The sequence below is a fragment of the Musca domestica genome, unplaced genomic scaffold (assembly GCF_030504385.1).
Source record: "Musca domestica strain aabys unplaced genomic scaffold, Musca_domestica.polishedcontigs.V.1.1 55, whole genome shotgun sequence".
Classification (NCBI taxonomy): domain Eukaryota; kingdom Metazoa; phylum Arthropoda; class Insecta; order Diptera; family Muscidae; genus Musca; species Musca domestica.
In genome coordinates this window covers 1,643,802-1,715,890 of record NW_026712355.1, presented here as the reverse complement: position 1 = coordinate 1,715,890, position 72,089 = coordinate 1,643,802, and the positions used below count along the sequence as shown (strand labels likewise).

Here is a 72,089-nt window from a genome sequence, read left to right as displayed (position 1 = left end):
GGCCAATAAATAAATTTATACTAATTTTAATTTTATTCTAAAAAAAAGACAAACATTGCAATTAACTATATGGTGATACAACTTTTTTAAACAATTATAATAATAGTAATGCTTGAACCCACCCAATATCTACTTTTCCATTGATTTCACATTATTGTTCATGTCATGATCTATTTATGATCCACTCAACAACGATTTCCTCATTTTCAAACAATCTATTTTAGACCATTAATCTTTGCCCGTTTTTAGCGCTTTGTGTGAAGTTTGTTTTTGTTTGTCTGTCCGGCTGGCTGACTGGCTGGTTGGTTGCATGGTTTCTAAACAAGTTTTGAAATCACGTTTTCTCTTATCAGGCAAACACCATGCATAGCAGCGCACAATGCATTCATTACACTTCAAATGAGCAGCGGCAGCAGCAGCAGCGGTGTCAATGCATTTAATCTCTTGCTCTCATTTTAAGCTCACTCTCTCTCCCTCTATTTCTTTCAAATAATGTTATTTAACAGGGGCCAGATTTGTTGGGGTTTCTCTCAAACTTTTGTTTTTATTTGGTTGCATTTTTTTCAAATCGTTGTTGTTATTTTTGTTTTTATTTGCCATTCTCTCACTCTCTCTGTGTCTCACAAAACTTCACATGTGTTTTACCATGGTGTTGGATGGCTTGTTGTTAGTCATTTCGTAGTGGTATATTATTATTGTTTTCTTTGGGGCTTTCTCGCTACTTTCTAAACAAAAACAAACGTCAAAACCCCATTCCCTCAATTGGCCATAAAAAAACGACCACCACAAACAACAACAACGTGGTATATATGGAAAAGAAATTAAATAAAATAAAACTACAGTAACAACAACAACAACGGCGCGATCATTTCGTACGTACGTTCAAATGTACTCTTTCCATTCATGTTTGTTGTGTGAACCAAAAAAAAAAATAAAAAAAGAAAGACAACACTTTGATAGTAGATGGATGATCGTACGGACGGACGGCGGACAGACAGACAGACTTTGGTGAAAGACATTTCTTCTTTGTGTGTTTGACTTTTCTTTCTTATTTTAATGTAACCTCTTATTCATTTATATTGTGCTTTTCTCTGCCGATCTGCCGCGAGTGTCGTTAAGATGTGCTGTTTTTTTTTTTTGCTTTGGTGTTATAGACCAAACGACACTTAAGATTAACACAGATCGATATTAAAGTGAAATGTATTTAATATTGCAAAGAAAAAGCAGCGAGAGCAAATTTCACATTTTTTTTTTTTTTTTTTTTTTTTTGATTCTTTGTTGAGAGATGACCTCTTTGACTTCTTTTGGGGCTATTTTGGTTTGACAAATAAAAAGTTGTTCAAAATGTTTTGGGTAACCCTTTTTTTGCTTGAGTGGGATGTTAATTTGGTGTGTGGCCAGTGTACTTTATCATTGAGGTAATGAGTTTCTCTTGAGAGAGAAGGGTTCACATGCTAGGGATTTTTAGGCGTGTTTTCTGATATCCTTGAAGTAGAGTACACACTAGCAAACATTGCATGATAGTATTGCATTTTATGCGGATTTTGTTATGGAAAATATCTTACACGGTTCTAGGGTTATAAATTATTTGTTCACGTCTTCGTCTAGCCCCCATAAAACGGTACCTTCCGATATTCAATATTTTGATGATTCTAGCGACATCATTCACCCGAAATGTTTCAAATTTCGTATTCGAAGCTTGTAGTGGGTACTACAGCTTATGCCTAAAAATGTCGTATGCTCGTGCACGTCTTCGTATAGCCCCCATATAACAGTACCTCCCGATATTCGGTATTTTGATGATTTTAGCAACACTATCTGCCGGAATTGTTTCAAACTTCGTATTCGAAGTTTGTAATGGGTACTACAGCCTATTACAAAAAATGACTTATGCAGGTCCATGTCTTCGTATAGCCCCCATATTACGGTACCTCCCGATATTCGGTATTTTGATGATTTTAGCGACATTATTCGCCGGAATTGTTTCAAATTTCGTAATCGAAGTTTGTAATGGGTACTACAGCCCATTACAAAAAATTACTTATGCAGGTCCATGTCTTCGTATAGCCCCCGTATCATCATTTAAATGGTATTTTTGACATTTTTTAAGATCCTTCCAAATAGGGGAGGGTGTTAAAATTTCATATTCAGCGATCGTAGTTGTCATAATGGCAAGAAAAGTCAAATAATATATTTAAAAAGAAAAAAAAATTTCTCATTTTTTTTTTAGAATCAGAATCCAGATCCCGAAATTTTTAAAATGAGGTTCTAAATAAAGGAGCAAACTACTCTGAGGAATGTAGAACTATACATTTAAATTTATACATAGACAAAATACATTAAAGTGTTGAATAATTCACACACTACAATGGTTTAACACATTTATTTTTCTATTCTCTTAAGTGTAGTACACACTATAAAACCTTACTTTTTATAATATACGTTTAATTAAAATTTGGAGCACAATTTTTCAAAAGCCCTTTAAAACCGCTAATTCCTTGTATATAAACATGATATGATTTAGCATCAACACTGATGGGTTTCCTCTCTATGGGCCTTTAAGGAGTAAATTTAAAATTCCAATCCGATTCAAAAATTAAATAATAAAATAATTATAATTATCTCCCAACAATGTTTTTGTGAAGAAAATATGTTTTTAGTTAATTGCCAAAATACGATCCTGAAACGAAAAATTAAAGATGTAAATTTCACCCTTAAAATTCCCAAAAACTCCTCAAACCGTTTTCAATGCAAGACAATTTATGTTGAATTTTCTTGTGGGTGGAATAACATTTCACTTGGAAAGTTCGAAAAAAACAAGCATATCTCATACCGGAAGTTAATTTCAAGCATGGTAAAAAAATTTCACATGTCAAATTATCATCATCATCATCGTTCCCAACGCCGTCATCATCATCATCATCCTTTCCATAGTCAGCCAAGCGAGCAGGGAAAATGATTTAAAGCAAGACAGACAGACGAAAAAAAAGAAGCGGCAAGACACGCTAAGCGCAAGAAAAATGATTTCATTTATACGCTACTGCATAGGCCAATGCACAGAAAAGCCAATTGGTTGCTTGGTCTGCATGCAATTGCAATTTCTCTTGGATGTCGCCAAACACTCTCATTGGGCTTCACTTCGTTTTCGCCGCTTCTTTTTGTTTTTTTTTTCAGTTCAACTCCTTTGGCAAAATATATTTGGGTGAAATTTTACTATGATTTTTTTTCGGTTGCCTTTGGTGAAAATAATATTTTTTTTCTGCAGATGACTTTTCTTTTTTTGTTTTCCTTTGCATTCGGTGGATAATCAAATAACAACAAAATAAATGCATTATTTTCTTATTTTCATTTCAATTTTCTATGACTTTGCATAGTTGCATGGAAATGTTTCGGCATCTATACCACACTATATGCCGTATTTCTTGTTATGGGGAGGATCACATGATAAGTTTGGTTTGGCTTTAAATCCAATAGGTGAACCGTATGATTTATCTTATGTTTAAAGGGAAAACTCTTTCGTTTTCGTTTTTTTGCTTTTACATTTAAATGCAACTATTATGCGATTTTCTTCAGCATGAATTCAAATTTTATTTCACTTTTTGTTGTTGTTGTAATGAAAGTTAAATGGAATGATTGTTTTCATGCACACATGTATATGTTTTTTTGTTTGGTTTCTTTTTCATTTTTCGAAAAATTTCCCCCATCCATTTAAACTTTCGAATTAATTTTGTTATTATGTAACAAAGCGAAGCCACAATACTGGATTTTCGTAGTAGTTGTTGTTGACAGTAGTTTTTGTTTTTTGTATTGTTAACAATATGGCATGGCATGGCTGGTGGGGGCACATCCATCCACTGTTTTTTTTTTTTGGTGTGGTGCTTAACATTAATTTTATTTTGTTTAACGTTATTATTTTATATTTATTTTTTTTTACATTCATGTTGTTTGATTACCGCAAAGACAATATATTAACTTCAACACAAAAATTTGAAATGATTTCGTGATTTAAGCCATATATGCTTACCGTTCCAGCTTGATATTATGTTTATACATTTTGATTATCAGTGTAAATTCCATTCATGACAATGAAGAAGACGGAGTTAATGATGAGAGTTGATAGGGGATTGCTGTGTGTGATCGTCTTCGACTTCGTGGGTAATCTTGTCATGCACCATACCTCAACAAGGTGGTGTTTTGGTGATACTTTCAGATGAAAATATCTTTAGTTTTTTTTTTCTTTTTTTGATTGTTTTCACTTTTGCTTTCAATTCAAACCAAAAAAGGTGAAAAACGTTTCGCTTTTGCGTAATAATTGAAGCTATGTTTCATTATTTCTTTTTTTCTCAAGTTTTGTGAAAGTCAAAATGAAATTAAACCAATGTTGGAGGTGAAATACATGTGATTATAGGAAAATTGTGTGAAAATTACTTTTTCCATTCGCAAATGTCATTAACATTTGGAGGGAGATAAGACAAGTTTTTAATACCATTAAATAAAAATAAAAAAATATTTTGTATTGCATTATTTCTACCATTATTTCGTCTAATAATAAAAGTCAGAATTTCCTTAAAACGCCGTTAAAAATAACAATACTTCAAATAAAACACATAATTTAGTAAATGTAAACACGACCCCACTTATAATATATGGACAATAGGACATCCCACATGAGTATAAGGACTGTTCACAGTTAGAAATTTATAAATATTCAAAGCAGAAATAAAAAAATTAAAATTGCTAATTATCAACTCAATTAATACAATTTGCAGACACTAATGCTCTGTTCGTAATATTTGAGATCAGGAAACTGGATGTCATTCACCCTCTCTTAGTTGTTATTTCATAAATTATCTTTGCTATATAATTAATGAAAACCAGACGAAAACAGTTCTAATGTATAATGTATGCTATCATTTCGTAGTACATTTACCAATGTTATCACAAAATGAAGAAGACTTCTAATAATATCACTCAATAATTCCAATTAAAAAATGGCAGACACTAATACTCTGTTCATAATAGTTGAGAACGGGAGCAAGTATGATTTACACTCTCTTTGTTTCTATTACATCTTTTGTTATCTTGTTATTATTCGCAAGTGGAGTTTCTCTCTCCATGTAATTACTTAGAACAAGACGAAAACTGTTCTAACACTGCCTTTACACGGTGACATTTTTTAACCATGCCATTTTTTGTTGGTAAAAGGTGTAGAGAGACAAGGATAGAAGAAAAAATGGCACGATACGCCACCGCACAGGGTTACATACCATTTTCTTTGCATCTCTCTTTTTGCTTCTTCCGAATTTTTTATGATTTTGACATTTCATATCGTTTCTTTTTTTGTAATTTTTGATGCGTTTCTTTTATTGTGATGTGATGTTTTCAGTGATTGAATTGTATAGTGAATTATATGAAAATTAATTGGAAGTGTTAAAAAGTAAAAAAAGGAAGTTAAAATAAAAGTTAATAATGCAATATTTAACACCTCAATAACTTTTTCCATCATTTCTTCTTTAGATTCACACATTTAATTTTAAATCACTTCTTTATAAATATCTGTTACAAACAATTAGCTCTATACGAAATACTAAATAAAATAAAATGTCAGAAAAAATGCCAAGCACTATTATCGTAAAATGCCACCGTGTAAAGGCGCGAAGATTTACGCAGAAATTTTAAAAGAGAATTGATAAAAATGCCAGCTAAAAATTGCACCGTGTAAAGGCAGTGTAAGGTACTATGTATGTTATCATTTCGTAGTGCATTTGTCAGTGCCATCAAAGAAGAAGAAGACTCGCAAAAAGAATACTGCTACTACAATTTGCAAAATTAATATATCATTTTAGTTAGTCCCTTACATTTGCTCTAAAGTTGCGTCATTAGTGTGACATTTTCGCATATTGACATAATATGGAACAGTTTTTTTTTTATGGAAATAATGCAATGTAATTATTTAGAACAAGACGAAAACAGTTATATTTTGTTATGTATGTTATCATTTCGTAGTGTACTTATCAGTGCAATAAAAGAAGAAGACTCGAATCATAAATACTGCTACAAGAATTGCAAAAAAATAATCTATCCCTTTAATCTGCATTAATGTTGGAATCATTGGTTTGCCGCTTTCACATAATGTTTAATATTTTTTTATGAAAATAATGCAATTGTTTCATAAATTCGTTGCCGATATATGCATAATTTGCAATTTATATTTGTCTATTGTTAGTTTCTTAATTTTATTAATATATCGGAATTTTAACGCTGTATTGGAAAGGGGAAAAATCTCTAAGAAACTCTTGTATGCAATACTTGTTTTGAGAATAATAAATCTAATCTTTTAATTCAACATTTCTTTTTATATGTTTATAATAACTGCCGCCATTGCCATACTACAACAACCGGCAGCTGCTACTGTAATTTATTAGAAAAAAAAAAACAAATCTTTGTTAACACTTTTATCCAGTTCATCCTCTGTTATATATATTTACAAAAAACTCCCTCATACAAAGATGGGAAACGTGCCATACCAAAAACACTTTCTTGTGGTAAATATGCCGCCAACATTGTTATTACAATAGAACAAAACGTCTCTCTCGCTCTCGGTTGGTGGGATGTTGAAAAGAAATGTTGTGCGTGCCATCATGTTTTTGTTGTTGCCATTATATTTTTATTCTTTCTTGGTCCACCTTGGCTTGGTCACACTTTAATACGATTCAAGCAAGTCACACTGTTGTTGTTGTTACTTTAATTTTCTTTTTGTTTGCTACTTTATTTATTGGCCTCTAGAGATGACTTTCTTTGTGATGAATACTCACTCTACTCAATTTGGTGAACAACACCTTTCGTTTTGCAAATATTTTTGCTATTTCGATGTGTGTGTGTTTTTATGGTTTGCGTTATATGATTCTAAATTTCAACATTGTTGCTAGATCTTTAATTTCATTTCCCTTTACTTTTTTGCAGTTCTACTTTAAATATTTTTTTTCTAATTTTCTCTTACATTCCAATGCCAAAAAAAATTCTGAAGGTTGTAACCCAGTAAGAAATGAGGTACTCTTAACTTTAAGGTTTCAGTAAAATTCAATAAAAAAATTAATTATATTTTCTCATAAAATGGAAAATAAATAAAAAAGTGTAGTTGAAAGATGGGACTTTAATATCTGTTTAAATTATACTATTTACAAATTTAAAAAATGTATTTATTTTATTTTTTATGTCCTATTACCTATTTTAATGTTTCATTACAACGACAATTTACGTTACTACTCCTCGACTAACTGTAGCAAATTTCACAAGAAATAACTTAACTTAGCAACACTGTTACGCCTTATCCTTCTATGCCGCTATCCCTTATTCAGGAATATTCTGTTTATAGTAAAAATCGAGTTTTGACTGTATCAATAAATAAATTTAATACCGTAGAAGAAAATTAGGGGTTTCATCATAAATAGAATTATCACATCTGACATCCCTATTTTGTATCAGCTGTTAGTAGTTTACTTCATCCCTGATATCAATTCACTTGAAGTGTAACTTTTCTTACTTTTCTTTACAGCCATTTTAGATTTAATTTTTAAGGTGTTTTATTTAATTTTTTTGATTATATGTGTATATATAAATCAAATATTTTCTAGTGCAAGTTGGGTATTAAACTACTTGCAAATTGATTGTATTTATATGGGGCTATCAATTCAATTGAGTGTCACTTTCATCTTTAGAAGGGCAAAAGTAAGAAGAAGCAAACATATGTTGTGAATTGTTTGTTTTTGATCAGTTTAATGATCGTGGAAAGGGATCACCCATCCATCCCCTGTAAGTTTCCTTAGAACTATTCAATAAAATTGTTTGATTCATCGAATAAACTTTTAATATTTACTAAAAAAATCACTAGAATTACTACTCTAAGGATTGCAACAGCAGCTAGATAGTAAAAAATAAACCTGGTGCCCGATGGGAGACTTACTTTTGCTGGTTAGTTACTCTGTAAAACTAAGGAAATATATCCTTATTCTAAAGACAAAAGTAATATGCATTAATAAAACTTATTTATCAGATGAAAAATGCGTAAATAAATCCCCAATGAGTTGGAAACACAGGGGAGTGTGTTATATGACAATAAACTATTAAATGGAAACAAACTGTAGGAAGCTTGCATTGTTTTGGGTATTTACAAAGTAATGACCAAGGACATCTGCCCTTTTCGATCGACAACAACTAAAGCGACAATTTTGCCTTAAAATTATGTACACATTTGTAACCTCCATCAAAATACCAGCTGGAGTTTGTTCTCCTCCTAAATAGAATGGACAAACACACAAGATAAATGTTATTAATTTAAGCCAAAAAAGAAAAGAAAAATTATGGCTATGTCCACCAAGTTTGTTCACCTTGTGGCAATTAACCAAAGAAATGAAATTCAAGAGCAACAACAATCAAACCTTGACAATACCTTGAATGTCATCCTTCTTTGCACCTTTGGCATCTCTTAATGATTAGCAAACGAAAACCACCACCACCATCGTCATTATTGCAATGGGTACTTAAAACATTTCAACAATGTTCCTTTGAATGTCATCCTACACTCACTGTATTCTTCTTTGATAAACTGCACACGGAAGCAAAAGAAAATCGTTGTAACGTTATTTTGTTGGTTGGTGTGCCGTGAAATGTAGTAGGAGAACGGATGCTTAGAATAGTGACAAAAAAGGACCTTTCACGCTTTCTGCTTGTTGTTGTTGAAAATGTGCACCATGCTTTTGTGTGTGTGTGTGTGTGAGGTTGTCAGCAGAGATTTGCCACAATGGTTGGCTGTTTGTCTATTTTGGTTCTTTTCCTTCATGGTGGCAGTGTTGGTGTTTTGAAATTTTATAACACCTTGATGTGTTTTTGTTTTCACTGCTTTGTAATTGTAAAATTTACCTTGATTCTTTATTGTTAGTATTGTCTACATGTGTGTGCGTGTCCTTCCTCAAATCGTTACAATCTGCTCCTTGACAATATATGTGGCTGTCCAAATTTTCCTCGTCATGGATTTTATTGTAAATCCATGGCTGCTGCTGCTGGCGTTCAATTCATTCTTCACATTACATCTGCTTTTTCCTTGGCCATTGTTTGGAAAAGTGGCACGACCTCCATGTCTATTAAGATTTCTTTGTTTTACCATTTGAAGAAATCCCTAAAAAGATTCTGGAAAATATTTTCATGAAAGGGCAACTGTTGCAGTTCTCCGTCGCTTCCTGTTTGGCTTCGTCAATTTGGGAATGCTGAGTTTTGAAAAGATATTGATTTTAGTTTACCAAAGACTAGCATAGCATCAAGACGTCAACTCAAGAGAAATTTAACGAAACAAAATAAAATTAACTCAAACTTCTTTGCTCTCACAGTTGTCTGCCATTTCGTTAACTTGTAACTTTTGTACAACAAAACCATCATCTTGTAATAATAACTGTTAATTTTTTTGCCAAGCAAAATAGAAGCCCTGTTGTTGATCTCTTACAAATTTGCTTAACAACACCCACGTTCATCATTGTTAACTAAACTCGCCACTAGACCGCACTGAGTGTTTGTGTTTCGTTTTTATAAAATTGATATATTCCAGTTTTTTTTTGTTTGTTTGTTAAGTTTTTGTTTAATTTGTTTTGTGTCGAATGTTTGCGTAATTGTTTGTAATTGTTTTTAAACATTTGCCAACAATTAAAGTGCTTTTAAACAAAGTTTTTGCACCTTGTTCGGCGGCCTTCTTTTAAATTTGGTGTGTTCGATTATTTTCCTCAAACTGGATAATAATTCGCTTTTATTGAAATTATTAAGTTTAATGTCTTCACCACCGCCCGCTTCGTCATTTTCCTCGTCGTCGTCGTCATCATCGTCGCCCTCATCATCGTCGCTATCGGATTATTCTCCCACAACTTCTAGTCCTGAATTAAATTCACATTCTTCGACCTCAGCTGGGGTGTCTGGTGGTTCATCATCGGCAATTAAAGTCGAATTTGATCGCAACATCATGGATTTGGTATATCAGCCGAGGTGAGATGTTCAAAAGAGGGCCTTAAATTGTTCGTTTGTGCAAAAATAGTGCAAAAAAAAACTAAAACCTATAACCACTGTTCTTAGTTATTATGGATCTTGAGGAACTTTTATCAAATTTTATTAGATTTATATATTTTGCTTATTTTTTAAATTTTTTCTAATTCCATTTTATTTTTTATTTAATTCCAGATTGCCGGTGAACGAATGTCAGGCAAGTCAAACTGCTAGAGTGACATCGAACCTAAACGCATCCAGTAGTACAATGGCGGTCAGTCGTGTACCCTCACCGCCCTTACCGGAAGTTAATACCCCGGTTGCAGAAAACTGGTGTTACACACAGGTAAACTCAATTCTGCTTTACGAAAAGAAAATCTCAAATTACTAAGATATTTGAAACTGGGATTTTGTCTAAATCTAATCCCTGAATTGAAATTCGAGATTATCTGTTTTGCCCTTAAATTTCATTCCATTGTTCCTAATCCATTTCTTTGTTTTGTTTGCTTGCAGGTGAAAGTGGTTAAATTTAGCTATATGTGGACCATAAATAATTTTAGTTTTTGTCGCGAGGAAATGGGTGAAGTCTTAAAGTCCTCCACATTTTCCGCCGGTGCTAATGATAAACTGAAATGGTAATTATCATTACTTTTTTTCTTTTTTAATCTCCCACAAAGAAGATTACGATTTTAATCTCACATTTTCTTTTGGTTTCATCTTTCAGGTGTTTACGTGTCAATCCAAAAGGTCTAGATGAAGAAAGTAAAGATTATTTATCCCTATATTTATTATTAGTTTCCTGCAATAAATCAGAAGTTAGAGCCAAATTTAAATTTTCCATATTAAATGCTAAAAGAGAAGAAACCAAAGCCATGGAATCACAGAGGTATGTATTGTGGAATTGTAAAACTGAGCTATATAATTGTAATAACCATATAGTCTATTTTTTTAAAGATTTTATGGGAATACACAGAGAAAATAGTTTGGGATTTAAAAATCTTTTAGGAGACACCAAAGTAGTCGTGGACTAAATGCCATAATTGAAAGATTTTACCGCGATTCAAAAAGAAAACAGTTTGGACAGTTATAGATCCTTTACGAAACGCAGGAATAGTCGGGGACTTTTTAAGAAAGGCTGAAGGTATAAAACTCTTGGTTTTTTCCCAAAAGGGAGCAAGACTCTTAAAAGGTTTCATTGGGATCCAAAGAGAAAATAGTTTGGACATTTAAAGATTTTTAGGAGACACCAAACTAGTTGTGGGTTTTATACCATTCTTTAAAGATTTTACCGGGATTCAAAGAGAAAGCAGTCTGGACAGTTTTAGATCCTTTAGGAAACGTCAAAGTGGTCTTGGACTTTTTATGAAAAGCTGAGAATATAAATCATTTGGTTTTCTTTAGAACTTTTTTGGAGAAGCAAAAGGGACCAAGTTTCCGAAATATGTTTTAATCCCAAAAATATGTTTACGGAACCAAAGGGAAGCAGGGCTCTTAAATATGTTTCAATTTTAGAGATCCCATAAATGTAAAATTTATTTTCAAAGTATCCTAGTGGGAGTTGTCATGAATTCACTTCAAATGATTAGAAGTCCCCAAAGAATAATAATCTTGAATTTGTTTAAATTTCCTATTGATACCCTTAACTAATAAGAAGATGTATAAATTTTAAATGATATTGGAAAAATAGTAGATTTTAAAATTTATTAAAGAGAGAGAAAGTCCAAACCTCGCCAAAGAACATCGACGACAATTCTTTTCAACTTTCCAAATAATTTTAGGGATAATTTAAGGACAATCATCTTGAATTTTTAGGCCTGTTAAAGGTAGTAAGGTCCTATATAGGGCAAGAGTTGCAGAGTTAAATTTTTACAATGAGGACTTAAGGGACTTAAGACTTATGATCCCTGTTCTAAGAGGTCCAAATAGGGCAAAAATTGTAAATATGAAATTTTTCAACTAGGGTTTGAGGGACTAGTATTTTGTTTATCTATTTATATTTTTATTTAACTTTAATTTAATTGTTACACTTTATTAATTCAATTTTTTATTTCACTCTTTTATTGCAGAGCATACCGTTTTGTACAAGGCAAAGATTGGGGTTTCAAAAAATTCATACGACGAGATTTCCTATTGGATGAGGCCAATGGCCTATTGCCTGAAGATAAATTGACAATATTCTGTGAAGTTAGTGTAGTGGCCGACAGTGTTAATATTTCCGGCCAATCAAATATTGTACAATTCAAAGTGCCCGAATGTAAGCTAAGTGAAGATTTGGGTAATCTCTTTGACAATGAGAAATTCAGTGATGTAACGTTAGCCGTGGGTGGCCGTGAATTCCAAGCACATAAAGCAATATTGGCAGGTAATTATTGAAAATCACAATATCTATTTTTTTAAATTAAATATTAATTTTTCTTTTTTCTCTTCCTGATTCTACAGCACGCAGTGATGTCTTTGCTGCCATGTTTGAGCATGAAATGGAGGAGCGTAAATTGAATCGTGTCGCCATAACTGATGTTGATCATGAAGTTTTAAAAGAAATGTTACGTTTTATTTATACTGGCAAGGCGCCAAACTTAGATAAAATGGCCGATGATCTCTTAGCAGCAGCTGATAAGGTTTGTCTCATACACACATACATTCTTATGTTATTTTCTTCATTGTACTAATTGTTATTGTTTTTTTTTTCTTTTTTGGTTTGCAGTACGCTTTGGAAAAGCTGAAAGTGATGTGTGAGGAAGCGCTGTGCGTTAATCTCTCCGTTGAAACAGCCGCTGAAACATTAATATTAGCCGATCTCCATAGTGCGGATCAATTAAAAGCACAAACAATAGATTTTATTAATACGTAAGTATCTACGTCTTTTTTTTGTTTCAAATATTTGTGTTGTGGACATTTATAAATGTTTGCACTAATTTGTGAATGTTGTTTTTTATGTTCAACATCTGTTGGGAAGACATTTATCGCTTGCCATATATGTCATCTCATAATTAATGTTTTGCTATGACATTTTCATGATGACAGCGGGAAAGCAGTTTAAAATATATTTTAACAAATTATATTTCCTTATGTTAGAAGCAAATTTTTCAGAGATGATGAACCTTATCGAACCAAACTCGATTCGAAAATATGAAATGAAAGAAGTACTGATTTAGGGAAAATTCCAAATCCATTTTTTACGCCTTTTGGGTAGAAATATTAGGGCTTAAACTGGCAATTTTAAAAATAAGTTTTATTGGAATATCAGAGTTCAAAATTTTAAGTACATATTTGGCGCATTGGAGGAGGGATTTCCATAGGGTTTCAAAAACAATGTCTTGAGGAAATATTCGGTCCCAAAAAAAATTAATTTAAAATTCATTTCTAAGGGAAATATCCATGAACTTTAAGAACATATTTTCAAATAAATATAGCTAAACGTTGATTTTTTTACTTCAAAATTATATATTACGGAAAAAAATCGAGGCATAAAACTTAGACTAGCAAAAAGTAGTAGTAAATCAGATTTTTTTAAATTTTCTGTTTTCGTTTTTCTGAACCGGGTTTTTAATTTATTTTTCCTGCTTTTTCTAATTTTTAGTCATGCCACCGATGTTATGGAAACCCAGGGATGGCAAAACATGATCACAACACATTCACATCTAATTGCCGAGGCATTTCGTGCGCTTGCAACACAACAAATCCCACCGATTGGACCACCCAGGAAACGTGTAAAAATGAGCTGAAATTTCAATAGTAGTAGAAGACAACAACAAAGGCAGCATCAGCAACAACAACAGCAACAATTGCAATTGCAACAAAAACAACACATTATAGATAATCAAGAAAAACAACAACAAGATAAATATAATAATAATAATAGAGATAATAATGAAAACTATAATTATTACATCAACAACAACAACTACTATAATTACAACAACAAAAACAGCAGCAACAACAAAAACAACTATTATTATAATTATTTCTATTATTATAACATAAAATGCAAAACAACAACAAATTTGAAACAACCAACAACAACAACAAAAACAACCTTACATTGTACGATTATGATAATAAAATATTTTTTTAAAAATTTCATCAACTATAACAAAATGAAAATTAAAATAAATTTAGCTGATATTTTCAATAGTACTACGACTACTACTACCAAATCCCTTATTAGCAACAACAACAACCACAATAGTAATAACAAAAACAATAGCAAACATTTGCCATTTGGTATTCCAACAAATGTCTTCAATTCAAGCAACATCACCACCAACACAACTCATAACTATTATAACTACTACTACAACAAGAACAAGAACAACAAAAACAGCTGTTTTATAGGTCTACAACATTTACTCCTAAACTATTTGCAATTCCTGAAATTACAACTTGTTCAGCAGTATTTATTCTTCTGTGAATTTTTGTGACTATTTATTTTAAGGTCTATATAAAAGAAACAAGAAAAACAAAACACAAAACACATTATTGTATTATTATAATTAAATTACTAAATTAGAAATTTATCAATGTCGTCGTCTTGATGTTTAATATTCTATTAAAAAAAAAAACAAAAAGAATACAAACAAACAAACGAAAACCAAATGCTGAACAAGTTGTAGTTTTGAGAGAAAAGCTGGAAAATAATTCCCCAACAAAACCGAAAAGAAGATCATAGTATGCAAATTAAGAAAAAGCAAAAATCCCCAAACAATATTTGATGTAGTAGATCATTGCAAGAACCAAGCAAAACAAAAATAAATTTCAAATCAATGCAAAAAATTCCTCAACTCAAATGTAGAAAAATCGGTTTGTAAGAATACAAATTTTGTTTTAATTTTCTAGAAGACAATGCATACCTATTGTAGACATGAAAACGAACTATATTCTCTATATCCATCTCCCCACCACCACCTAAATATCTATTACCTAATTTTTGTAAATCCAAAATCCTTTGTAAATGTACATTTTTTTCTTAATCGTTGTTGCTTATCTTGGTAGACATTATTTGGTTGAAAACAAATATTTGTTTGCTTCCTTCTTTTTTATGATTTTAATTGGCCTATCTTTTTTGTGTGTTTGAATACAATTTGGTCCAATCACCGTACATGCTACATACATACTGATTCCTTTACGGTTTAGTTTTTTTTATAAATTCAATTGTTTACAATTTATGGTATAAGTTATTTTTTATTTTTGAGATTATCCTACAACTCAACATCACCCGCTTTCTCTCTCTCTCCAGCCTTCGCATACATTATCGGTACATTTCGGACTCGTCAGACGGCCTAGGTCATCGCTGTGTAGATGTAAATTGAAATTGTATACAGGCTTTGGATGAGTCGCACCTACATTGTCAGTGGTCTCAGTTGGAAGATGTATGTGCAAAAAAATCCGCTGAGAAGAACAATTTTAGCTTGGTATATTTTTTTCCCCATTCCAATGTGTTTGCTATTTGATCTTTGTTAATATTTTGCTAAAAAAAATAAATATTGATGTTAGGAATTGTCTGGAATTGCTTGAAAATAATTAAAAAAAATGGTTTTAAAAGATTAAATACCCGGGAATTTTCAGCTATTTTGTGACAAAAATATTTTTAAGGGAAAAGTTTGTAAACAATTAAATATTCCAGAATTTGTCATGAGTTTTGCCAGAAGAATATTCTAAAGGGAAAAAGGGCCTTAAATCAGGGTCATTAAAACTGGAACCAAACTAATATAATTGTGTTTGGAAAAAGTAGAATGTATAAGAGATCATTTATTATTTAAAGTGATTGCCCATTGCAATATGATGACGTTTGTTGACCGTTGTTTATGCCTGTTATGTGCATTCGGTTGTATGTGCCACCAAGAAATTGGAATACCAGACATCGATCTCAAGTCAATATATAATCGTAGAATCTATTAGACATCATTTATCATTGTAATATGAAGCTAACCCATAAATGGTACAACTAGGCTCCCATCTCTAAGAAATTGGAATACAAGAAATCGATCTCAAGTCAATATATAATCGCAGAATGTATTAGGGATCATTCATAATTCAAAGTGATTGTTCAATCCGAAATGAAGCCTTAAGTTTGATATGTTCTTTCGGGTCGTATATGTCACTAACGTTTCGTATATGTCACCAACATTAACCATTTGATCGACCCTATAAAGCTAACCAAGCTAACCATAAATGGTACAACAACTAGGCTTTCAACTCTAAAAAATTGGAATACAAGACATCGATCTCAAGTCAATATATAATCTAAACTGATAATTCCAGAAAAAAATTAGGGTAATATATCGAATATAGGAGATAAAGATGTGTTAGACATGGATTGAGTAAATTTCTATTGGTTTCGAGCATGTCTTAGTTTGTGGGGAGAGTATTAAGGGAAAAGTGGGAAAAATGATCGTTCTGGAGATTTTGTTTTTTCTATACAAAAATATAAGTATTAGGTCCGTCTAGTTACTAATTCTGCAGAAAATTACCAGCTGTTAATTTCTGCCAGGGTAAGGAGATTTCTTCTCTTTTGCAAGAAAACTGTGAAAAATAAACACACGGGGTATCCCAGCATAAACTTGCAAGCATTTATCAAGACGATAGAATTTGCCAGCCATAGGAAGAAATGTTCCAGAACATCAAGAATATAAACTTTTTTCTACGATAACCGAAATTGGAATTGGAAAACTGGAACAGGCCAACTGTAAACTCGCCTAGTACAAATCAGAACTCAGAAATCGAAATCCATAAAAATAGGACAGCAATCCTAACACTATAGGTTTATTTGAAATAATATCAGACAGATAGATGGTTTTGGTGGTTAGCATTAACATATCTTGGAGATGGGTTGTTATTACTAGCTTTTGGTTAGACTATTGGTCTATTCCAGAACTGCAAGAAAAAACTTTTCACTGCGATAATCGCTTTTCCCTTTATGATATCGAAACAAATTGCAAAAATAGTAGATTCTTGTAGGTTCTGGAACACAGCATATTTCTTCTACTTTGGAAGTTCAGAACAAAATTTGGGGTGAGATCATATCTTTAAGTACCACATAATAAATTTTGAGACAAGAATTTGAAAGATGGCTATTGGAACTCATTAGCAAATATAGAGGTTAGGTAAATTTTTCGCTTGAGCTGAGTTGGGAAGTCCTCATTTAAACTTATTTTCAAAAAAGTTTTCATTGGAACCGTATCACTAGTATCCTTGGGGGCTAATTAGCAAATATAGAGGTTAGATAAATTCTTCTCTAGAGCTGGGGTGGGAAGTCATCATTTAAACTTATTTTCAAAAAGTTTCCTTTGGAACCTTGTTATCAGCATACAGACAGAGTCCTGTGTCCATCGTAATGTGTGTTGGACATATTTTTACCCTAAATCTGATTCGAAATTTACGCCCTTTCAATACTCAAATTTGTATTTCCCTGCATTCCTAAACGTTGCTTTAGATGGTGGCAGTGTTTTAAATCAATAATCTTTTTCGCTTTGGCTAAAATTGAGATTTTGTCTCTATTACAATATTGAGGTTAGGTTTTTCGCTGCTATGTTTAAAAAATTTCAATATATTATGCTGTCCTGAGAAACCAAAAGGAGAATGGGAAAAAATACAAAAAAGGAAGAAAATTAAAGGAAAAAATGTTTGCCTCTGTGGCAATAGAAATCTTGTAAAGTATCAAAAGGGCATCTCCCTTCATTTTATAAACTCGTCTAATAGCTTTATTGGGGAACTAATCTTCAAAGCCCCACGAAAAAAGCTTCTAAGCTGGCAACGTAGTATGTGGCATTTGTTCCTATTGTTCTATATGGAATGAATTTAACAATGAGTTGCGTAAGAGGTATGAGGGTCAAAAATGAGTTTTTTTTTACAGGAGAGGGTTTGTAAAATAGGAATCCAAATCAATTTCCACATCTGTCACTCATACTTAGATCAATTTGATGAAGATTATTAAAAACTGCAATTGGATGAGACTAATGCCAAGAAACTAGATAGGTTTGAAAATTGGAATGTGGTAGAATATATTTCACAAATACACACAAATTTCTCACGGTCTCAAAGTCTATAAAGCTTCTTGATAACACTGAGAGAGCAGGATGTTGATGTTTTAGGTTATATCAAATGGTTTAAAATGTGTATTATCAAATGTTGTTGTTCAAATACTTCTATTAAGGTTTCAAAACATAAGAAAAACACAACAACAAATTTTGTTTTTAACATTTCTTTCTTTATTTTTATTAAAGATTTCTCAATTTTGTTCACTCAACTTTTTTTTTGATAAATTTCTTCTGTATAAAGCAAGACATGAGTGGAGCAGGAGCTATATTGAGCATAATAATTATTAATGTAATGTGTTTTTTTTTTATTTTTTTATATAAATATATTTTAATTTTTAATTGTTAATTTAAAACAAAAAAAGTTATTGGTTTAACCAAAATGTAATTTTTAATACTAAATGTAATGATAATTTAGAAGTTTTTTTATTATTTTTTATTATAAAGATGATGATTATGATTAATTATAACTTTTTATTTTTATCAACATAATTATATAACAAAAAAGAAACAAAACAAAACATAAGAAAACATGAAAACAACAAACACCAACCCGCCAATTAAGCGTTAAATCAAAACAAAAAAATAATAATACTATGTTTTATTTTCCTGCAAACAACTTTTTGTCTATACATATAGGAATATTTTATAATAATTATTAATTAATTTCTTAATTATTTCCATTGAAATTGTTTCTATTAATTAAGTTTTACCCATCTTTCTTATGATTAAATAAAAATGAAAATTATTTCCCTTGAAAAAAATCACAGCAAAAAATCAATAAAAATAGCTCTTTTTATTTAAACAAATTTTATTTCTCTTGTTCTATTTTCCCTTACCCTTTCTTGCTATATTTTCTCTTATAGATTTAAAAATAAATTTCGGTTTAAATGTTATTTTTAAGTTATACATTTATTGTAAAATCGTTTATTATTATTTTTTCTTGTGTAAAGTTTAATTATTTTTTTATTATTATTTGTTTTTCGTTTTAAGCCAACATCTCTTCTTTAAGCAAAAAAGGAAAAAAAAAAGAAATCAACAAACAAATAAACCATTTTTTATTATTAGCTACTTTTATTATTATTAGTAAGACAAACAACAACAACAAAAAATGGAACAACAATCAACCAACCAACCATAAACCAACAACAACACAAAAAACAACAAACAGAAGAAACACAAGAGAAAAATTGATTTTTAAAGAAATATATTGAAAGAGAAAAACACTTTTGTGAAATTAAAGAAAAAACTTAAAAACAAAGAAAAATATGATTTTTTTATTTCGAAGAGGGAAAGGAGTTTAAAATAAAATTAAAAATGATTTGATGTCTTTTAAAATTTTGGAAACTTAATGATATGAAATTTAAGAATAAAAGTCCATGTGAGAAATTAACACATATTTCCTTCCAACAACTTCGTGCAGCCTAATATTTAATGCCGAGATCTATCTGATACCTCCTGTGATGAGAGTGGGTTATGTTCCCTGTACACATGAAAAATTTTAGCTGTGTCCGCTGTGATTTTATTACGGCCTTTTTGGGCGAGAATGAGAACGGTCTTAACTGATAGTTTTTGTAATTAAGAGTTTCTTTATAACCTCAGCCATATGGCTAGAGAGGGTATATGTCATTTGATACGGACAAAACATGCCTCATCGAAATAATGGTTTTAGATCCTACGTATCTTTGGGCCAAATCCGTTAAAGGAAATTTGCAGTCGATCTAGCAATGTCCGTCCGTCCTTCTGTCTGCTTCGTGCGCACGGTAACTCTCGAAGGTAGTATCCGATTTGATCCAAACTTCGTACATCGTATTATTATTGTCAAATTTAGATTGAGTTCGAAGATGGGCAATATCGGTCCACTCCTTCTGGTACCTCCCTCACAAAATGTCAACATTTTAAAAGAAAATAATTTACTGCACAGAAAGAGAAAGGATAATCCGATTTTGCTCCAACTTTGCAAATCATAATATTTGCTTCAGTTCTATGTCAGGTGTGAAAATGGACAATATCGGCGAACTCCATCAAGTACCTTTCCTACAGAGGTGCCAAAATTTTGAATAGTTTTAACTTTTATAAAATGTGATGTAAGTGTCCGATTGTCTTCAAATTACACACATCATAATATTTTTATTAATCCAAGGTCTGGAGTGAAAATGGAATATATCGGTCCACTCCTTTTGCTACCTCCCACACAAAGGGTCAAAATTTTGAATATTCATGAAGCGAATTAAACTCGAAATTAACATCCGATTCCATTCAGGCTTGGCACATCTAAGTATTTCAATATACACATCCGATTCCATTCAGACGTGGCGCATCTCAATATTTTCATCAACATAAGATCTGTTATAAAGATGCTGGAGATCGGACCAATTCTTCTGATACCTCCCCCGCAAAGGGTCAAAGTTTTGAATAACCAAAATTATTATAAAATCCGACATAAGCATCTAGTTCTCTTCAAATTAATATTTTTATTAACCTAAGGTCAGGTGTAAAAATGGGATATATTGGTTCATCCCTTCTGGTACCTCCCCCACTAAGGGTCAAAATTTTAAGTGTCCATGAAGCTCACAAAATGGGCAATTAACATCCGATTCCATTCAGACTTGGTACTTTTTAATATTTCAAATAACCTACCTCACGCATATTTGCACAAATTTCATATGAAGAATAGGAAGTAGTCGATATAGCCCTCAGATACGATTCTACTAATGTAAAAGGTTTTCTCAGTTTGTAGAATAAAGTCCTCGAATTCAAAATTGCATTACCAAAAATATCTGATATATTTTGTTTTTATTTTGCTTTTCGATTTTCAGAAATAATTGATTCGCTCAAATTGTTGCTTAGGAGAGACAGTCAAGCTTGAGACACCCCTATCATGTACCAATACTTGAAGAAAAAACACATATTTTCTTTATACAAAAGCAGCAAATATTTTTTTATTCATTAGATTCATTAACAATTTTCAAAAATAAAATTAGGAAAATTTATACGAAACACTTTTTTCTAGTGAAATCATATATTCGAAAGGCAAAATTTCGAAAAAGTAAAAAACTTAGAAAATATTTGTTTTGACTTTTATTAGATTTGCGGGACAGCTTCATGTTTTTGTACTCATGTTTAAATATTCAAAATACCACTAAATAATATTGTTATTATTAAATTTATACACAGTCTGTTCCAGAACTGCAAGAATGTAAATGTTTTTACTAGGATAACCGATTTTCCCTTTATGAAAACGGAAAAAATGCAAAAAATAGTAGATTCTTGCAGATTCTGGAACAGATCAACAATTTGAAAAAATATGCAGTAGTTTAAAAAATTTAAATAATTTGAGCTGTTCTGTTTAAAATCCAATTTGGACTTAGGAAAGTACAATGATAAATATAATATGGAAAAATATAATAAATAAATATAACATGTAAATAATGTAACGAAAACTATGATCCTTAGGGGTAGTTCCTTTAAAACGATATAAAAACTTTATCTTGTTTCTTTTATATTTTCTAACCAAAAATAAAGGCAATATTTTTGTGTAAATTTGTTTTGAAATCGTTTTAGAGAAACATACGCAGATAATGAAATGCTATTTCTTTTCTTGTTCATCCAAAAACTGTTGCAGCAATTGTGCATCAATGGGTATTGTAAGCTGTTCCGAACCATCTACACTACGTTTGGACTTGACCAATTTGTGGTCTAAAAATTCAGTTAGCTGTGCTCTCAATGCCAAATCTGAACTGACCAAAAACGCCTCACGACAACTCCAATATAGATCCTTAAAGGGCATTCCTAAAAAAAAGAATCGAAATATAAATGTTTACGCAACCAAAAAGGAAAATATATTTTACCTTGATAATTAGGATTTCCCTTATTTTTAAGCTGATGTTTTACAATAATCATATAAATGCCACGACTGTTGGTGGTAAGTGATAGGAATACACTACGCATTGAGGACAATGCCAACTCTCCGGAGTTCTGTACCAACAAGGAGTTTTCAAAGGATGTTTCATCGGTGTATGGCAACATTGTGGTACAATCCCACCAGGAGAAATTATAATTGCTTAACTTCGTTTGATCCCATACTAGGAATAGAAAATAGATTATTGACATTTTCATAAAATATGCCTGCATCCCGAATTAAGTATACTTACATAACGGAGTGTTAATATGATCCACCGACGCCAGCATATGAATATTTGGAACCTTAGCCAACCGTGACAAAATCTCTTGAGATCTTGCATTTCGCAACATAGAACCATCCAAGTTATGTACAATTAAATACAAATGTGTCTGAGGAATCAATGCAAATTCCTCTTCAATCATATCGGCAGCTTCATGCGGATTAGCCGGGCTAATACCGGCATCCAAAATATCATTAGTTATACTATCAAGTATATCCTTTAGTGTTAAGCTGGGAAAGAATCCGTTAACAACCAATACAGGTTGTTTCGATAACACCTCTCTATGAAAAGCCTGCAACAGTTGACGTTTTGAACCAAGGCCATATAGCATTATGTTGTAACCTTCATTGAGAATATACAACCATTTGGGAAAATAAGACTTATATTCTTCCATTATGGCATTTATCGAGGTTTCATGTTCTGCGGAAACTTTCATTTCAGCCAATAAAGAAAATAAGCGGTCTGCCGGCAGTCGAGGAGTCTTCAGGCGATCCAATGTGTGATCAGATGTTAGAATTTTTCCGCTGGAATGTGATTGAAAGTAACCATCACTTTCCGGTACATAATCGGCGGATTTCTTAACTCTCGCCGATTGCCTTAAACGGGCAGCAGAGGGTGTTTTTGGTAAAATGGGTACCACAATAGAACGGCGACTCTTGCAAGGTGTTTTGGGCTCATCATCGGCTTCATTATCGGGACCTGAAGATTCATTATCACTTGATGAACTTTCACTACCAGAGGGTTGGAAATCACTTTCATCGCCTGAAAAGTCGGAACCCGATTCGTCCTGAACCATTTTAGCAATCTCTGTAAAAAATCAATTATCTTTTAATTCCATATCTTCAAGATTTTCCGATAAAACTTACGATTTTTAACTTTACTCCTTACCCGCGATGGAGTTTTAGGTTCCAGAGTAGACTTCCTTGACTTTTTGGCATCTGGTGTCTTACCCAGTCTGCCAGGTGTCTTGGGCGTCTTAGGCGTTGCCAGCCCTTTTGGCGTATTCATAGCAGCCAATGCCATCGCACCCTTCTTTTTGGGAGTATTAAAACCAAACATTGCCTTTCCCTCGACATCGCCCTCATCAAGCAATAACTGAAGATCACCTGGTTTAGTCTTAGCTACTGCTACCAAATCAGAATTCTCGTCCTCCTCGTCATCTTCATCCTCGTCGGTTATTTCATCATTTTTATTACGACGTTTTCTTTCCACTTCTTTGCGTTTACCCCCACTGCCGGGTATTTGATCAACAACATAGTCACCACTTAGAAATTTCTTTGTGGGACTTGGCACCCTTCCGGAGCGACGTACATGTGTAACGTCATGAACATTCTCCTCGCTAGAATTTTCCACAACAACATCAATAATACTTTCAGCACCTTCCGTGCCGGACGAGGATACGGTTTCATCAGTTGTGCCACTGTTGTGATGCATTATGTTCTCCACTGCTTTTAAACTCTTCGAAGATGGTGTCTTTGTTGTCTTTCCCGTAGCCGGCTTCTGTGGTGTCCGATGATCATTTTCACTGTTAGCTATTATTTTTGTTGGCGTGGACATAACAACACTTCAATCTTCTAATGCAAAATATTAAATGTGCGAAATGCTACCAGAAAGGACACTGCTCCCAACGCGCGCTTTCAAAAGTTTGGTAACACCGAAATTAAAAACGCTCCAAAGATACTATTTAAAAAGAAAGAAAAACAAATTGATAAAAAATAAACAAAAGGCAAAAGGACCGAGTTTACGAATTAAGAGAAAATAACATAGAGACGATGATCATGAAAGAGATGGATGGTAGTTACGAGTGAGAGAGAAATGGAGCCGCGAAATATTGATAGTATCGATAATTTATTTTTGAAGGTATTATCGATTGAGAGTTTTTTCATCGACATTATCGGACAAAATACCAATGATGGGAGTGTGAATTTTTTAAAATTTTTTTCTGAAGACATCAACTCGAGTTTTTTAAAAGCGTGAATCTAGGGATCACTTAAGGTGTAAGTACATAAGAAGCTTGAAGTACTTTGTGACAATTCGTAAAGGGATTTTAATATGCTAACCGACTTTATCTATTTGATATCGAAAAAAATTGCAAAACTAGTGGATACTTGCTAGTTCTGAAACAGAACTAGTATTATTAATTGAAATGATTGCTCTGTTCCAGAATTTTAACCGATTTTCCCCTAACTTAACCGATCTTTTCACTACGAAAACGATTTGTTCTTTATAATGTCGAAAAAAATTGCCAAATTAGTAGATCCTTGCAGGTTCTGGAATAGAGCAGAGAAGGCCAGAGAAGACAGGTCTGCAACAGGAATTATTATTTATTACGAGTTTCAAATCTCAAAATTGAAAAATACCGTAGAAAAATATGGATAACATTAAACAATGAATATCGGGAGGAAGCATTATTATATGGTTGCTATAGGAAGACGAGGACTTATATTGACAATTATCTGCTACATTAGTTTAATATCCATCGCAAAAATCAAATATCAAATTGGAAAAACTTCCATTCAAATATGCGGTCACTAAATACCTGGAAGTACCGTTATATTGAGCCTTCAGATAATGTTTATCCATATAGAAAATTGCTTTGTTCACAACCTGCAAGAATCTGTTATTTTTGTCACTTTTTCAATATCATAAAGGTAAAATCGGGTAGCACAAAATGTACATTCTTGCAGCTCTTAAACAGACCATATCATAGCACAATAAGGAGGTAGAACAGCTTCGTAAAATTAATGAATGAATGAAATGCCTGGATCAATAGATCGATAGGTAGACGCATCTACACACAATTTTTAAATTGAAAATGTTGAATGGAAAATTGTTTAAATTTGTAAAAATTTTGAAAAACCTGTATTATTATAACCTCCGAATGACGTCGTATAAGAAAAAATATAAAAATCTATTTATATTTGAAAAACATTTTTTTTTGACATATCAATGTTCCCAAGCGTTGATGCATCTACCTGTATTCTTCTACCATGGCCTGGATGTTCTCTCAAATATATGATATGAAGTGATCAATCTTTCAATTCCATGGCGAATCTTGGCAATATTATTAATGCGCGCCCCGCAATTTAAGTTTCTTTCAATCATGGATTTTGAAAATATTTCGTTTTTATTTTTCAAAACATCGAATGCATGCACAAAATTGGCAGAAGTCGGGCACACTTGGACAAAATTTTAATCAGCTGGGAGCTCTACCTTACCTTTTTGTTGTACCATGGATCAAATGATCTGCCACGTGAGGCAGAACCCATTACGAAACAATTATTTAACAAGATTACTTAATTACAACAAACATATGGACAAACAGACAGCTGATTCTCGCAATGGATTTCAAATTCCAAAGTGTAATATTTTCATCTCTATTTCCAGTGAGGAATATTTGTTCTTGGAGGAATCATCTAAACGAAAATCTCACCCATGTATGTCTCCATGCGTATATTTTGAGAATCATCCCAAACACGATCTCGTTCTCGATCCGTGTAAAAGAGATACAACATGATACACGTAAGTGTGATACGTTACGTCTTCACTGTTTACTAAGAACAAGGTGGCACAGGTTTTTCATGATATGAAATACAGGGTGTTCTTTGAAGCACTTACGAAAGGACATTTAAATATTGAAGTCTAAAAGGGGAAGACTGCCAAGATTATTCAAAACGAATATGTGAGAATATATAAAACAGTTTTTTGACTGGCCTAAGTCATCGGCTCTGTAGTTTTACAATTTATAATTAGGGTTTTAAAGAATTTTTCTAAGCGTTTCTAATAATTTTTGTAATTGCAAATACACAAATCAGAGATGGGAACCTGTTTTCTATGCAGTTAAATTTGCCAAGGTTTATCACAGAAAATGCAGAGCTGGGATTTCTTATTTGAAATGGAGTTACTTTTATCTCATAAACTATATTCAATACTATGATTGGTCTGTTCCAGAACTGCAATAATGTAAACGTTTTGACAACGATAACCAATTTTCCCTTTATGATATCGGAAAAAAATTGCAAAACTAGTAGATTCTTGCAGGTTCTGGAACAGAGCAACTATATTCCATATATATATATATAAATTTATTCTACCTTCCACCATAGTGTGAAGAGTATATTAAGTTTGTCATTCCGTTTGTAACACCTCGAAGCATATATAAGTTAACGGCTCACCCTAATAAACATCAAACTAAATATGCAAACCAACTAGTAAACATTCCCATCATTATGCTGCGCAAGCAGTCCGACAAATCAACAGGAATATGACACCAGGGCAGTCATCCGCCACAAACACGCGCACTAATACCAGCGCACCGCAAGTGATGACTCAGCGTAATAACGAGCACGACCAGGCTGCAGTATAATATTAGTTTTAAGTTGAAGTAATTCATAATTGTAAATCCAACAAGAGAGGTGCATAGCACCGCAACATAAATGTTAGTAACAAAATAAAGAAACACCATAGCAGTGTGAAATAAACTTTAACTTCTAACATTAACTGGCGCCCAACAACTACAAGGATCAACACATCCTAGAACCCAACAACTACAAGGATCAACACATCCTAGAACCCAACAACCACAAGGATTAAAACATCCCAACAGCCGGTACGAGAACCGTTCCTGAGTAGGAGTACGAAAAGGATGTTACGTAAGAACTAGCGGACTACCGGGATATAAGGAAAATGATCAAATTATTATTAGTAAGTTATTATAAATTTAACAAAAGTAAAAAAGAAGAAATGTTAAAATAAAATTAAACAAAATAAGGAATAACACAGAAAGTGAAAGTGTGAAATCTAATTTACAAAAAATCATATTTGTGCTAGAATACGTTTAACAAAAATAACAAAGTAAGAAGAAAGAAATGTTAGAGTAAGGTAAAACAAAAAATGAAGTGTGACATCTAAATTTACAAAAAAATCATATTTGTGCGAAATTAACAAATGTAAGAAATATGAAATGTTAGATTAAGTTAAACAAAAAAATAGAGTGTGGCATCCAAATTTAAAGAGTCATATCCGTGCTGAAATAAGTTTAAAGAAATTTTGATAATAGATTTGTGACGAGAACTAGGATTTGGTGTTTCTTTTTCTCCTTTTTTTCGAGCGGCCAATGCCGGAAGATTTAGACAACTTAATAACAAGGGTCGAAGCTATGAGTGTTTCAGGACAGACATCTTCGCCTTCTGGGGCAGCTCCCGTAAGGTTTAATCCCTTTACGGAAAGTCAGACTAATGAGGTGAAACGAATAATAAGTGAGACGGTGGCAAACCTTCTCAAACAGGGGGAGGATGTTACCGCCACTAAAGATGTCGACATAGAAGGATCTGGGGATATCTCAGAAGGAGAGAGAATACCAGACATAGTGAAGACGTTAAGGGAATTCTCGGGCAAGCCAGGAGAATTTAGTTCGTGGAGGAAAGCTGTTGATAGGATCATGAACATTTATGAGTCACAAAGGGGAACAACCAAATACTTCACAATTCTACACACTGTTAGGCATAAAATTGTTGGTGAGGCCGACACGGCTTTGGAGTCTTATCGGACCCCATTAAATTGGAAAGCGATAAGAAAGTGTTTAGTGCTTCATTTTTCAGATAAGAGAGATATTTCGACCTTAGAGTATCAAATGACCGTCCTATCTCAGGGTGGGCAAACCATAACAGATTTTTACCAGAAGGTTTACCACCATTTGTCTTTGATTCTGGACAAGATTGATTGTCTGGATATAGGGAACGAGGCTTTGGATGTATTGACCCAAACATATAGGGACAAGGCTTTGGACACCTTTATTCGAGGACTTAATGGTAATCTTCCAAGCTTAATGAGTGTTACAAACCCGACAAGTTTGCCTCAGGCTCTAAATGCCTGTTTAAAATTAGGTAATCTAGGTGTGCGTATTCAACACGCTACCGAGAAAGGATCTAGACCAAACAGGATCCCCCAAACTAACCCTCCTAGACATTTTTACCCACAGCTGACGATTGGTGATAGGAATTTTCAAGGTGACCAAAGGTACAGAGGCCCTACTCAATATCGTTATCGGAATTTCCGAAGTGGAGAACAACAATACGGAGGGCCGGCGAACTTTTCGAATCGACCTCCAGTAGTGAATAATTTTGGACACCCCCAATACGGAGGATACAGACCCCCACTTCCTCCTAAACCTGCTGTACCAATGGACGTGGATCAATCAATACAGACTAGGCAGGTAAACTATCAGAATAGGCCACAGTTGAGTAATGCTTTTAACAATGTTCAGCCTAACTTTAAGAGAAATAATTCAGGAAATATTCATCAGCCGCAAAAGCAGCAGAGAATGTTTAATGTTGAGGCCCAAATACGTGAGGATGCAGAGCCGGATGAAATGAATGGTTCTGATGAACAGGAATATGAGGTTTCCTATGACGAAGCGTACGAGGAGGATCTAGACGATCAGTTGGCAATTGTAGATGACGTTAATTTTTTAGACTAGCTTCAACGTTGCCATACCTCCCTTTCAGAATGAAAAATGGCAACGAACTTAAATTTCTTATAGACACCGGTTCGAACAAAAATTATATTAATGGCAAATTTATTAGAAACCCTCTAAAGAACCAGAAACCTTTTCATGTTAAGTCCGTAGGCGGCATAGTTAGTATAGAGACCCATAGTTTTATTGACATTTTTAATTGCGGGATCGGAAAGTTAGAATTTTACATCCTTCCTGGTCTAGAGACCTTTGATGGGATAATAGGGAATGATACCCTGAAATCTTTGAATGCAGTGATTTACACTTGGAGATCCTATCTCACAATTCTGGATGGAAAGAAATTTCCTTTGAAAGAGCTGCAAATTGATGAGATTAATAACATGAATCTACGTTTAAATCATCTAAATCCCGAAGATGAAAAAGAAGTCAGGAATATTTTGGATGACCATCCAAACCTTTTTGCAGATCCCAATAAAAAACTCACTTATTCAACAATCGTACAAGCTGAAATTAATACGAGTAGTGATAGTCCAGTTTATTCAAAATCCTATCCGTATCCAATGGCACTGAAATCCGAAATTGACAAACAGATAGAAGAACTATTAAGGGACGGGATAATTCGCCCTTCCAGGTCCGCATATAATGCTCCAGTTTGGATAGTACCAAAAAAACCAGATGCTTCAGGTGTGAAAAAATACCGCATGGTTATTGACTATAGGAAACTTAATGAGATAACTAGACCTGACAGATACCCCATACCTGAAATTACAGAAATCTTGGCTAACTTAGGCGAACAGAAATACTTTTCCACCATAGATTTAAAGAGCGGATTCCATCAGATTCCACTTAGGGAATCCGATATTGAGAAAACAGCTTTTTCCGTCAAGAATGGAAAGTTCGAGTTCACAAGACTACCATTTGGACTACGTAACGCGTCTGCAATATTCCAAAGAGCTCTAGATGATATTCTTAGAGAGCATATAGGGAAACGGTGCTACGTCTACATTGATGACATTTTGATATTTGGTAGGACTAAAAAGGAACACATTGAAAATTTGAGGATAATATTCCGCACTTTGGAAGACTCTAATCTGAAAGTTCATTTGGACAAGAGTGAATTCTTAAAGGAAGAAATTGACTTCTTAGGGTTCAATGTAAAGGAAGGAGGTTTTTCTGCAAACCCAGACAGACTTAAGGCCATAGTTAATTTCCCTCAACCCAGAACAGTTCATGACTTGCGATCGTTCCTAGGCTTGACCGGACATTATCGGAGATTCATAAGGGGCTATGCTCAAATAGCCAAACCATTAACTTCCATGATGAGAGGCGATATAGGGAAAACCCCGAGAAACCAGTCAAAAAAAATCAGTGTCAATTTGAATTCCGAACAGATTGAAAGTTTCAAACAGCTCAAGAACTGTTTGGTATCGGAGGAAGTCGTTTTGAACTATCCCGACTTTGATAAGCCCTTTGAACTCACTACTGACGCCTCGAAATACGCTTTAGGAGCAGTTTTATCTCAAGGCAATAGACCTATCACATACCTTTCTAGAACTCTCAGTAGGGCAGAAGAGGAATATGCGACAAATGAGAAAGAAATGCTGGCGATAATTTGGGCTTTAAAGGAATTGAATTGTTACTTGTATGGAGCAAGAAGCATAAAGATATTTACCGACCATCAACCTTTGACATTTGCGCTAAGCAACAAGAACACAAATGTGAAGATGAAGAAGTGGAAGGCACAGTTAGAAGAATATAATTACGAGTTAATTTATAAACCAGGTAGCACGAATGTAGTCGCGGACACGCTATCGAGACCACCAGTGACAGATGTTAACTCCCTAACGCCCACGGTTCACAGTGCCGAGGACTCATCGGAAGACCTAATTCCTTCCGCTGAGGTGCCAATAAATACCTTCAAAAATCAGATCATTATTGAGGAATCATCAGCTTCCTCATATGAATTTAACATTGTATTTCCCTCCTACCATAGACATATCATTAAAGAAACCAGTCTAGCGGAATCAGATCTGAAAGTCATATTAAAGAGATACTTAAATCCTACAGTAGTCAACGGCATCAAGACCTCAGAGCCAGTTATGCTTATGATTCAAGCACTGTACCCTCATCACTTCAGAAACATTAAAGTACGATTCGCTCGAACAATGGTTGAAGATGTTACTGATGAGGAGAGACAAAAACAAATCATTATTGAGACTCACAACAGAGCACATAGGAATAATGCCGAGAATAGGAGACAAATTTTAGAGAGCTATTACTTCCCTTCCATGACTAGGAAAATAAAGAATGTGATCAATATCTGTAAAGTATGTAAAGAAAATAAGTATGAGCGACATCCGAACGCTCCCAAACTTAATAAGACACCTATGCCAACTTATCCTGGGCATACAATCCACATAGATATCTTCTCTACAGACAAGTTTCGAGTTTTAACCGCAATAGACAAATTTACAAAATTCGCAGTAACCAGAATGATAAATGGCAAAGGCATTGAAGACATTAGGAAACCATTGAGAGAAATAATTTTCTACTTTGGGGTCCCGAAGTCAATTGTATTTGATAACGAGCGATCTTTCAATTCTCAGACCATTCGGTTTATGTTGGAAGACGAACTTGGCATGGAAATTTTTACGGCACCGCCTTATAAGAGCGAGGTTAATGGGCAAATAGAGAGATTCCATTCGACCTTATCGGAAATTATGCGTTGCAGTAAGTGTGAGCGACCCGATTACTCTTTTGAGGAGCTATTGCAAGATAGCGTTAACAAGTACAATCACACAATACATTCGTCAATTGGAAAGAAACCCGTAGATCTATTTTTTGGACGACCGACGACCTTTGGACCAGAGGACTACGAAAGGACTCGCCTTAACAACTACGAAAGACTCTTGAGGAAACAGGAAAATGATTTGGCAAATCATAATCGTGTTAGGGAAGAACCAAAAGAATATCAAGAAGGTCAGAAAATATTTGTCAAACAGAACAAGAGATTAGGAACCAAATTATCTAAACGTTTCAAAGAAGAAGTTGTAAAGGAGAATAGGCACTCAACTGTCCTGACTCAATCAGGGAGAATAGTCCATAAGAGTCATATCAGAAACTGACTTACTTATTTACCGGGTTTCCAGTTCTTAATTACAGGTTGCCTAGGGGTCACAGAAATATTGGACTACTCTCAATCAGAAGTGGTTCTTATAGAGAGTGGAATAGGAAAAATACAAACAGGGACATTCAAAATTTTGCATGTTATTAACATCAAGGAATATCATGACACTCTAGAGAGGATCAAGGACGACTTGGCCAAAGGAATTCCAGACAACCACCCACTACTCCCCTTCCTACATAATGACATCACTACCCTATCTCACCTTATAAATCGGCTAATGCCTGAAGAGAGATCTAAAAGATCTCTTGATGAGATTGGAACGGCGTGGAAATGGCTGGCAGGTAGTCCAGACCATGATGACCTTATGCTTTTGAAAAACAAAATCAATGAGTTAACAGACAACAGCAATAACCAGTTAATAATCAACAGAGATCTAATAGAAAGAATGCAGGAGATAACGAATGCGACAAATAGTATTTCAAAAATTTTAAAGACTAGTGAGGACTTCCGTAATACCCTCATATTGCAGGCAAAGTACAAAGTTGAAATTTTAAAGGAGGAAATAACGAATATTAATTCGGCCATTCATTTAACAAAATCCAACATTGTAAACACATTTATTTTATCGGAAATAGAAATTAGGAAAATAGAAGAAATATTTAATCAAGATGAAATCCCGTTTCAAAACATTGAACAAGCTTTAAATTTCGCACGAATAAAAATTGTAAACAATAGTACTAATATAATTTACATTATAAGCATTCCCAAAACTGTAAAAGAAATTTGTAATGTCATAACCATAAGACCTGTAAAAAATCAAAATACTGTTTTAAATCTTGATTATAAGAAAATTGTAAAATGTGAAAGAGCAACATTTGGAATTAAAAGTCCTTGTCAAAAAATAAATGGTATTGAATTATGTCTAGAATCTAATGTAGCCAATATAACAAACAATACATGTATTCCTAAATTAGTAACTAATAGCCCACATAATTGTTCAATAGTAAATGCAGATCACATTAATAATTTAGAGGAAATAGAACCTGGATTAATTTTGATAAATAACATAAAAGAAAATATTGTCATAAATGGAAACGAAAAAAATGTAACAGGAACTTATTTAATAAGATTTAGTAATTCTACAATTAGGATAGGCAACAAAAATTTCACCGTCGAAGAAGCTGCTTACTCCAAACCGTTGCCTGCGCTACTAAAACACTCAGCTAGAAACAATTACACCGAAGAAATACTATCTCTACAACTACTAAAAACGTTGCACGTGAAAAGTAATAAAAGAATCGAGCGTCTAAATACTGAATTCAAGACCAGTTTATGTTTTAACATCAGTCTCATATTAGCATTGGTCATCCTCCTGATGGCAGTAAAAATGAGGCAAAGGCGCAAAACTAGTATGAAAATTATAAAAATGACCCCACATGAAGGAATGTCTAGACCTCAAATAGAAATGACTGTGTCAGAAAGCCAATTGGCAGCCGGCACAACAGAATCTGTTATCAAAACAAAACAACTAGCAAACCACAATATTAACTTGAATCAACGCGGCAGTCTTTATAATCTGCCATATTTCTAAACACATCAATCGAGACGCTTGATAATTCGAGAGGGAGGAGTTAACGGCTCACCCTAATAAACATCAAACTAAATATGCAAACCAACTAGTAAACATTCCCATCATTATGCTGTGCAAGCAGTCCGACAAATCAACAGGAATATGACACCAGGGCAGTCATCCGCCACAAACACGCGCACTAATACCAGCGCACCGCAAGTGATGACTCAGCGTAATAACGAGCACGACCAGGCTGCAGTATAATATTAGTTTTAAGTTGAAGTAATTCATAATTGTAAATCCAACAAGAGAGGTGCATAGCACCGCAACATAAATGTTAGTAACAAAATAAAGAAACACCATAGCAGTGTGAAATAAACTTTAACTTCTAACATTAACTTATATTTAGATTAAGCGATGTCCGTCCGTCTATCCGTCTGTGGAAATCACTCTAGCTTCCGAACGAAATGAAGTAGGTTGATAAAATTTTACTCAAATGTATATTATGTCTGCAGAACTTTTGGTATTGAAATTGGGCCATGTAGGTCCACGTTTTGGTATAGCCCCATATAGGTATTTTGGGGATTTAAGCCACATTATTCATCGGAATTGTTTCAAATTTGGTATTTGAAGTTCGTAATGGATACTACAGCTTATGAAAAATATATTTTTGTATGACTATCATATTCCTCTTTTATGGAGTATTACGTTCATGCTAATAAATAATCTGAAAAAAAAAAACTAAAAATACTTCATCCAAATCCATTAATAGTATATACAGTGACGTCTATTCCGGTTTACACGGATTTGCATTTTTTTTGTTTTGAGATATCAACTTTGGCACACATTCACACACACACAAGGGACAATGTTGTTGTTCTTTTTTAATTTGAATTGATAACCATGTCCTCGACGGGATACATAACTTGAATTTACTATCTTCGGCCAACGGAGGAGGTCAATGGAAAATCAAGAATATTCGTCTTCACCTTATCTCCAACACTTGTCGTTTAAGTGGAAAATGCAAAAAACCAAAAACCACATGAACAACATACCACCATACTGGTTCTACCCAGTAGGATGACAATAGCTATCAAAAGGAGCAACTTAAACTTTAAATACTTAATTTTCATAGAAAACTAAATATCAACGACAACCATGTGCTGGGAAATAAAACGCGAGGAAATTTTCTAAAGAAAAGCTAACAGAAGGAAAATATTCCCTACAGGATATTGGATAATACAAAATGGTAATAATTGCTGCAAATTTGTCTAAAGAGGGAATATTTTTAGAATGGCTACTTGGGATACAATCATGAATTTTAAGGAAAGCATTTTTAATTTACTTAACTTTAGTGCTGTAACATTTATACTAAAAATATTATCGAAATCCAAAATCGATTTATAACTGGATCGAAAATGGATCTCCAGTGCTACTAAAGCGTATATCAGACGAAATGTTTTTATACCCTCCACCATACTATGGAGGGTATATTAACTTTGTCATTCCGTTTGTAACTCCTCGAAATACTCATGTCAGACCCAACAAAGTATATATATTCTTGATCAGCATAAAATTCTAAGACGATTTAGCCATGTCCGTCTGTCTGTCTTTGTGTCTGTCTGTCCGCCTGTCTGTTATAATCACGCTATCTTTCGAACAAATTGAGATAGAAAGCTAAAATTTTTCACACATGTATATTTTGCCAGTAGGCAGGTTAAGTTCGTAAATGGGACATGTAGGTCCAAGTTATCATATAGCCCCCATATAAAGGTACCTCCCGGTATTCGGTATTTTGATGATTTTTGCGACATTATTCACCGGAATTGTTTCGAATTTGGCATTTGAAGTTCGTAATGGATACTACAGTCTAAGACAGAAAATTATCTGTGCAGGTCCGCGTCTTCGTATAGCCCCCATATAACGGTACCCCCCGATATTCGGTATTTGGATGATTTTAGCGACATTATTTACCGGAATTGTTTCAAATTTCGCAAGTGAAGTTCGAAATAGATACTTCATCCCATGCCAGAAAATTTTCTGTGCAGGTCCACGTCTTCGTATAGCCCCCATATAACAGTACCCCCTATATTTGGTATTTTGATGATTTTAGCTACATTATAAACAGATTTTTCTTCAAGTTTCTCATTTAGATATTGTAATAACTTATGACAAAAGTTGCCTATGCAGGTCCACGTCGTCGTATATAGTCATTCGGTATTTTTGAGATTTTAACAAAATTTTTAACGGATTTTATTTATTTATTTTTTTTTTTTTGGATATTGCCAAATTTGTGCCAAATGATGGAGGGTATTAAAAGTTCAGCTTTTTTAATTGTTTTTTTTTTTAACATATGTAATGTCAAATTTTCCATATGTTGAAGTTGCACATATCTGTTTTGTTGTGGGAAAATACAGGGTGAGATAAAAAATACTGCAACTACAAAGCCAAACGCGATATTTTTTACATTTTCTTCTCAAATTTTATTGAATGAAAGCTAATAATGTCGGAAATAGCATCAAATTTTATAATAAGTTTAGATTTGATCGGATTGGTCACCTTTGGCCGTCAAACGGCCAATGAAACCGTCATACGCTGCCCGAATGTTGCTCTGCGGTACATTGGGCCATTCCCGCGAAGCACTTGCTTGAGGTGATCGACACTTTGGTAATTTTTATTGCCAACCTTGCTTTTCAAAATACTCCAGACACAATAGTCCAACGGATTGGTATCCGGAGATTTTGGTGGCCATTGTGCGCTGGAAATGAAGCGGGGAACCTCATTTTGTAACCATTTTTGGGTGGCGCGTGCTGAGTCCTCTTGGAATGTCCAAGGTCTGCGGCCAAAATGTTTGCGTGCTCAAGGCTTTAATACACCCTCCAGAATATTTTCGCGATAATATTCGGCATTTATTCTGATGCCACGCTCGATTAATACGAAAGGAGAGCGACCATCGGCTGTTAAGGCGGCCCACACCATGGTCGGCGCTTGATTTCTGATGGCCAACCGAAAGTGCACATTTTCAGCTGACCTCTTCGGCAAGTAGACACGATCATTTTGTTTGTTTACAAACCGCTGGACAACTGTGGCGAATGTTTTCTCATCGGAGAAAACCAAATTCGGCAGTTTACCACTTTTGGCCGAGCGAAGCAAATCTTTAGCTCTTTTGAGTCTATTTTTTTGTTGCGGTGTAAGTTCTTGCACTTTTTGGAATTCCAATGGCTTTACCCCGTGCTCATTTTTCAATATTTGTAGAATGGTATATTGAGATATGTTCAGCTGAAGAGCCATTTTTCGTGGTCGCTTCTTTGCTTTTCGAACCATTTTCTGCTGATGTTGTTGATTTCTTCCCTCCACTTCCCTGACACCGGGCTACGCTACCAGTATCACGGTAACGAGCGATGGTATGAGACACAAAATACTTATTCACATTTAAATGCTGGAGTACTCTAACCATAGCCACTTGTGGTTTTCCAGCCAAATATAAAGAAATCACACAATCACGCCTGAATTCCATCACGAATAACTTTTTTTTTTCTGGAAAATTCTCACCAAAATGATTTCGGACGCTTGTAAACAATATAATGAGCTGTCACTGGGCCATTTTTAACAGCTGTCGGAAGAGTGGCTTAGACATGACAGCAGTCTGAAGTTGGTTGCATTTTTTTCATCTCACACTGTAGAGCCCTTAATTTGTATGTTTCGGAACACTTTTTCAGATACTGTCAGAGGACATAAATTTGCATTTTTTTTAGATTTTTTATAAAGAGCAACCAATTTTTTAAAATATTTTTCCAGGACCTAGAGGCCAGAAAACTTTGATTTTTTTTCAAGACCAATCAAACGTGAATTTTTTTAATGTTCTTTCAGGATCATCAGAGTCTAAATGTAGATTTTATAAGAATATTTTTAATGGACCATTGAAGGCCTTAACTTGTATGTTTGGGACCACTTTTTCAAATAACATCAGAGGCCAAGAAATGTGAATTTTTTACCAACCAAATGTGAACTTTTAAGATTTTCCAGGAGTGGAGACCAAAAATCTGTAAATTTTTGAAGTGATTTTTTCAAGGACCAACCAAAGATGGATTTTTTAGAATATTTTTTTTTTCAAGGACTATCAGAGGCCTTAAACTGGATTTTGTTAAAGTGTTTCTTTTAACGACCATTGGGCGCCACCAAATCAATTTTTTGTAATATTTTGAAATTTAAATTGTTTTCATCAGTTTTGCAGGTTTTTCATCTCTCCCTGTAAGCCAGTCAAAAAGCGTTTTATGTATACTCACCTTTTTCTGATTGGTTAACTATCAAAGTTAACCCCGATAACGATTTGGATGTAAACGTACTTTTAGGGTATACCATGGTCAAAGGTAGAAGAATATAGGTAGACGCATCAACGCTTGGGAGCATTGATATGTCAAAAGAATGTAAATGTTTTTTCAAATATCAGTAGATTTTTATATGTTTCTTATACTACGTCATTCGGAGGCTATTATAATTCGCGTTTTTCAACAGTTTTTTACAAATTTAAATAATTTTTCATTCAACATTTTCAATTGCAAAATTGGTTTGACAGTTCATTGTCCCAGCAGCTGTGTCGATGCGTCTACCTATATTCTTCTACCATGAACATGGTCGAGCAACCCTGATCTCATAGTTCTTTGCACTTGTTATACCCTCCACCATAGTATGAAGGGAATATTAAGTTTGTCATTTCGTTTGTAACACCTCGAAATATACATTTTAGACCCCACAAAGTATATACATTCTTGATCAGCATAAAATTCTATGTCGATTCAGCGATGTCCGTCCGTCTATCCGTCTGTTCGTCTGTGGAAATCACTCTAGCTTCCGAACGAAATGAAGTAGGTTGATAAAATTTTACTCAAATGTGTACTATGTCTGCAGGACTTTTGGTATTGAAAATGGGCTATGTAGATCCACGTCTTCGTATAGCCCCCATATAACGGTACCACCCGATATGTGGTATTTTATGATTCTAGCGACATTTTTTACCGGAATTGTTTCAATTTTGGTATTTGAAGTTCGTAATGGATACTACATCCTAAGGCAGAAAATGAGTCATGTAGGTCCAGGTCTTCGTATAGCCCCCATATAATGGTACCCCCCATATCCGGTATTCTGATAAATTTAGCGACATTATTTACCGAAATTGTTTCAAATTTGGTATTTGAAGTTCGTAATGGATACTACAGCCTATGACAGAAAATTGTCTGTGCAGGTCCACGTTTTCGTATAGCCCCCATATAACGGTACCCCCGATATCCGGTATTTTGATCATTTTAGCGACGTTATTTATCGGAATTGTTTCGAATTTGGTATTTGAAGTTCGTAATGGATACTACATCCTAAGGCAGAAAATGAGTCATGTAGGTCCAGGTCTTCGTATAGCCCCCATATAATGGTACCCCCGATATCCGGTATTCTGATAAATTTAGCGACATTATTTATCGGAATTGTTTCAAATTTGGTATTTGAAGTTCGTAATAGACACTACAAAATAAAACAGAAAATGGGCCATGTAGGTCCACTTCTTCGTATAGACCCCATATAACGGTACCTCCCGATATTCGGTATTCTGATGATTTTAGCGACATTTTTTACCGGAATGTTTTGAAATTTTGTATTTGAAGTTCGTAATGGATGCTACAGCCTATGACAGAAAATTGTCTGTGCAGGTCCACGTTTTACAACTCCCCTGGTTCCTCCCTATATTCGGAATTTTAACGATTTTAGCTAATATTATAAACAGTTTTTTTTTTTCAAGTTTCGCATTTGAATATTGTAATAGCTTGTGACAAAAGTTGCCTACGCAGGTCCACGTCGTCGTATAGACTCTAATATACGGCTACATTAGGTATTTTCAAGATTTTAAAAGAATTTTTAACGGATTTTATTTTTTTGAAAATTGTTAAATTTGTACCAAATGGTGGAGGGAATTCAAACTTCGGCCCGGCCGAACTTACAGCTTTTTTACTTTTTCTTTCCTAACAACACAGTCTACACAGAAAAAGAGAATGAGCCGCTGGGAAGAGCATTGAGCTGTGTTTGGTAAAAGTTTACGCCGGCGTAAACTTTATACTTGAATGTGGAAAGAGGAAAATTAACAGAGAAAAGAAAACAAACACAAAACAAAAGTTGCGAAAACAGAAACACAAACTCAAAACAAGTTTTCTATTTACCAAAGAACTCACAGTGATTTGGAAATGTAACTGCTGCTCCATGAGATTGGAGAAATTATTGATTTGGGTTTCAAAGAGCAAAACTGGTTCGTGGAAAATTAAATATGGGTGGTTAACGGAATTAATATTCCTTAAATTAATATGAGGTCTGGTAAAGGGCTGCTATGGCACTCCCAAATGTAAAAATTATATTCATATTTAAATAATCTCATTTTTGGTAACCACTGTGCCATTTGTACTCTCCTAAGAAAAAAGGAACTCAATGTGTGTGTTTGTTGTTTTAACTGTAGAATGTTTCTTCATCTTCTGGTTGTCGGTCGGTCGCTTGTTTCAGCTTTCGCTCTAAGTTGTAATTCAACAAACGAGTGTTTTTGTTGTTAGTTTGCCCACAACTGCTATAAGTTAAGGTGTTCGAGATTTAAGTAACCACAGTTAACCAGTGACCACTCAACAGTCGTGGTGGTCGGGTATTTTTTTCTCCTTTTTTATTTTGTTTTTGAATGCGGGAAGTGCGTTACGGTTGGCTTTCAATAGAAAACCAGAAATCCTCCAAAAAATAGAAAATAGTGTTAATTTAAAAAATTTAAAACAAATTGAATAAAAAAAAAACAAAATAAAAATAAAAACTCAGTAAAAGGTGTGAAAGTTAAGCTCAATATCACGAAAACAGGTGAATAATTTAAAAAAAAATTACTTGAAAAAAAAAAAACAAAATTAAATAAAAAACGATCAATAAATTGGAGTTCCACTACTCCAGTTTTGAAAACAAATATAAAAAACAATTTAAAAAAGTTTAAAAAGTCTAAAAAAACATTTATTATGTATGAATATTTTGCAATAATTATGTTAAATAGAATAATAAAAAAAATCTGTATATTGAGAAATTGCTCCGCTTTATTACATTCATTTTTGCTTCGATAATTTTGAAATGAAGCGTTAAATTAAAAAGTGTTAGATACAAATTTTATAAGCGGGGATTTCATTTCATTACAATTCTTGATGTAATGATTCTAAGTTACTGCAGCATGTGTATATACCTTAAGTTGTTGTTATTGTTTTATTATAAAAAAAAAAAAAATAATTAAATCGAAAATTTCATTGTAAATTTGCGAGATGGGGAATTACTCAGAATAATAAAATCAATACCAACTTCGAATTATGATCATTGCCTCTAATTGAATTTAAGAGAATAATATCGATTCATAAAGCGGGAAAATTCAATAAATTAGAGAATTATATTCAATAGTCATAAATAAAACCAGTAAAGAAAGTCCTAAGGTCGGGCGGGGCCGATTTTATGATACCCCACACCACTTTGCTAATTTAGTTGAGATCCACATAACAATTAAAAGTTTTTATGGGAGAATTCAATCATACACGCTATGAATATAATTTTAATTTAAAGTTCAAAAGACTAAATATGCCGAAGCATTTGTATCTTTTAAATTCGGATTTGTATTGCACATTTGGTGCACAATTAATTTGAAATCGGATAAAGATATATATGGGAGCTATATATCCAAATCGGAACCGATCTCCATAAAATTTTGCAAATATATTTCTGAGCTATATTTCACATATTTCCCTGAATATCGTTCTTACGGAGTGCATATTACGGCTGTGGGTAACAAATATAAAAAAATCGGATGAACAATATATATGGGAGCTAAAGCTATATCTGAACCGATCTTCACCAAATTTGACATACTAGCTTCTAGACTCAATTCGGTTATAAGTGCCAAATTTCATCCAATTTGGGCAAATATTAGAAGTTTGGTGTACAATAAAAGGTAAATCGGACGAAGTTATATATGGGAGCTATATCCAAATCTGAACCGATCTCGATCAAATTTAGCAAATGTATTTCTGAGATGTATTTTATATATTTCCCTGAATATCGTTGTTACGGAGTGCATATTACGGCTGTGGAGGACAAAAATAACAAATCGGATGAACAATATTTATGGGAGCTATAGCTATATCTGAAACGATTTCGATCAAATTTGGCATACTTATTTTCAGGCCTAATTTGGTTGTATAAAATTCCATACTATTCGGACTGATATTACAAGTTTGGTGCACAATAAAAGGTAAATCGGACGAATATATATATGGGAGCTATATCTAAATCGGAAATTTTGCAAATGTATTTCTGAGCTGTATTTGATATATTTCCCCAAATATTGTTGTTACAGAGTGCATATTACGGTTGCGGAGGACAAAAATAACAAATCGGATGAACAATATATATGGGAGTTATAGCTATATCTGAACCGATTTGGATCAAATTTGGCATACTTATTTTCAGGTCCAATCTGATCGTACGTGCAAAATTCCATACTATTCGCAATAAATAGCAAATCGGACAAGGATATATATGGGAGCTACATCTAAATTTTGACCGATTATCTCCCATTTCAATAGGGTTCGACCTTGAGCCAAACAAATCATTTGTGCAAAATTTCATCTGGATAAGGCAATAAATGCGAACTGTACTTTGTTTACAAAACGGACAGACATGCATAAATCGACTTAAAATGTGATTCTATGCAGATCAACAAAAGGAACTATGGTTCTATCTCGTTTCCTTTTGCCTGTTACAAACATTATATGCACAAAGACATTATACCCTGACCACCTTGTCGTGTAGCGTATAAAAAAAAAAAAAACATATAAAAATGTGGCTTTATTGTATGACCCTATCCCGCAAATTTCTAAAGTTGTACGTTGAAGGTGGATTTTCTGGCAAAATAGGTCGTTAATATTGGGGCTTTGGAGTTAAGTCTTTTGGAGTCGACTCCGACTCAAGATCAGAAAAATTAAAAAGTTGCAGTAAAAGCTTTCGATATTCTTTTTTTATTGGAGTAAAATATTGTTATTTTTGCCTGTGTTTGTGCAGTTGTTGGCATTATAAAGGTGAGAATACATAAAAAGCTTTTTTTGACTGGCATTAAGTCATAGGCTGGCATATTTGTGAAAGAGCAAAGGAGCTTTAGGTTGACTTAGTTGAATTTTGGAATATTATTTTATGAAAAGGCCAGCCGACGACTTAAGCCAGTTAAAAAAGCGTTGTATGTACTCCCACCTTAAAATGTATTGTCTGTCATTTACAAAGTTTCGGTTGGCTTATGTAGTTATGGTCGAATCTAGTGGCAACATAAACTTCGTTGGGATTAAAAGCGAAAAAATAATTTCAACAATTTTGTTCGTGTGTAGCATGTTACAATTACGAGGTACAGCTAACAGCTTCGTTAAAATACAGAAATACAGCTCTGAGGCTATGATCGCTTTCTATCAGAAAATTAGTGCAATGCCTGCATTTTTTTTTCAAAGATAGGATCCAACCTGTTCAATTCCATGGTTAGTATCTTTAATGCAATCGTACATTGTAGACGTTTCTATCAATCATTGATTTGAAAATATATATTTTTTTTATTTTTCAAATCAATTAATATACAAAATTGGCAGAAGTTGGCAAGGTGAGAATACATAGAAAAATTTTTCTACTTTTTAAATTTTTTCCAAAAATATGTAGATTTGTATATGTTTTCCAATACGACGGAGATCGCAGGTTGTTATGATATGTATTTTCAAACAATTTTAAGAAATTTGAAACATTTTTAATTCAAAAATTTCAAATCCAAAATTGGTTTGATTGTCCCAGCACCTGCGTCGATACGACTACGTGTATTCTTCGACCATGTTTACACCTTTAGGATGTGAGTTTATTAGCAGTTCCGCTTCATGACTAGGAAAAATGACGGCAGCATTCGAGTGTTAATCTGATATCTCTTTATGATGTGTCACAATGTATGCCATGCGAAAACTTCAAGCTGCTTATGCATCCACACCTTTAGAAACAAATTTCATTCAGCTGGTAGATCTACCTTACCTTTTTATTGTACCATGATATCTAGTATTTTTTCATATTAAAAATATGCTACACTGATAGATGTTCTCACGATCGGAATCTGCGTACTAACGGAAATCACCATTTATTAGTTTTTTTCCTAGATCATAATATTTTGTAAATATTTTGTATTTACAGCCTGTTTTTGTAACATTATTTTTTACTTTCGTTTGGAATTTTATCAAAAGAAAATACCTTTTAAATAGTAATAGTAATTTATACTCTGTTTCTGCAAGCATCTACTGGTTTTGCAATTTTTTAAATTATTTTTTTACGCGCTTGAATTTGAAAAGATTTCCGTGATTTTCCAATGGTACGTTTACATTAGAAAATTTTACCGGGTTATTTTGAAATTGAAAATGTTAAATGCAGAATTATTCAAATTTATAAAAATTATTAAAAAATGCATATCAAAACAACCACCGATTGGCGTCGAACAGGAAAACCTATAAAAGTCTACTTATTTTTCAAAAAAAAAATTATTTTTTTTTTTGACATATCAATGTTCCCATGGGATTGGCAATTTGTAATTTTTTTATTTGGCGGTAAACGTATTATTATTTGTATCAACACTTAATGAATTTTCAGATAATAAATTTATTACCCTTAAATAATTAAATTTTCACTATAAAATTGCAGTTTTTGGTTTAATTTTCTCAAAAGTTTAAAATATTATCGAAAAAAAATTATGCAAAACATCAGTTTTATTGATTGATTTTATTGTATGTTGTTCGATAACAATTTGCCATACTTGTACGAGAGAGAGAGAGAGAACATTCTCTCTGCACATGTTAGTAAATACGATTTACTGGGAAGTTATTGTACACCCCTAATATCAATTTAAATATTTGCGTAATTTCTTGCGAAATTACATATCTTATTGGAAAACCCTTTACTACTGGTATCTAGTTATTTCCGATGTTATGTTTTGTGTCGCATGAACCCGAAACCGTTTTTATTTTGTGTTGAAATTGTTAGCTAAAAATATATTTTTGTCAGTTTAGACTCTTAATTGTCAAATTTAATAAGAACATTCAAACAAAACAAAAACTTTTTTGCGGAGATAAATTAACAGAATGAAAGCATGCGGAAAATCTGAACTGGTTAAAATTCAATTTGGCACGTAAATAATTTTAAGAGCTTCGTTCTTTAAATATTTATTTTTAGCATATTTTAGCTCGCTCTCAAAGATTTGAAACTAATACTTAAGACAGCTTTACATCGACACGTATTTATTTATTTAAATTTGTAAAAATTGTTAAAAAAATGCACATCATAACAACCTCCGATTGGCGTCGTATAAGAACACTTATAAAAATCTACTTATTTATTATAAACACATTTTGACATATCAATGTTCACAAGCGTTGATGCATCTACCTGTACTCTTCTACCACTACAATGTTGCAAAAGGCAAAGTTTAGCCTAAAAACACTAAATATAAATATGAAAAATGTCGGTTTATATATACAGGGTGGGATAAAAAAACTGCAACAAAGTCAAACGCCATAATTTTTACATTTTTCTAATTTTATTAAATGAAAGGAAAAAATGTCGGAAATAGCATAAAATTTAAGAATAAGTTTAGATTTGTTCGAATTGGACATTCTTGGCACGAATTATGGCCTTCAAACGGCCAATGAAACCATCACACTCTGCCCAAATGTTGCTCTGCGGTATTTTGGCTCATTCCCGGCGAAGCGTTTGCTTGAGGTGATCGATACTTTGGTATTTTTTAGTGCCAACCTTGCATTAAAAAATACTCCAGACACAATAATCCAACGGATTGGTATCCGGCGATTTTTTTGGCCATTGTGCGCTGGAGATGAAGCGAAGAACCTCATTCTGTAACCATTCTTGGGTGGCGCGTGCTGAGTGCGATGGTGCTGAGTCCTGTTGGAATGTCCAAGGTCTGCGGCGAAAATGTTTGCGTGCCCAAGGCTTTAATACACCCTCCAGAATATTTTCGCGATAATATTCGGCATTTATTCTGATGCCACGGTCGATTAATTCGAGCGGAGAGTGACCATCGGCTGTAATGACGGCCCACACCATCATCATGGCCGGCGCTTGAGTTCTGGTGGCCAACCGAAGGTGCACATTTTCAGCTGACCTTTTTGGCAAGTAAACACGATCATTTTGTTTGTTTACAAACTGCTGGACAACGAATGTTTTCTCAGCGGAGAAAACCAAATTCGGCAGTTCAACACTTTCGGCCAAGCGAAGCAACTCTTTAGCTCTTTTGCGTCTATTTTCTTTCAGTTGCGGTGTAAGTTCTTGCACTTTTTGGAATTTCATTGGCTTCACCCCTAGCTCATTTTTCAATATTTGCCGTTTGGAATATTGCGATATGTTCAGCTCACGAGCCATTTTTCGGCCTCTGCGACGAGGGTTTTGATCAAGTCGCTTCTTTACTTTTCGAACCATATCTGTTAATGTTGCTGTTTTCTTCCGTCCACTTCCTTGACGTCGAGCTACACTACCAGTATCACGGTAGCGTAGTACGAGAAACAAAAGATTTATTCACATTAAATGCTGGAGTGCTCTAACGAAAGCCCCTTGTGATTTTCCAGTCAAATATAAAGAAATCAAACTATCACGCTTAAATTCCATCACGAATAAGTTTTTTTTTTCTGGAAATTCTCACCAAAATGCCTTTGTACGCTTGTAAACAATATAATCAGCTGTCACTGGAATAATTTTAACAGCTGTCGGATGAGTGGCTTAGAAATGACAGCAGTCTGAAGTTGGTTGCAGTTTTTTCATCTCACGCTGTATGCATAGGCTTGGCAATTTAAATACCCTGGTTTACTAAATCGGTAAACGTACTATTACGGGAACACATAGAATTTTCTGATAATATGTATATTGCCATTACATAATTCACTATAAAAATTGCAGTATTTGGTCACATTTTTCAAACAATTTCAAATAGTGTCGAAAAAAAATTTATGTGAAACAGCTGTTTTCTTGATAGATTTTACCATAAAGAAATAAAGGTATAGACTTAAAAGTATTAAAATTTGCCCCTTCCGGCAGATCATTGGGACAGTAAAGTCACTCAGGTCTAGTGAAGTCACTCGACTTCGAAAACCATTTATTCACTTTTCTCCTATTTAAGTTATATATTTTTATATTTCACGACATAGTTGGGTAATGTAAATGTAAACAAAGCCACTGTTTCGTTTTTAATTGATTAATAATAATAAATCATAAAAATATTCAATATTTTGTATTTTGAGATAATTGAGTGAATAGACTTCTGCTCTCTCACAACATGAACGACATCTATTGAAGCACTTTTAACAGATGAGACAACTTTACCTTTATTTGTCTATGATTTTACTGCAATACTTGTACGAGAGAGAGAGAGAGAGAGAACACTCTCCCAGTGCATGTAAGTTAGTTTAACTGGGAAGTTATTTAACACCACTAATATAAAAAACGCGCGGCTCCATGCGTTGAATAGGTTTTGGCTTTAATCAAGTCATTATATCTGGTATAAGCCGTCGGTTTTCCTTGCCGTCTCAAACATCCTTGATATCTCATTTGTCCTCAATACTTTTTTTTCGTTTGGAAGTCATTCGAAACCGAAGCTTATCATTCATTCTACCACACGCCGGGCTTGTTAATTCAAACTATGGTAATTGCAAACGTTTGGAAAACAATAAATATATTCTAAGCGCGATAACAGAGAATTTCAATTGTGAACTAGTTTCGAATGTTTTTAGAGAAATCAAATTGTGTGTGTGTGTGCCTTTTTTTGATAACTGTCACAAAAACCTCTGACAATGGCGGCGGTCATCGGTACCCCAAAAAAACAGAAAAAAAAAAACACATTAAACGAATTTTAAATTGTCATTTCAAATTGCATTACAAAATTATTAACGACTACCACTTTTGTTTTATTGAAATCTTGCGTGTGTGTGTGTTTGTGTTTTCAAATTGTTTTCCTTAATTTATAATTTTCGATTCGAAAATTTTGTTTTAATCCCTGCTTAATATTCATAAAACGTATTTCATGTTAACGCTTTATACGGTTCACAATTCTTGATTTGTTGCCTCAGTACGTGCGTGTGTGTCCTGTACTGTAATGCCGTCTAAGGTGAATGAATTTGTATGGCCGGCATTTGTTTTTTTTTTTTTTTGAGGTTGACATATTGGGCTTTAATTCAAAACCTTACAAAAACAATTCCATTGATTTTTGTAACGAAAAAAAAAATATTGAAAATAATTTGTATTTAAATGCCAAGCCAATACATCGAAGCGAATTAACCTCAACCTTCACTTAAATTTGCTTGACCATGTTTGCAGTTTTCGTTTTTTTTTTTCAACACTGCATGACTGCGATTTTAACAGCTGACTGGTTGACGCTCTTGAACTATTATTTATACTATTATTTATACTTTAATATTTATTCTGAATGATTTCTGAAAAAGGAAATTAGTATGGAATATAAACGTCACTTTTTTTTGTAATGCGGATTTGCGTAACTGGTATTGGCGGGCGCAATGTTTTTGTTGGAGGAAGTAATTCCGCTGTAATTGTATCAATGGAAATATTCAATGAAATCTTAGATTAGAAAGTGAAGTTTAAAAGAAAATGGGAAGGACAGGCGTTTATTTGTTTGGGAAATGAGAGTTTTTTAAAGGTCAGCACACACATGATGTTAGAGTCATATGTAAATTGACTTTTTCGTTTTTCTATTTATTGTTTTTATATAGCCTACTTTTAAGCGCTCCCCAAAAATGTTACGTAAAACCAGTGAAAAACCCGTAAAGAAAGTCTTAAAGTCGGGCGGGGCCGACTTTATGATACCCTACACCACTTTGCTAATTTAGTCGAGCTGCACCTAACAATTAATAGTTTTTATGGGAGAATTCAATCATACACGCTATGGTTATAATTATAATTTAAAGTTCAAAGGACTAAATATGCCGAAGCATTTGTGTCTTTTAAATTCGGACTTGTATTGCCCATTTGGTGCACAATTAATTTGAAATCGGATAAAAATATATATGGGAGCTATATCCGAGTCGGTACCGATTTCGATAAAATTTGGCAAAGATATTTCTGAGCTGTGTTTGATATATTTCCCTGAATATCGTTGTTACGGAGTGCATATTACGGCTGTGGGTAACAAATATAACAAATCGGATGAACAGTGTATATGGGAGCTATAGCTATATCTAAACCTATCTTCACCAAATTTGACATTCTACCTTCTAGACTCAATTCGGTCGTAAGTGCCAAATTTCATTCCATTTGGGCAAATATTAGACGTTTGGTGCACAATAAAAGGTAAATCGGACGAAGTTATATATGGGAGCTATATCCAAATCGGAACCGATCTCCATAAAATTTTGCAAATATATTTCTGAGCTGTATTTGATATATTTCCCCAAATATTGTTGTTACAGAGTGCATATTACGGCTGCGGAGAACAAAAATAACAAATCGGATGTACAATATATATGAGAGCTATAGCTACATGTGAACCGATTTTGATCAAATTTGGTATACTTATTTTCAGGTCCAATCTGAATTTTATCTGGGTAGGGCAATAAATGCGAACTGTACTTTATTTACAAAAATACATGGACAGACGGACGGACATGCATAAATCGACTCAGAATGTGATTCTATGCAGATCATCAAAAGGAATTATGGGTCTATCCCGTTTCCTTTTGCCTGTTACAAACAAATGCACAAAGACATAATACCCTGACCACCTTGTGGTGTAGGGTATAAACAGTAAAGGTGAGAGTACATAAAAGGCTTTTTTTTGACTGTATTAAGTCATCGGCTGCCTTCTGCTTACAGGAACAAAGGAGTTTTAAGTTGACTTAGATCGAATTAGATAGAATTTTGGTCCTACGCTCCTTTTTTTTCGAAGAAGCCAGCTGATGACTTAAGCCTGTCAAACAAGTCTTTTATTTAGTCTCAACTTACGTTCAATCGGGTCGAACTTTAAATACCTCCAGCATTTGGAACTAATTTGGAAATTTTCAAAAAAATAATAATAATAATAATAATAAATAAATATAAAAAATAAAATCCGTTAAAAATTCTTTTAAAATCTTAAAAATTCAGAATATAGCCATTATATTAGCGCCTATACAAAGACGTGGACCAGCTTAGGAAACTTTTGTCATAAGCCATTACAATATTAAAATACGAAACTTGAAAAAAATCCAGTGAATAATAGCTAAAATTATCAAAATACCGAATATGGGAGGTACTGTTATATCGGGACTATATGAAGACCTGCATATACAATTTTCTGCCTTAGGCTGTAGTACCTATTAAGAACTTCAACTACGAAATTTAAAACTAAACCGCTGAATAATGTCCCTCAAATCGTCAAAATATCGAGTATCGTTTTATGGAGGCTATACGAAGACCTGGACCTGCATAGATAATTTTCCGTCGCAGGCTGTAGTACCTATTAGGAACTTCAAATACGAAATTTAAAAATTTAATGTCCCTAAAATCGTCAAAATATCGAATATCGTTTTATGGGGGCTATATGAAGACATGGACCTGCACAGACAATTTTCTGTCATAGGCTGTAGTATCCATTACGAACTTCAAATACCAAATTTGAAATAATTTCGGTGAATAACGTCCCTAAATCCTCAAAATATCGAATATTGGGAGGTACCAATATATATGGCCTATACGAAGACCTGGGCCTGCATAGACAATTTTCTGACATAGACTGTAGTTCCCATTACGAACTTCAAATACGAAATTTCAAACAATTCCGGTGAATAATGTCGCAAAAGTCATCAAAATACCAAATATCGGGGAGTACCGTGGACCTATAGATAGACATTCTCGACATCTCGAAGGGAGTATCCGATTAGGTCTAACCTCGGTACATCTTAATATTTTTGTCAAACTTAGATCGAGTTCGGAGATAGGCAATACCGGTCCACTCCTTCTGGTACCTCCCCCACAAAGATTTCAACAAAAATATTTTGCTGCACAGAAAAAGAGAAAGAATAATCCGATTTTGCTTCAACTTTGCAAATTCTAATATTTGCACCAGTGCTAGATCAGGCGTGAAAATGGACTATATCGTTCCACTCCATCAAGTACCTCCCCCACAAACGGTCAAAATTTGGAAAAATTATAACTCTTCTTAAATGTGATGTAAGGGTCCCATTGTCTTCAAATTACCCACGGTACAATATTTTTCTTAACACAAGGTCTGGTGTAAAGATGGAGTATATTGGGCCACTCCTTCTGGGACCTCCCTCAGAAAGGGTCAACATTTTGAATATCCATGAAGTTCATAAAACACGAAATTCACAGTTTGTAAACAAACAAAATGATCGTGTTTACTTGTCAAAGAGGTCAGGTCAGCTGAAAATGTGCACCTTCGGTTGGCCACCAGAACTCAAGCCCCGGCCATGGTGATGGTGTGGGCCGCCATAAAAGCCGATGGTCGCTCTCCGCTCGTATTAATCGACCGTGGCATAAATGCCGAAGATTATCGCGAAAATATTCTGGAGGATGTATTAAAGGCTTGGACACAGAACACCCGAGGGTCGCTGTCCGGTCGTATTAATCGACCGTGGCATCATAATAAATGTCGAGTATTATCGCGAAAATATTCTGGAGGGTGTATTAAAGCCTTGGGCACGCAAACATTCCAACAGGACTCAGCACCATCGCACTCAGCACGCCCCACCCAAGAATGGTTAGAAAATGAGGTTCCTCGTTTCATTTCCAGCGCACAATGGCCACCAAAAATCTCCGGATTCCAATTCGTTGGAATCTGGAGTATTTTGGAAAGCAAGGTTAGCACTAAAAAATACACGCAGAGAAGGATTATGGTTGCAGCAACTATATTCGAAGAGCATAATGTTATGGTAGGGATATGGCTGCAGCAAACATAGTACCTGGTTGAAGCAACCATAGTACATACATAACATTTTTGGCATAAAATTTAAAATTTTAACAATATAATGGTCACCGTAAAAATAATTATTGTTATCTTTCAAAAACACTGTGGTCCCCAACTAACCATGTAATGGTTGTTCCCAACCATTTATTGTTCTTCAACTAATCATACCATGGTCATGGGAAACCATACTGTGGTTCCAGTATAAACATAATATTTTTCAAAATAATCATAGTATGGTCCTAGTTTATAATATTATGGTAGATAAACAATCATACTATGGCTACAAAATAACCATGTTATAGTTCAATGTAACCATACTGTCTAACCATGTTATAATACAGGTAAACGTAATATGGTTACATGCATTAAAGTACCTGTGAATAAAATGCATTATTTATTTAAAATATATTTTATTTTATTATATAAAATACATACATTGTACGTCAAATCAATTCAATAACTTATTTTCTTTAGATACAGAAACATACATACTGTCTGTTTGGGGTTTTATTTAGAATAAATTCCATTAAAGCCCTTGCAATTTTAATGCGGTCCTTATTTTCCAACGTTTTAACATTTAAGAATTGGTTAACATCATGGATTGCGCTAATTTCTTAAAGACATATATTGTTGAAATATAGGAACTCACTATTTCTACTATATATATTAAGAATATGTACTAAAGTACTTAAAATGAAAATTATATTTAAAGAAAATACTTACCTACTTTGATGGAAGACTTTGCAAATTGTCCACACTGGTGAAAACAATTATGTCTTGGGAGGAATTTAAAAATGTTTCTTCTCCAATGCAGGATATTGCTTGATGAGCAGCTGCGGAATGTTCTGCTGATGATGCTATAGATTCACTTTCAAATGCAGAGTCCGTATTGGATACACAAACGTCAATACCTGAGAAAATTAGAAGTAAAAAAATATAAAATTCTACAATTAAAAATAAATTTGTTTCTTTTAATTAATATTTACTTGACAGCTTAACGTCTACAATAAAATCAGTAGATCCAATAAACTGTTTAACAAAATCCGAAAAATGGCTTGGTTTTATCTTGAAACCTTTACAATAACATATCCTAAACTGTAGCTTTTTCGAACTGCAATAAAAACAAACAAACATAATTACATAAATAAACATCAAAATTGCTTGCACACTTTGTGTTTGTTTTATCAAATTTCTTATACTTACCTTCATCTAGGAACAATTGGTAATTGTTATCTTCGTCAAATGTAACACAAATTATTTCTTTTTGTCATCAAAAATTGTTTTTATAAATTTTAAACCTTTCATTTTTTGATTTTGTTAGACGCACAACTTTCTCGCACAAACAGAACAGAACAACTGACGTAAATTCTGTTCTTTTTTGGCAAGCAAAAAAAATAAAATAACGGGCTCTCACCAAGAAATGCGTATGTATGCATGTATGTTTGAAAATGCAGAATTATTTGTTGACAACAAACATAACATGGTTGCCATAAAAATATCGTTATTAATTTCAAAAATGATATTATTGCATTCCAACGCATACACAAAATATGCATGAAAATACAATAACATAGTGTATTGTAGGAAACATGTTATGATTGCATAAAAAATCTTATTGTTGTCACCGAATTACATTGTCGGGATATTTAATAGAAAATCAGACATTTTGTAAGAAATGCAAACATTTTCTGAATTTCTATAATTTAGATTTTCTTAAACTAATATATGTATATATTACATAAAAGTGTAGGATGACACATATAAAAGTTAAACTAAAAACTATGAAAAACACTTTTATTTCACAATACCCGTTTATTTATAAACTAGTACGAACGACTTCGAACGTTGCCGAATATGAACTGAAGAAAGCATCGTGGGAGCTTTACAGCAACATACGAAATGACAATGTTATTATTCCATCTAATCATGTCATGTTTAATGTTAGTAAGATTCTGATAATTACATTATGGATAAAAAAATCGACCATAGTATTATTGCTTACAACTATGTAAATGGTATGTAACCATAAAATATTTTATTAATGCAAACAATTATTGTATCAGCAACTATTAAATAGTTCCTCTGATAATTGTATGATTGTTCAAAGCAACCATACTGCAGATTTTTTAATGAAAAACATTTTTGCTACAAAATATTGATCAGGTTTTTATTGTGAAAATAATGATGTGGTTGAAACCAATAAAAACATGTTTGAGGGAACAATTGTATGATTGTAGCAAATATTTAGTGATTGCAGTGAAAATGTTCAACTATATTTTTTCTCTGCGTGTACCATAGTGTCGATCACCTCAAGCAACCACTTCGCCGGGAATGGGCTAAAATACCGCAGAGCTACATTTGGGCAGCTTCTGACGGTTTCATTGGCCGTTTGAAGGCCATAATTCATGCCAAAGGTTACCAATTCGAACAAATCTAAATTTATTCTAAAATTTGATGCTATTTCCGAAATTTTTTGCTTTCATTCAATGACATTAAAAAAAAAACTGTAAAAATGATGGCGTTTGACTTTGTTACATGTTTTTTATATCACCCTGTATATTTCCAAAAAATTGCAAATGGCCCATATAAAGTATAGGAAGTAGCCGATAAAGTCCAAATCTGGCACGTTGAAATATTTTTATTAGACTCAGGTCAGATACGAATTGGCCAACTGCTTCGGAACCTCCCCATAAAGGGTCAACAGTTTGAATACTCCCAAGTCAAGGCTGGGGGTATACATCTGTCGGCAAAACCGACTGATACTATGTGACTCGTTTTTTTTTCTCTTCTCTCAATGAGTATTTTAATTGCACATGTGCTCAGTAATTAAATGAATTTCTCCCAAATCTCAAATCTATCTTAACCCCATTCTCCGTGTTCCCATACAAATGTGTGTAATTTGACAGATTGCTATCTATCTATCGGTTGCGTGTTGTACATGATTTGTATTTTTAAACGTCTCGATGGGGGAGGTGATAAAAACCTTAAACGCTTCAAGTTACATACTTCAAGAAACGTTCCCTTGAAATCATCTTAAATTAATTTATTTGCAAAAAAACACAAAACATGGCTTGAGGTTGGGTTAAAAGCGAACATGTCTAACTATACCCTACGGCTGTGAACAAAAAACAAAAAGCACTTTAAGTATTTTGTTGTTGAATTTATTTATTTATTTATATTTACAAAACATTAAAAATGTGTCAATTGTTATTGTTAAATAATTTAGCACATAAATTTTGATTTTTATATCGACATGTTTATGGATTTGTGTGTGTGTTTTTTTATTTGTTGTATTATACAATACGCTCGCGTCTTATAATTGTTTGTCAAAGTCAATAAATTATGTCTGTGCCGAAATCTTAAAAAAGTAACAACAACAAAAAAATACTTTCTTCTTTGTAGCCATCACCAGCATTCGGTAGTTAATTTACATCTCATTATCATTAATGCCTAAACGTTTGATGGGCTTTCGATTTTTTTATTAATGATGAAAACACTGACTTACAAAATTTTGATTTCTTAATGTTCTTCAACCGCTAAGCTATTTTCAAAAAATATTTTGAATATAACACTTCGTGGATGAATTAAAAATATTTCATTCTCATGAGTTTTTTATTTTATTATAGATATCAGGGAAAACTTAAACAAAATAAACCAAAACATCTACATAATTTAAATAAATCACATAAGTGTCGTTTCATTTTGTCTCAGTTAATTAAGAGGCAACTTTAAAAAAACATAAATTATATCTTTTTGTTTTATGATTTGACTGGTTTTCCAAATCACATGGCGCCCAACGTAAAATTAAGCCATTATCTTTGGTTTTCATAAATTGATAATAATTATACCGTCTACAGAGGGTATACATCATTTAATATGGTCAAACGTGTCTAGTCGAAATAACGGTTTTAGACCCTAGGTCTCTTTGGACCAAATCCGTTTCAGATCATTTGGAGTCGATCTAGCGATTTCAGTCCGTCCGTCTGTCTGGCTGACTGGTGCGCACGATAACTATCGAAGGGAGTATCCGATTTGATCTAAAGTTGATACATCGTAATATTATTGTCAAACTTAGATCGGCCTACTCCTTTTGGTACCTCCCACACAAAATGTCAACATTTTCAAAGAAAATAATTTATTGCACAAAAAGAGAAAGAATAATCTGATTTTGCTCCAACTTTGCGAATCGTAATATTTTCATCAGTGCTAGGTCAGGTGTGAAAATGGGCAATATCGGTCCACTCCATCAGGTACCTCCCACACAAAGGGTAAACATTTTGAATAATTACAACTGTCATAAAATGTGAAGTAAGAGTCCGATTGTCTTCAAATTTCACATATCCCAATAATCTTTTTAGCCCAAGGTCTGGTGTGAAAATGGAATATATCGGTCCACTACTTCTGGTACCTTCCCCACAAAAGTTCGAAATTTTCAAAAATATTTTTTGCACAGAAAGAGAATGGATAATCTGATTTTGCTCCAACTTTGCAAATTCTGATATTTGCGTCAGTGCTACGTCAGGTGTAAAAATGGACAATGTCGGTCCACTCCATCGAGTACCTCCTCCACAAAGGGTCAAAATTTTGAATAATTACAACTGTCATAAAATGTGAAGTAAGAGTCCGATTGTCTTCAAGTTCCACACATCCCAATATTTATTTTAACCCAAGGTCTGGTGTTATATATATGGGTCCACTCCTTCTTGTACCTCCCTCACAATTGGTCAAAATGTTCAAAAACCAAAAATATTTTTTTTTTGCTCTTTCTGTGCAACGATTATCCGATTTTGCTCCAACTTTGCAAAGAGTAAAAATTTTTAATAATTAGAAGTCTTATAAAATGTGATGTAAGAATTCGACAGTCTTAAAATTTCACACATCCCAATATTTTTATAAACCCAAGATTTGGTGATAAGATGGAATATATCCGTCCACTCGTTCTGGTACCTCTCCCACAAAGGGTCAAATTTTGAATATCCATGAAGCTCATAAAACGCTAAACATCCAATTCCATTTAGGCTGTTGATAGAAATATTGGGATGTATATTTCCATCAACACAAGATCTGTTATACAGAATTTAGATATCGGACCATTTTTCTGGTACCTCCCCCACAAAGGGTTCAATATTTTGAAAAAACAAAACGCTCAAAGATAGCGAAATAAGCATCCAACTCTCTTCAAATGTCACACATACAATCATTTTTGCTAACACATGATATGTTGTGAAGATGATATATATCTGCGAATTTTCAATACTTTTATCTGTCATAAACTTCGAAACAACTCAGAAAAGGCAATATTGGTCCATTCTATCACAACCCACTCCATGGAGGGTCAAGAGTTTGAAAGCTCATAACAGTAGTCAAAATATTTTTTAATAATCGAACATTGGCTGAGGGTATACATCTGTCGGCAAAACCGACCGATGCTTTTTTACTTTTTGTTTTTATTGACAAATTGTGATTTTTTACTTCAAAAACTCTTTGGTGCCCAACGGGAGTTCCCCAAATAATTTTTGCTCACCACTACGAAATTAAGTTTGTTTCTTAGTCATCTTCATTAAATAACTTAATATTTTTTTTTAAATTATCCTCCATTAATGCTACATTGGCACCCAAGGTGAATTTTAACGTAGCTGGGAGCAAAACTTTGGTAAGCATTTAACTTTGCAAAATTCCACTGATAATTATTTTTATTGAGGAATTTGTGTGAATTTTACTACTAATAAAATTTGGCGCCCAACGTAAGTGTTCAAAATATATTTTGTTCATTTGTTTCTTTCACTGTCCATGCAAAACTAAATTTGTGTCTGTCTATGCTTTTGAACTAAGTTCCTATAAATGTGTGCACAGTGGTCAGTATCAATTTTATAGTTTATTCTACAATCGGTGGGTATGTTTATAATATTTAACATTTCTAGGGTAAAAATGCTTTATAATTATTTTCTTGTGTCAGTATTTTTCAACAAATTAATCATCTCAATATTTTCAACTTTTTTTTAAACATGCAATGCAAATTTGCTTTTATTTAATATAATAGCCCTTAAAAATATTAAAAAAAGATCCCGGATGAATTAATTTTTTGAAAAGTTATTTTTTAAAAATACTCAAGGTCACAGTTATTTAAAATAAAATTAAAAAAAAAATCCGCTTTCTAAGAGTCCTTTAAAAAGTGTTTTATAAAAACTACGTCGAAATAGTCTTTTAAAAATATTTAGAAGAAATCCCAGATAAAATAATATTTTGAAAAAATAGTTATTAAAAATCCTCAACGTCGCAGTGCATTGAAAAAATATTAAAAAAAAAAAAAACACTCTGTAAGGGTCATTTAAAAAAAGGTTTCTTTAAAATCCACAACATGATAGTGCTTTGAAAAATATATTTTAAGAATCCAACATCAGAAAAATACACTTAAAATATTTACGACATGGAAAAGGTCGATAGTGTGATAGTTCTTTAAAAAAAAAAAAAAAAATATATATATATATATATATATATATATATATATATATATATATATATATATATATATATATATATTTTTTTTTTTTAAATCCACGACTTGAAAAATATTAAAAAAATCCACGAATATCAATCCTTTTAAAAATAAAATTCCACGAATTCATATTCCTTTCAAAAATACATAATTTTTTTTTAAAAAAAGTATTTAATTGACGACATTATAGTCTATAATTTCCATTTACTAAACGTGGAACTAAATCAACACTTTTTGTTACAATTCCCAGTTGTTTTCCTCTAAAAGTTCAGTGGAATTTTACAACGACTAATATTCGCATTTACAATAAACAATTTACTTATCTTGCCTTGGCAAAACAAGATTTTTGTCATCATCGACGTCAGAAGCGGTTCGAACTAGATTTTCCTTATTCTTTCTAAACAACAACAACCACAGATACAGTTAAGGAAAATCAAAGCTGGTTTTTGTCACACGTTTAAGGTCAATGTTTGATGTTCAGGTTTTCCATTAAAAAAATAAATAAATAAATGTTCTTAAGCCGGCTTAGAACATTTTTTGGAGGCTAGGCAAATCAGGTGAGGAGCAAGAAAAAGGAAAATCAAGATTTTATGAATCCGCCAATAATATGCTTATTTGTTGTTTCCTCCATATTAACTGGGACTTTTTAAGCAGATATGTAGCCGAATATTAGTTTTAAAAGCTGTCCATACTAGTTTCAACTCTATTCTACGGAGGATCTGAGTATTCTATATCTGTGACGCTCCTAAGCCATAAAAATCTTCGTAATTTACTCTCCTTGGAGTTTTATTCGTAGCAATCTAACATACAAATCTCTAAACCTTTTTCTTTCTTTTTCATTTCAGCCCCGCTCAACACACTTCCCACCACCGTCAATACCATGGAAAATCGCCTATGGCTAACATTGGGCATTTCGCTCATGGCCATGCTGGCTTTGACAAATGCCTACACCCATTATCGCCTGCCGACAGCCATTAAACCGGATCGTTATAAACTCAAAGTTATAACACATTTGGAAAATCCGGCCAACCTAACCTTCAATGGACAAGTTTCGATACGTTTCAATGTCCTGGAGGAGACAAACAACATTACGTTGCATGCTCAAAACTTAACCATCGATGAGAATCGCATTCAACTTAAGAGTTATGGCGATAAGAAGTACCGTCTGTGCAAGGAGTCCGTTCAAACCGTTGCCGAACAGGACTATTATATTATACGTCTGTGTCAGCCTCTCGAAAAGGGTCAAATGTATAAATTGAAGTTGTATTTCTCGGGAATACTGAGTGAAAAACTGCATGGCTACTATCGCAGCTCGTATGTGGCCAAGGAGACCAATGAGACCAGGTGAGGGGCATTAAATGGGAGAATTGAGTCGTAGGTTTTTCAATTTTTTTTTTGTATTTTTGTATTTCAGATGGCTTTCGGTGACTCAATTTGAACCGGCCTCGGCCCGTGCAGCCTTCCCCTGTTTCGATGAACCCAATTATAAGGCGAAATTCATTATATGGATGGGACATCACAAGTCCTTAACGGCTTTGAGCAATATGCCCTTGGAGAAGCAGATGCCGGTGTAAGTTTCAATAAAAAATTACTATCCTTGAAAAGTTAAAAAAACCCGACGTGTTGGCGCCCAATGGTCATTAAAAGAAACTTTTTAACAAAATCCAGGTTTAGGCCTCTAATAGTTCTCAATAAATTTTTCTTAAAAAAATCCTGAAAAAAAATCTTAAAAAATCAATATTTGGTAGGTCTGTTGGTCCTTGAAAAAATATTCCAAAAAATTCAAATTTATAGCCTCTGACGGTGTCTGACAAATTATTTCTAAACTTATAAGTTAAAGCTTCTAATGGCCCCGTAAAAATATTCCCACAAAATCTAAATTTTAGACCCAGATGATTCTTAAAATATATTCTTAAAAAATCTATGTTTGGTCAGTTCTTAAAAAAATTACATTAAAATTTTTTTAGTTTCTAGGTCTTAAAAACCCCATTTTTTGGTTGGTCTATTGGTCCTTGAAAAATATTCTAAAAAAATGCAAATTTTGTGGCCTCTGACGGTATCTGAAAAAGTTTTCCTAAACATACAAGTAAAGGCCTCCAATGGTCCTTTAAAAATATTTTATAAATCTACGTTTAGACTCTGATGGTCCTGGAAGAATGTTCTTAAAAAAATCCACGTTTGATTAGTCCTAAAAATCACTTAAAAATCAAAGTTTTCTTGTCTCTAGGTTCCGGCAAAAAATCTTAAACAATCCTTTTTGGCTGGGTTTGTTAGTCCTTTGAAAAAAATATATTCTAAAAAACGTAATTTATGACCTCTGACGGTATCTGAAAAAGTGTTCCTAAACTTACAAGTTAAGGGCTCTAAAAGTCCTTTAAAAGTATTATTATAAAATCTACATTTAAGAGCCTGATGGTCCTGGAAGAATATTCTTAAAAAATCCACATTTTTTAAAGAATCACTTAAAAATCAAAGTTCTCTGGTCTCTAGTTCCTGGAAAAAATCTTAAAAAGTCAATATTTGGCTGATTCGTGTAGAGAATATTAAAAAAATGCAAATTTATGACCTCTGACGGTATCTGAAAAAGTGTTCCTAAACTTACAACTTAAGGACTCTAAAGGTCCTTTAAAATTATTCTTATAAATTCTACATTTGATACCCTGATCCTGATGGTCCTAGAAAAAATGTTCAAAAATATTTTTCTCAAAAAAACACGTTTCGGATTTGAAAATTTTTTTTAAAAAATCTACATTTCGGTCAAAATCTACTTTTCGACTTTGAAAAATACTCTCAAAAAAAACTCGAAGTTTGAAAAAATCCAAGTTTATCCACTTGACAAAATATTCCTAAAATCCACTCTTTAGTCCTTAAAAATATTCTTAAAATTTGAAGTTGTGGTCTTGGAAAAATATTCTTTAAAAGAACTATGTTTGGTCCTTCAAAAAATGTTTTTAAAAATCCACGTCTATAGGTGAGATAAAAAAACTGCAATAAAGTCAAACGCCATAGTTTTTACATTGGTTTTAAATTTCATTGAACGAAGCCAAAAATGTCGGAAATTGCATCAAATTTTAGGATAAGTTTACATTTGTTCGAATTGGTCACCTTTGGCACGAATTATGGTCTTCAAACGGCCAATGAAACCGTCACACGCTGTCCTAATGTTGCTCTGCGGTATTTTGGCCCATTCCCGGCGAAGCGCTTGCTTGAGGCGATCGACACTTTGGTATTTTTTAGTGCCAACCTTGCTTTCCAAAATACTCCAGACATGCTGAGATTTTGGTGGCCATTATGCGCTGGAAATAAAGCGAGGATGATGCTGAGTCCTGTTGGAATGTCCAAGGTATGCGGCCAAAATGTTTGCGTGCCTAAGGCTTTAATACACTCTTCAGAATATTTTCGCGATAATATTCGGCATTTGTACTGATGCCACGGTCAATTAACGGAGAGCGGCCATCGGTTGTTATGGCGGGCCACACCATCACCATGGCCGGCGTTTGAGTTATGGTGCACATTTTTAGATGGTGCTGAGTCCTGTTGGAATGTCTGCGGCCAAAATTTTTGCGTGCTCAAGGATTTAATACACCCTAGAGAATATTTTCGTGATAATATTCTGATGCCAGGGTCGTTTAATATGAGCGGAGAGCGATCATCGGCTGTTATGGCGGCCCACACCATCACCATGGCCGGTGTTTGAGTTCTGGTAGCCAAACGAAGGTGCACATTTTTAGCTGACCTCTTTGGCAAGTAAACACGATCATTTTGTTTGTTTACAAACTCATCGGAGAAAACCAAATTCGGCAGTTCACCACTTTCGGCCAAGCGAAGCAACTCTTTAGCTTTTTTGAGTCTATTTTCTTTCTGTTGCGGTGTAAGTTCTTGCACTTTTTGGAATTTCAATGACCTTACCCCGAGCTCATTCTTCAATATTTGCTGAATGCCGAATGTAATATTGCGATGTGTTCAGCTCACGAGCCATTTTTCGGCCACTGCGACGCGGAGGGTTTCGATCAAGTCGTTTCTTTACTTTTCGAGTCATTTCTGCTGATGTTGCTGTTTTCTTCCGTCCACTGCCTTAATGTCGGACTACGCTACCAGTATCACGGTAACGAGCGATGGTACGAGTCACAAAAGATGTATTCACATTTAAATGCTGGAGTGATCTAACGATAGCCACTTGTGGTTTTCCAGCCAAATATAAATAAATCACACTAACACGCTTGAATCACGCATCACGAATAACTTTTTTCCTGGAAAATTCTCACCAAATCGCTTTTGTACTCTTGTAAACAATATAATGTGCTGTCACTGGAATAATTTTAACAGCTGTCGGTCCAGTGGCTTAGAAATGACAGCAATCTGAAGTTGGTTGCAGTTTTTTCATCTCAACCAAGATCCTTGACATTTTTTCTTGAAACAAATCTACGTTTCGGATCTTAAATTCTTTCTTAAAAAATCTACGTTTCCGTTCGTAAAAAATCCTCGTTTTGTCCGTGAAAAATAATCGCAAAAACTCAATGTTTGACCCATAAAATCAAGTCTGGGCCCTTGACAAAATATTCCTAAAAATCCACTTTTTGGTCCTTAACAAAACGTTCTTAAAAAATTAAAGTAATGTTCTCTAAAAAAACCATATTTGGCCCTCAAAAAAAATCCAAGTTTGGATCCTTGAAAAAATGTTCTTAAAATCCATTTTTTTTGTTTTAGGAAAATAAAGAAACTCTTTTTGGTCCTTGGAAAATATCCTTAAAATTCCAAGTTTTCCAAGTAAATACAAGTTTTGATCCCTAAAAAATATTCCCAAGTAATCAACGTTTCGTCCTTGAAAAATACGCTTAAAAATCGACGTTTGGCCCTTAAAACTTCGAGTTTGGACACTTGAAAAAATGTTAATAAAAACCAATCTTTGGTCCTTAAAAATTTTCTTCAAAAATTGCAGTTTTGGTCTTGGAAAAATATTCTTTAAAAAAACATGTTTGACTTTTAAAAAATCCAAGTTTGGATCCTTGAAAAACAATTTATTAAAATCCATTTTTTGGTTCTTGGAAAATATCCCTAAAAATCCAAGTTTTCCAAGTAAATATAAATTTTGATCCTTAAAAAAATATCCCCAAATAATCAACGTTTCGTCCTTGAAAAATATTTCTAAAAATCGACGTTCCAAGTTTGGTCACTTTAAAATATATTCCTAAAATCCACTATTTGGTCCTTAAAAATATTTTTAAATAATTGAAGTTTTGGTACTGGAAAAGTGTTCTTTAAAAAAAACATTTTGACCTTTAAAAAGTGCAAGTTTGGATCCTTGAAACAATGTTCTTGAAAGATCCATTTTTTTGGTCCTTGGGAAATAATCTAAAAAAAAAACAATTTTTGGTCCTTGGAAAATATCTTTAAAAATCCAAGTTTAGCCATAAGGAATATTCTTAAAAAATCCTCTTATTGGTCCTCATAAATACAAATTTTGATCTTTAAAAAATATTCCTAAAAATCCACGTTTCGTTCTTAAAAAATATTCTCAAGAAATCGACGCTTGACCCCTAAAAATCCAAGTTTGGCCACTTGAAAAGATATTCAAAAAAAAAAAAAACATGTTTGGCCCTTGAATACTCCAAGTTTGTATCCTTGAAAAAAATTTCTAAAATGTCCACTCTTTAGTTTTTGGAAATTATTCCTATAACACATTTTTGTCCTTGGAAAATATACTTAAAATTTTAAGTTTTATTCCTTAAAAAATATTCTTAAAAAACACGTATTGGTCCCCAAAAATAAAAGTATTGATCCTAAAAAAGTATTCCTAAAAAATTCACGTTTCGTCGACGTTTGACCCCTAAAACTTCAAGTTTGGACTCTTGAAAAATATTTTTAAAGATTAAATCTTTCGTCCTTATTAAATATTCTTAAAAAATTGGTCGTGGTAAAGTATTCTTTAACTCATATTTGGATCCTTCAAAATGTTCTTAAAAATCCTCATTTGGGTTCTAAGAAAATTTCTTTGTCAAGAAATGTCCAAAAAACTCTTTTTGGTCCTTGGAAAATACTTTTGAATTTTTCAATTATCAATCAAGGTGTTTTTTGAAATTTTTCAAATAAATTGGCGCCCAACGTAAATTTTCAAAATACAAGCCACCTGCATGAAATGAGATATTAACCTTGGTCCCTGAAAAAATTACTTTTCTAGTTTCTATTCAATTTTCATGTCACATGGCGCCCAACATAAAAACATGCAATGCAAAATCAATTTGATTCACAAAAAATCCAAGTTTTGATCCTTCAAAATGTTCTATTAAGTCCACATTTGGGTTCTTAGAAAATCAAAAAAAATCATCAAAAATCACTTTTTGGTCCTTGGGAAATATCCTTAAAAATCCAAGTTTTAGCCCTTAGAAAAATAATCTTAGCATGTGTCCTAATAAATCCAAGATTTAATCCTTAAAAAAATATATATCCTAAAATCCAAGTTTTGGTGCTCCAAGTTCTTGAAAAAGTATTCGTAAGAATGCAAGTTTTAGTCCTTAGTAATATATTCATAATAACTTCGTTTGGTCCTTAAAAAATTGTAAAAAAATCAAATTTTGGTCCCTAAAAATCGGAGTTTTTGTCCTTGAAAAAATATTCCTAAAAAATTCTAATTTTTGTTCTGGAAAATTATTCTATGAAAATCTATGTTTTAGTCCTTGAAAATATATTTTTATAAAAAAATAAGTTCGGTTGGACTGTGGATCCTTGAAGAAATATCCTTAATCTACGTTTTAGTCCTTGAAAATATATTTAAAAAACAAAGATTGGTTGGACGGTCGATCCTTGAAGAAATGTCCTTAAAAAATCCAAGTTTTGTGTTATTTGAGTCTTTGAAAAAATGTCTTAAAATACGTTTTGTGGACTGATTATCATTTTATCCTGATGGCCCTTAAATAATAGGTCTCTCAAAATATTTCAAAATTTTTCTTCTATTTGTCCTTAAACAATATCCTCCTGGTTTTTCATTTCTCCTCCTCCCTCTTTGCAGAAATGGCCTCACCGATTTCATTTGGAGTGTCTTTGAGGAATCCGTACCCATGTCCACTTACCTTGTGGCCTACACTGTCAATGATTTCAAATACAAGGAATCCAAGGTGGAGGGTTCCGATGTTGTCTTCCGTACCTGGGCCCGTGGTGATTACATCAATCAATGTGACTATGCGGCGGAAGTTGGTCCAAATGTCTTGCAATATTACGAAGAAGTTTTCGGTATTCCCTTTCCATTGAAGAAGGTCGATGAGATTGCTATACCTGATTTCAGTGCTGGCGCCATGGAAAATTGGGGTTTGGTAACATATCGGGAGACGGCCTTGCTGTTTGCACCCAATGTTTCGTCCGAATCGAATAAACAACGTATTGCCGAGGTGATTGCCCACGAATTGGCTCATCAATGGTTTGGCAACCTGGTGACCATGAAATGGTGGACAGATTTGTGGTTGAATGAAGGTTTTGCCACCTACATTGCCAGTTTGGGTCTGAAGAATTTAAATCCCGAATGGGATTCATATAATGCGGATTCCTTGGATAATTCCCTCTCCATATTCCGTCGTGATGCCCAGCTGTCGTCCCATCCAATCTCCCAACCAATTTTGAATACCAGCCAAATTGGAGAGCGATTCGATTCGATTTCCTACAAAAAGGGATCGGCTGTTTTGAGAATGTTGCACATGTTGCTGGGCCAGGATGGTTTCTTTGAGGGTGTGCGCGATTATTTGATGAAACATAAATATGGAAATGCCGAACAGGATGACCTTTGGGCTGCCTTTACCGAAAAGGCCCACAAATTCAATCGCATTGAACCGAAATATGATATGAAAGTGATTATGGACTCCTGGACCCTACAGACCGGTTATCCATTGGTGAGGGTTAATCGTAACTATGAGACGGGGGCAATTGAAATCAGCCAGCACAGATATTTGGAAAATAACACCATTTCCGATGAGGAGGCCAAGAAGTGTTGGTGGGTTCCACTCAGCTATACCACACCTAATGAATTGGATTTCGAGAATACCTCGCCCAAGGTATGGATGGAATGTGATGAATCGGGCAAGAGTGTGCCCTTGAAATTGGAAAATGTTGTCGGTCCCCAGGATTGGATTATTTTCAACATCCAATTGTCCGGAGTGTATCGTGTCATGTACGACATGGATAATTGGCGTCTATTGAATGCCACCCTGAACAGTGATAAATTCAGTAGCATCAATGTCATGAATCGGGCCCATTTGATCGATGACGTCATCTCCTTTGCCTGGAGTGGTTATCATGATTATGACATAACCTTTGATGTTTTGGAATATTTGACCAAGGAACGCGAGTATTTGCCATGGAAAGCGGCGTTGGATGGTTTGAGTAGTGTCATAAGATTGTTGAGGCCATTCACGGAACAACATGACTATTTTAAGGTGAGTATGAGGGAGAGGGGATTATTCTATTGTAATTCTGTAGGGCATTGGTACTTCATTTTCAAGAAAATCTACAAAAAAGTCAAAAACAAAATTTAGGGGTTAGGTCAGGTTTTGTCAACGAGCTATTAGTGAGAGAATGAAGAGAGTAAAAAACAACATATATGGAACAAAGACCATTTACTCTACGTCGAGCAGTCGTCATGATGCAATGTTCATCGAGAGAATGAGAATTGCTCTCAAATTTGTCGCTGCCGAAGAAATCATCGGGCTTTAGAGTTAAGAGAATATTAAAATTAAGCGGAGAGAATAAAGAAATGTCGCAGATTTTTGCTCCTTTTTAATGCCTGGAGATTCTCTGAGTAATATTCTCATTGTCATATCTATGACATATTAAGAGCAGAACAATAACTATTAACTGGCATTACAGCCCAAGATGTTAACGTTAATTAGGAGAACACGTTGAGCGCCATTTTTTGAGATATTGTAAGAATATTTTTTACAGGTTATCAGGGGTGGAAATAGGGAGTATTGTAAATTATTTTTTCAAGGTCTATTAGATGGAAAATGAAGTTTTTGAAAACATGTTTTCAAGGACTATCAAGGGATGAAACAAGGATTAATGATTATTAAAAGTTTGATTTTTTTAAAGAGAATTTTTCAAGGTCATTGTTGTCATTGTCATTAATGGTATATTTAAGGCTGCAACCTAGCTCTTCAGTAAAATTTTTAACGTTTTTTAGATGTATACGTTGGGCGCCATTTTTGAGATTTTGTAAGAATATTTTTTAGAGGTAAAATTTAAGAGTATTTTCCAAGTTCGATCCCGAGGAAAAGCGAATTTTTTAAAAACATTTTTTCAACGACCATCAGAGAATGAAATGTAGATTGAGGACCATTACAAAATTGGATTTTTTAAAAGAAATTTTCAAGGGCTATCAGGTGCCATTGTCATTAATTGGATAGTTAAAGTAACACAATGGCTGCTAACTGGCGCATCAGCCCAATTTTTAATGTATTGTAGGTTTACGCGTTGGGCGCCACATTTTCGATTTTCTAAAAATATTATTTTCAAGGTTTCCTAACTTGGAGTTTTTAAAAATATTTTTCAAGAACTATCAAAATAGTTGATTTTTAAGGGGATTTTAAGGACTATTAGGGACCAGAACCTGCAATTTTTAAGAAGGATTTTTAGGGACTAAAACCTAAAATTTTCAAGAAGATTTTTTCAAGGTCTATCAGGGACCAAAACGTGATATTTTAGGGAATACATGTAAAGGACTATCACTGACAAAGAAGTAATTTTTTTACGTATTTTTCAAGGACTATCAGGTAACAATTTTTTGAAGGACTATCAAGGGCCAAATGTTGGTTTTTATAGGAATAGTTTTGATGACTATCAGGGACCAAAATTTATTTTTTTTAAGAATACTTTTTGGATTTTTATGGGTATTTATAGGACTATTAGGGACCAGAACCTGAAATTTTAAAGAAGAATTTTTAGTGGCCAAGACTTAAGATTTTCAAGAAGATTTTTTCAAGGACTATCAGAGACCAAAACGTGATATTTTAGGGAATATTTGTCAATGACCATCACTGACAAAAAAGTGGATTTTTTAACGTATTTTTCAAGGACTATCAGGGAGAAATTTTTTGAAGGACTATCAGGGGCCAAATTGTTATAATTATATAATTTTATAAGAATATTTTTCAAGGACTATCAGGGACCAAATTTTTATTTTGTTAAAAATACTTCTCAAGGTATATCAAGGATTAAAACGTTTTTTTTTTAAGGAATATTTTTCAAGGGTTATCAGGGACTAAAGCGTGGTGTTTTTAGAATAATTTCTAAGAACTATAGAGACCAAAAGGTGGGCTTTATATTTAAAAATATTTTTCCAAAGCCTATCAAGGACCAAGAACTATAAGGACAAGGACTATAATTTTTCAAGTTCCCTCAGGAAAGGAAACGTGGTTTTCAAGAACATATTTTCAATGACATTCAGGGGTCAAAATGTGGACTTTGCAGGAATATTTCTTAAAGCACTAGCAAGTTTTAAATGTTTAGTAGGCGTACACGTTGGGCGCCACTTGTTAGATTTTTAAAGAATATTTTTCAAGGACTGTAAGGAAGTATTGCCTTTTATGGCTAAGCTGGCGCTTCATTTTAGGTTTTTAACGCTTAGTGTGTGTTCACGTTGGGCGCCACCTGTTAGATTTTTAAATATTTTTTAAGAATATTTTTCAAGGACTATTAGGAAGCAAAACTTGATTTTTGTAATAAATATTTTTCGAGGACTGTCAGGAACCAAAACGTTATTTTTTGAGAACAGTTTCAAGGTCTATCAGGAGCTGAAATGTATTTTTTCAGAAATCAGAAAAAGCTATTTTTTAAATATTTTTTTCAAAGACCAAGTGAATAATGCTTGAATTTTTAAGAATATGTATATGGACCCGAAAGGGTCCTAACTAGACGTCTCAGCACAAGTTTTTAATGTTTAGTGTGTGTAAACATGTTGGGCGCCACCTGTTGGATGTTTAAAGAATACTTTCAAGGAACGTGATTTTTTTTGAAAATAGTTTCAAGGACTATCAGAAACCAAAAGAATACTTTCAAAGAGCAAAACGTGATTTTTTAAAAGTAGTTTCAAGGACTATCAGAAGACAAAACTTATTTTTTAAGAATATTTTAAAATAGTTTTTTTTCGAAGACCAAGAGAATAATGTTTTTAAGAACATTTTTGTAGAACCCGAATGGGTCAAACAATTTTCAAAACTTTCAGGGCCCATAACACATCATATCTTCTAACCAGACGCTACAATCCAAGTTTAACGTGTAGTGGGTTTACACGTTGGGCGCCACATCTTAGCTCGTTTCTTGTAAACAGGATTAGATTCTTGGGGGGGGGGGGTTGTCTGTTTTAATCACCTACATCACCCAATAACCAAATTTAAAAATCAAAACCACTTTGAAAGTCCTTTACTATTCCGAAAAAACCTAAATTGGAGCAATGGTAGCCTTCTGGAATATATTTAAAAACTTCCACTAATTATTTACAAATGACTAATCATTTACTAACATCCCCTCTCATTCCTTCTTGGCAGACTTATTTGCGATACATCATCGAACCCATCTACTATCATGTTGAGGGTCTGAATAATTCCCTCGAAGCCACCAAAACCCATTCGGGCATCTTACTCAAATCCCTGGTCACCGGTTGGGCATGCCGCATTGAATTGGAGGATTGTGTGCAGACAGCTGTGAACTACTTCCAACAATGGAAACAAACCAAAAATCCCGATGAAGAAAATCAAATACCAGCCGATTTGAGACCCACCGTTTATTGTACGGCCATACGTCATGGGGACAAGGACGATTGGCAATTCTTGTGGCAACGTTATCGGGCCTCAAATGTGGCCACCGAAAAGAGAACCATCATTGTCTCGCTGGGATGTTCACGCAATGAGAAGGTCCTTCGCGATTATATCGATTTGACATTCGATAAGGCCGAGTATATTCGTACCCAGGATGTGACATTTGCCTTTAGTTCCATAGCCCGCAGTGAAGTGGGTGCCCCCATTGCCCGGGACTATTTTGCCCAGAATCTTGCCGCTCTACATGATTTGTAAGTCAAGGAAGAAGAAAACTTCCTAAACTAAAACTAAAAATAATTTTCTTTAATTTTCCAGCTTTGGTCCTCAATCCACCGATCTTGGCCGTCTGTTATCCTCGCTTTCGAGTCAAATCATTTCCACCGAAGACTTCGAGAAAATCACCCAACTCATTGACTCGAACAAGGAGTACTTCAAGAAGGCCGAGAAGAGTGTCCAATCTGCCTATGAGACCATCAACTTTAACATTCAATGGATTGGTCGCAACGTTCAGGATATGAAATCGCGTCTGGCAGATCGTCTATCGCTCATGGGTCTGCTCAAGACCCATGTCGATGCCTAGGCAGCTAGGGAGAGCGATGGAGTTCTCCCCGATCCTGTTGTGAAAAACATACGTTTTCCCAGTTTTTTAGTTTAATTTTATTTTTTTTCTGTTGTTTTTAAGATATCGAATTTTTTTATTACGTCCTTCATGTTTGTTTTGTTGTAAATCATCGTCATCATCACCGGCCCATAGTGATTGTAATGGAACAAGAAAATAAAATATATTTATATACAAAAAAAATGGATTTTTATTAAAAAAATGAGAGGACTATCAAATGCTAACCTATGAATTTTTAAGAAAATTAAAAAATCTACCGGGGTCCAAATAGTGGATTTTTAAGGAATATATTTTGGTAAAGCACTATCGAAAACCAAAACTGGGAGATATTTTAAAATATATTTAAAGGATTATTTGGAGCCAAAAACTGGATTATTTTAAAGGACTATAGGGGACCACTACGAATATTTTAAAAGAATATTTTTTAGGACTATTAAGAATCAAAACGTGGATTTTTCAAAGAATATCAGCGGCCAAAAGGTCGATATTCTTAAAAATATTTTTATAGGACTATCAAGGTCAAAACTTAGATTTCTTAATAATAATAGGTCAACATATTTTTAAAGACCAAGATGTTGTTTTTTAAAGAATATTTTCCAAGGTCTACCAAGGGCCAAGGACTGTCACAACAAGGACTATATTTTTTCAAGCTCTATCGGTTTTTTAATAACATATTTTGCGCACAAACCTTTAGTAGGCGTACAAGTTGGGCGCCACCTCTTGTTTTGAAGAATATTTTTTCAAAGACATTTAGGGACCAAACGTGAATTTTTAAGATTTTTTAAAGTGTCCAAAACATGAAATTTTTGGGAATATTTTCCCAGGACTATCAGGAGCCACAATAAGAGCTTTTTATGGAAAATTTTTGTCAGGGCCTAAAACCTGGATTTTATATGGAATACACAAATTTAGTACTTTTCGTATGTTTTTTGGTACATATTTCCAAAGCCACCGACATATCTCAAACTCACCTCACAAAAAGAGACTCTAATAACATTTTTCTGATTCTGATGAAATCCTATGACACACTCATATACCAAATGCAGTACCCTTTAGTACTTTTCGTCCTTTTATACACATATTTCCAAAACAATCTTAAAATCTTAAGTCTAACAGTTAACACATTTCAACCACTTTCTACACCAAATTTTCAATGTTCCAATTCCAGCCCTTCGCCCAAATTGTACCAAATTTAGTACAGTTCGAACACTTTGGATATACACTACTTCTGGTAACCCCCCACAAAGGGCCAAAATTTAGAATATTCATGAAGCTCATAAAACGGGAAATTAACATCCGATTCTATTCAGACTTGGTGCATGTCAATATTTTTATCAACACAAAATCTTCTGGTACCTCCACCACAAAGGCCAAAGTTTTGAATAACCAAAATGATTATAAAATCCAAAATCCGGTTCTCTTTATACATATTTCACACATCACAATATCTTTATTAACCCAAGGTCTGATGTGAAGATGAAATATATAGGTCCACTCCTTTTGGTACATCCCCCACAAAGGGTCAAAACATTGAATATCCGTGAAGCTCATAAAGCGCGAAATTCCAATTCCGATTCCATTCAGACTTGGCACCATTCAATATTTCCATCAACACAAGATCTTTTATAAAAATGGTAGAGATCGATCATTCCTTCTGGTACCTCCCACACAAAGAGTCAAACTTTTGAATAACCAAAACTATTATAAAACCCGAAATAAGCATCAGACTATCTTCAAAT

The 72,089-nt window shown here is 33.7% G+C and overlaps 3 protein-coding genes across 5 annotated transcripts in view; 2 read left to right on the top strand and 1 right to left on the bottom strand.

Annotated features, from left to right (window-relative positions):
- The window catches only part of LOC131805390 (protein roadkill-like), a 239,911-nt gene extending 224,076 nt beyond the window's left edge, over positions 1 to 15,835 (top strand). For 2 of the 3 annotated variants that reach the window (XM_059128504.1, XM_059128502.1), the window contains exons 2-8: positions 10,219 to 10,369; positions 10,537 to 10,658; positions 10,748 to 10,909; positions 12,090 to 12,385; positions 12,463 to 12,641; positions 12,728 to 12,870; positions 13,604 to 15,835. In XM_059128504.1, the coding sequence (XP_058984487.1) occupies positions 10,219 to 10,369; positions 10,537 to 10,658; positions 10,748 to 10,909; positions 12,090 to 12,385; positions 12,463 to 12,641; positions 12,728 to 12,870; positions 13,604 to 13,748 (1,198 nt within the window). In that variant the 3' untranslated portion in view covers positions 13,749 to 15,835. Of the gene's footprint in view, positions 1 to 9,635; positions 10,027 to 10,218; positions 10,370 to 10,536; positions 10,659 to 10,747; positions 10,910 to 12,089; positions 12,386 to 12,462; positions 12,642 to 12,727; positions 12,871 to 13,603 lie in introns of those variants that run through there. The other variant, XM_059128503.1, reaches the window with a different exon arrangement.
- Positions 15,836 to 21,122: 5,287 nt separating this feature from the next.
- LOC131805426 (origin recognition complex subunit 2-like) lies at positions 21,123 to 23,922 on the bottom strand. The gene is made up of 4 exons (XM_059128569.1): positions 23,107 to 23,922; positions 22,211 to 23,047; positions 21,908 to 22,141; positions 21,123 to 21,848 (listed from the first exon to the last, which is right to left on the bottom strand). The coding sequence occupies exons 1-4, from the start codon at positions 23,795 to 23,797 to the stop codon at positions 21,646 to 21,648; spliced, it is 1,965 nt and encodes a 654-aa protein (XP_058984552.1). The 5' UTR covers positions 23,798 to 23,922; the 3' UTR covers positions 21,123 to 21,645.
- A 16,096-nt stretch (positions 23,923 to 40,018) lies between these two features.
- On the top strand, positions 40,019 to 70,533 carry LOC101901296 (aminopeptidase N-like). Its single transcript, XM_005178050.4, has 6 exons — positions 40,019 to 40,285; positions 58,782 to 59,280; positions 59,351 to 59,506; positions 64,943 to 66,356; positions 69,462 to 69,982; positions 70,047 to 70,533. The coding sequence occupies exons 2-6, from the start codon at positions 58,817 to 58,819 to the stop codon at positions 70,309 to 70,311; spliced, it is 2,820 nt and encodes a 939-aa protein (XP_005178107.2). The 5' UTR covers positions 40,019 to 40,285; positions 58,782 to 58,816; the 3' UTR covers positions 70,312 to 70,533.
- Positions 70,534 to 72,089: the final 1,556 nt, after the last annotated feature.

What these genes read in the sequence shown, in the direction of transcription:
- LOC101901296 (XM_005178050.4), top strand. Translation starts at nt 58,817, where the DNA reads ATGGAAAATCGCCTATGGCTAACATTGGGCATTTCGCTCATGGCCATG. An exon ending in AAGGAGACCAATGAGACCAG is followed by an intron (nt 59,281 to 59,350) that starts GTGAGGGGCATT and finishes TTTGTATTTCAG; the next exon opens with ATGGCTTTCGGTGACTCAAT. An exon ending in AACAACATGACTATTTTAAG is followed by an intron (nt 66,357 to 69,461) that starts GTGAGTATGAGG and finishes CCTTCTTGGCAG; the next exon opens with ACTTATTTGCGATACATCAT.
- LOC131805426 (XM_059128569.1), bottom strand. Translation starts at nt 23,797, where the DNA reads ATGTCCACGCCAACAAAAATAATAGCTAACAGTGAAAATGATCATCGG. An exon ending in AAGGAGTAAAGTTAAAAATC is followed by an intron (nt 23,048 to 23,106) that starts GTAAGTTTTATC and finishes GATTTTTTACAG; the next exon opens with AGATTGCTAAAATGGTTCAG. An exon ending in TCATATTAACACTCCGTTAT is followed by an intron (nt 22,142 to 22,210) that starts GTAAGTATACTT and finishes TTCTATTCCTAG; the next exon opens with TATGGGATCAAACGAAGTTA.